Here is a 72,089-nt window from a genome sequence, read left to right as displayed (position 1 = left end):
TATAACATTTCAAAGCAGAACCTTTTCTGATGAGGATTCAAAGGAACATTTGTCAGACCCAGATTTTAATTGGGCCAAGGATTTTATTTCCTTTTCAGCCTGACCCAATAGACTGTCTGTAATGTGCAATAAGCAGTGTAGACCATGTGCATTCACACAGCTATGATTTTATTCTTTTTTCTGCCTTATTTGAAATGTTTTAAACTTTGACTGTGTAATTTGTCATGCTAACACAATTAACCACTGTGATTAAAAAACAATTTCATAAAATTACGGTACTACAAAAAATATATATTTTTGTTTATATATTGGTATATGTGTGGATGGATATGTGTGTGTGTGCGAGTGTATACCCGTCCTTTTTCCCCCCTAAGGTAAGTCTTTCCGCTCCCGGGATTGGAATGACTCCTTACCCTCTCCCTTAAAACCCACATCCTTTCGTCTTTCCCTCTCCTTCCCTCTTTCCTGATGAGGCAACAGTTTGTTGCGAAAGCTTGAATTCTGTGTGTATGTTTGTGTTTGTTTGTGTGTCTGTCGACCTGCCAGCACTTTCATTTGGTAAGTCACATCATCTTTGTTTATATTGTTGTGTTGTACTGTTGAGTGAATTTCAGTTTTTGTAAATTATTTTCAATTTAATGTTCTATGTTTCAATCTTAGGATGAATATATCTTGACTGATGTACTTTGGAATGATGTTAACTGGGTGCAATCGGCTTGCATGTGTATGTGGCAGGAAGGAAGGAAGGACAAATGTAAAGTTTTCTGGAGTTGCATACAAGTGGACTGTATTTCACTGAGTGAATATTGTAAATTTATAGCAGCAAGGAATCTAGGACTATTAAATATGAAAATTACATATGAATCAGTTCTGTTGTCTACATTATTCTACAAATACATCAACTTATAGGGCTCCCAGAGCTACAAGAGAACCTGGCTTTCAGACAGAAGAAGTTCAAGCAACAGATTTAAGGAGATCCTCAAGAAACAATACGAGTATTTTTTTCCTTAAAACTACCACCAGCCAACAATATTTAATTACTCCATGAACAATTATTACAATTAACAGTCATCCAATGTGTGTAACAAGGAGGTCATTAAAGTGGTGCCATTGAGACCAGGATACTTCTATGTACAAGGGGTGTGTTTCTGTTGTTACCCCCGGATGATAATTACACGAAATATCTGTCAGGATTTGTAAGCGCAAAGGCTGATTATAAAACATGCATGCTACATGCACCCATCATCACTGTGTCTGACATCCTAATTATGGTCGTATTGAAAGGCTCCATGGTGAGCTAAGAAAAGAGACATTCATGCCCGAGGCCATGCTAGTATACGGTGTGCTGCGGATGGCGGCCAGTCGCTTACGCCCTGCGTCGCACAGCAGCCGGATGAACGTGTACTGACCAAGCAAATTGTCAGCATTCCAGACAGGTCGGCTGGCAAGTGCATACGTACCGTACGGATACGTGCAGCCCATAGACCCTTACATCACTCTCCCCAGAGAAAAAGAGCAACCATAGGTGGCTCAAAACGACATCCTGAGTGTTATGAATCAATTTTGCCATTTGTGGCATCAGAAGGCGTTGCAACATGTATTTCATTTGCAGACACAGTAACGTTCGGTACAGAGAGGCGTTCCTTCAGGATGGCAATTTCATACATGACAAATGCTGTTGACAAAAGACAAATTAATAAAAGCAATAAGAATTCAATAATGACAATCCAGTATGCACTAACATTACTGGATGAAGCTGTTTGCTGCTTCAATGAATTTTAACTCATTATTGGAAGAAAACAAATTTTTATGGATATCCTTAATTAAATTATTGTCTTCAGAAAAACTTGATAAGGAATGCTTTCCATATGTTAAGATGTATGAATCATTGTAATAAACAGATAACATTCCCATTAATGGCAACTGTCCAGTTGCATGAAATGTAGTTGGCAATACACTAGGCATATCAAATAGTTCACATGATAAATCAGAATGTGTGGCATTCAAGATTAATCCACTATATTCAATTTCAGTGTAAAGGGTAGATGTATCACAATTTTTACATGTAAATATGACATCAAGGGTAGAGTTAAGTGAGAAAATTATACCACCAGAACATCGTTTAAGAAATGAATGATGAAGATGTGTTCAAATTCTAGGGCAATCATCTCTTGGGGGATGATTCATAAACAATTCTTTCTCACAGCTGTACACTCTACTGTCTAAGAATACTGTCGATTCAGGGCAAATTAACTTATGACTATGTTTACACCTAATAACAGTTGTATGTGGCAAAAGCTTTAAAAAACAGTAAATCTCTTGTTCATAATTAGCAAATATAGAATCTACCTGCATTTTGGCTGTGATCCAGTTATTATGCCAAGATGTACCCATTTCCAAAATTGTACCATTACCCTTAAAAGAACGAATTAGATCAATTTGCTTTTTTACAGAATTGAACTGTTGCTGGATTTTACTCAGATTGTACTTGAGTACAAGTTTTGCATTACTTGTTGAAACTACCATGTCTGATCGTGGTTCAAACAAAACACCTGTACTCTGTGGTGCTATTACTACAGCATTAGTAGAATACGCTATCATAGCAAACATTAGAATAAAAATAAACATGGCTAATTAGTTCTAAATACTAGAGTTAATAATGAAAATAAAATAAATAAGTTTCTTGTGGTAACCTGTGGAATAAAAGGTTTAGTGTCACTTGTGCAATAGCTTCAATACTAAATTTTCACAACACATTCACATAAACACACGGCTGAAATAAACACACGCATTGCACTCTCACACACTACACACGTTTACAAAGACTGCAGAGGTGTCTGGAACAGGATCACTCTGAACGTGGCGATGCCTCGGCCTCGAAGTCTGGACTGTGACCTCGTGTTTCCCGCTTCCTGGGTTTGAGAACAGCAGGTCTGCCTCTTGGTTGGTCCTTGTTGTCTTGCGATACTACAGGAAATCTACCCAGAAATGGCTATACGCGATTGACATGAACGACAATCGAACAAAAGGGCAGTTGGAGCTGAAGAGTGACTGGTGACAACATCTCCAAGATTGAATATGGTCCTATCCAAACTTCTTAAACATTTTGTCTTGACTTCTTTAACACCACATTGCTCAGATACACAATACCTCTAACTCGATACTGTGGCACTGCTGCTTGGTGGTTGTGTTGTCTTGCTTGCTGCAGAAAGGATTGATGATTTCCCTGTTTCACTCCCCTCCATGCTTCCTTTAGCTTGCATGCCAGATCCCTTACGTGTTCATTGTTGATTCCGGCAGTCGATTGAGCAAAGTCCAAGGGTGATTCTTCTTCTGTAGATGATCTCATATGAACTTAGGTCAGTTGAGCTGTGCACTTTGGCATTGTATCAAATTACCAAGTACAGTAAACAGACATCCCTTGTCGTGTTTGCTGCTCACATAATGGCTAACCATTTTAATAATTGTTCTGTGGGCTCGCTCGACTCTTCCATTTCATTCAGGGTGTGCTGGTGTAGTCCTTAACTGAGTTATTTGCATGAGCTTACAAGTCTGTTTAAGTAATTCACTCATAAAATTCATTCCTTGATCACTAATTATACTCAATGGTGATCCAAACTTAAGAATCCATTCTTTTACAAAAACTTTAGCTATAGTCTCAGCGCTGTGATCAGGTATTGGTATCATGAAAAGGTATCTACAGAAATGATCTAACATTGTCAATATGTATTTGTTTCCATCTCTAGCCTCAGGCAACGCTCCTATGACATCTAGTCCTACTCGTTCAAATGGTTCAATTGTCTCTGGCAGTTCTTGTAATGGTGCTCTACTTTTTCCTACATTATTCCATCTGTTACAGGAATCACACTGTGAAACAAACTCGAAAATGTCAGCTTTGCAGCTCAGCCAGCAAAACATTTCAGCTATTTTAATGTTTGTTGCTTTTTTACCACAATGTCCTGATAATAAAGAATCATGTTGTTCTCTCTTGATTTGCTCTTTCATGCTTTCTGGAATGACTAGGTGGTTTCCTTTACTAGTGATTTTGTAGAATAATACATCTATTTTGACAAAACGTTGATCATTTTTCCATAATTTGCATTGTGGATCTTCTTCTTGAGCTGCCTTTAACTCTTCTTCTCAACTTATTGTAACACAAACATTGACTTTTCGACTCATTGCGTCAGTATTCACATGTTGTTTACCGGGTCGGTGAATAACCTTAAATTGGTACTCATTCAGTCTTAATGCCCATCTTGTTAATCTGGAACTTGGATCCTTTAATCTCAATAACCATTTAAGTATGGCATGATCTGTAATAACTGTAAATTCTCTTCCTGTTAAGAAACATCTGTTATGTGTCATACCAAAGACCAAAGCACAAAGCTCCTTCTCAGTAGTAGTTGAATTACATTCTGCTTTGTTTAATTGTCTGGAAGCAAATGAGACTGGATGTCCATGACCATAAACTTCTTGAGACAAGATTGCACTAATGGCAAAATTTGATGCATCTGTTGAAAGAATAAAAGGTTTACTGAAATCTGGATAGGCTAACACTGGGGTTGTGGTCAGAGCAGCTTTAAGTTCTTCCATTGCCTTTTTGCACTCTGTTGACCAATTAAATGTGGCTCCTTTCTTCTGTAGCTGTGTCATTGGACATGCTATATTCACATAACCAACTATAAATCGTTTGTAGAAATTTGACAATCCCAAGAATGATTGTAGTTCTTTCAAATTCTGTGGTTCAGTAAAATTCTTTACATCTTCAATTAATTTTGGATCAGGTCGAACACCTTCACTGGTTATAACATGATGAAGATAGTTAAATTAACTTTCTGCAAAATGACATTTATCTATTGATAAAGACAGGTTTGCAATTCTTATACGCTCAAAAACAGCTTGTAGTCTCTCAGTATGCTTTCACCAAACACTATTACATCATCAAGGTAAACAAGTGCTTGTGTTGGGGTGAGCTTTTGTAAAACTGAATCCATCAGGTGTTGAAATGTAATTGGAGCATTACGAAGTCCAAACGGTATACGAAAATACTTGTATACTCCTGTTGCTGTTACAAATGAAGTTTTTGCTTGATCATCTGGATGCACTATTAACTGGTGATAACTTGTTAAATCACATACTGAAAAAATTTGACATCTGCCCAAGTGATCCAAGGTTTCCACTACATTTGGTAAGGGGTAAATGTCAGGTGTGGTCACAGCATTCAAAGATCGGTAATCAACACAAAAACGGAAGTGTGGTTCTCCAGAAATTGATTTCTTCTTTACAATTACAACAGCGAACACCACGGTGGGTCTGAAGGATCTCTTGGTTTTATAATTCCGGCTTCTAATTGTTCTTTAACCATGTCTTCTACCAGCTCTCTTGGACTGAATGGTATTCGGTAAGGTTTCTGTGTGATAGGGGCTGCATTCCCCATATGAATATGATGCTGAACTAAATGAGTGACAGATAAATTTGCACATCCTGGGAATAAATCTGCATTCTCCAACAAAACAGGCACTAAAATCTTATGTTCATCAGCTGTCCTTCCCCCTACGAACCATGGACCTTGCCGCTGGTGGGGAGGCTTGTGTGCCTCAGCGATACAGATAGCTGTACCGTAGGTGCAACCACAACGGAGGGGTATCTGTTAAGAGGCCAGACAAATGTGTGGTTCCTGAAGAGGGGCAGCAGCCTTTTCAGTAGTTGCAGGGGCAACAGCCTGGATGATTGACTGATCTGCCCTGACTCAATCAGGCAGGTAGGTTAGAAAATTTAAAAAGGGAAATGGATAGGTTAAAGTTAGATATAGTGGGAATTAGTGAAGTTCGTGGCAGGAGGAACAAGACTTCTGGTCAGGTGAATACAGGGTTATAAATACAAAATAAAATAGGGGTAACGCAGGAGTAGGTTTAATAATGAATAGTCTAGTACCTCCCGCCGCGGAAGTTGAACACGCGCCAGAACAAATGGACATGGTCAGCCCATAGAGGGCTCCGCGTCCGCGGCGGCTATTCCGCGCAGCGGCTTTCGCGCAGTGAGGGCGCCACCGCTACGCCACGTGCAGATAGCGGCCAATAGCCGCTCCCTCCGGTTTCGTATATAGGGACCCGCTCTGCCCTAGTCCAGTCAGTCTGGTACTCTCTCTGGATTGCGTTTCTATCTCGGCGGTACTGCGTTCCGGTCGTTGCTCGTTGTTGACATTTGCCTGGTTCTGAGTGGATTTACTGTTGGTGTTTGGTGTTGTGGTTTCTACAAGCCTCCATTGTTTATCTCTTCCTTGTTGTGTCGGTCATAGTCGGTCGTGGTCGGTTGTCGTTGGTCTGTCGTCCAACTCGTCCTTGTGTTTACCCGGTGGTGCGTGCTCCACTGCCGGTGGCTTCCCCGCTTGGCGGCTCTGATCCTCAGCCCAAGGCATTCCCGCAGTTGGTTTTGGTTACTACAAATAGGAAAATAGGAATGCGGGTAAGCTACTACAAACAGCATAGTGAACACATTATTGTGGCCAAGATAGATACGAAGCCCACACCTACCACAGTAGTACAAGTTTATAAGCCAACTAGCTCCGCAGATGACGAAAAGATTGATGAAATGTATGACGAGATAAAAGAAATTATTCAGATAGTGAAGGGAGACGAAAATTTAATAGTCATGCGTGATTGGAATTCGATAGTAAGAAAAGGAAGAGAAGGAAACATAGTAAGTGAATATGGATTGGGGGGAAGCAATGAAAGAGGAAGCCGCCTGGTAGAATTTTTCACAGAGTGTAACTTAATCATAGCTAACACTTGGTTCAAGAATCATAAAAGAAGGTTGTATACATGGAAGAAGCCTGGAGATACTGACAGGTTTCAGGTAGATTATATAATGGTAAGACAGAGATCCAGGAACCAGGTTTTAAATTGTAAGACTTTTCCAGGGGCAGATGTGGACTCTGACCACAATCTATTGGTTATGAACTGTAGATTAAAATTGAAGAAACTGCAAAAAGATGGGAATTTGAGGAGATGGGACCTGGATAAACTGAAAGAACCAGAGCTTGTAGAGAGCTTCAGGTAGAGCATTAGGGAATGACTGACAAGAATGGGGGAAAGAAATACAGTAGAAGAAGAAAGGGTAGCTTTGAGAGATGAAATAGTGAATGTAGCAGAGGATCAAGTAGGTAAAAAGACGAGGGCTAATAGAAATCCTTGGGTAACAGAAGAGATATTAATTTAATTGAAAGTAAAGAATATAAAAATGCAGTAAATGAATCAGGCAAAAAGGAATACAAACGTCTCAAAAATGGGATTGACAGGAAGTGCAAAATGGCTAAGCAGGGATGGCTTGAGGACAAATGTAAGGATGTAGAGGCTTATCTCACTAGGGGTAAGATAGATACTGCCTACAGGAAAATTAAAAAGGCCTTTGGAGAAAAGAGAAAAACTTGCATGAATATCAAGAGCTCAGATGGAAACCCAGTTCTAAGCAAAGAAGGGAAAGCAGAAAGGTGGAAGGAGTATATAGAGGGTCTATACAATGGCGATGTTCTTAAGGACAATATTATAGAAATGGAAGAGAATGTAGATGAAGATGAAATGGGAGATATGATACCGCGTGAAGAGTTTGACAGAGCACTGAAAGACCTAAGTCAAAACAAGGCCCCAGGAGTAGACAACATTCCATTAGAGCTACCGACAACCTTGGGAGAGCCAGTCCTGACAAAACTCTACCATCTGGTGAGCAAGATGTATGAGACAGGCGAAATACCCTCAGACTTCAAGAAGAATATAATCATTCCAATCCCAAAGAAAGCAGGTGTTGACAGATGTGAAAATTACTGAACTATCAGTTTAATAAGCCACTACTGCAAAATACTAACATGAATTCTTTACAGACGAATGGAAAAACTGGTAGAAGCTGACCTCAGGGAAGATCAGTTTGGATTCTGTAGAAATGTTGGAACACGTGAGGCAATACTGACCTTACAACTTATCTTACAAGAAAGATTAAGGAAAGGCAAACCTATGTTTCTAGCATTTGTAGACTTAGAGAAAGCTTTTAGCAATGTTGACTGGAATACTCTCTTTCAAATTCTGAAGGAGGCAGGGGTAAAATACACGGAGCGAAAGGCTATTTACAATTTGTACAGAAACCAGATGGGAGTTATAAGAGTCGAGGGGCGTGAAAGGGAAGCAGTGGCTGAGAAGGGAGTGAGACAGGGTTGTAGCCTCTCCCCGATGTTATTCAATCTGTATATTGAGCAAGCAGTAAAGGAAACAAAAGAAAAATTTGGAGTAGGTATTAAAATCCATCGAGAAGAAATAAAAACTTTGAGGTTTGCCGATGACATTGTAATTCTGTCAGAGACAGCAAAGGACCTGGAAGAGCAGCTGAATGGAATGGACAGTGTCTTGAAAGAAGGATTTAAGATGAACATCAACAAAAGCAAAATGAGGATAATGGAATGTAGTCGAATTAAATCGAGTGATGCTGCGGGAATTAGATTAGGAAATGAAGACACTTAAAGCAGTAAATGAGTATTGCTATTTGGGGAGCAAAATAACTGATGATGGTTGAAGTAGAGAGGATATAAAATGTTGACTGGCAATGGCAAGGAAAGCATTTCTTAAGAAGAGAAATTTGTTAACATCGAGAATAGATTTGAGTGTCAAGAAGTCGTTTCTGAAAGTATTTGTATGGAGTGGAGCCATGTATGGAAGGGAAACATGGACGATAAATAGTTTAGAGAAGAAGAGAATAGAAGCTTTCGAAATGTGGTGCTACACAAGAATGCTGAAGATTAGATGGGTAGATCACATTACTAATGATGAGGTATTGAATAGAATTGGAGAGAAGAGAAATTTGTGGCACAACTTGAGTAGAAGAAGGGATCGATTGGTAGGGCATATTCTGAGGCATCAAGGAATCACCAATTTAGTATTGGAGGGCAACGTGGAGGGTAAAAATCACAGAGGGAGACCAAGAGATGAATACACTAAACAGATTCAGAAGGATGTAGGTTGCAGTAGGTACTGGGAAATGAAGAACCTTGCACAGGATAGAGTAGCATGGAGAGCTGCATCAAACCAGTCTCTGGACTGAAGACCACAACAACAACAACATCACTGGATGTCAAATGTTCTATCTTCTTCCAAATCTTGCGCTTTAGTTCATTATTAACTTTGTCTCCTCATTGTAATTTTGCGGTACTGTTACAAAAATACGTGTGTATAACTGCAGCATTTGTGACCACATCTGCAATCTGTATTACGTCACTTTTATTTACACTTGTCACTTCAGCAACTTTCATTCCTCGTGGAAAAACAGCATCCTCATTGGTCATATTTGTTATTGTAACTGAGACTTTTGCGACATTCTGTCTCACCATTGTAGCGACACCTACACTTCTAGCAACATAACGATGCATCCGTTTCTCGGATCGCTCAGTTAATAACAAAGTTCGTTCCTTGCATTGGGGTAACTTAACTTCAATGTAGATTGTCTTTCCTGCTCCCTTGGGAATTTGCTGAGGCTGATCAGTTTGAACATCAACTCGGACAGTTTGAACAGTCCATTCCCACGACGTCAGTATTGCTGCTCCTTTGAGTACGATCTGAAGAACGATTTCCTAGGTTGTAGTTGCTACGGCCTAGTCTGTGACAAATATCTCTGCCTCATTAGTGGACAAGAAATCAAATCCAAGTACACCGTCGTAATGCGTTTCGTTATTTGAAACTACTTGCACCCTTGCATTGTATTTATCTTTATGTTTATTTTACCTTCATCTTGGCCTTGGCCAAGAATTAATTCTACATCAACTTCTCCATAGTTATGTAGCTTTCCTCCATTTAACCCTCGCACTTTTAATAGCGGCGGTTTCAGTTTATCCCCTCTATCTTTGCCACACCACATTAATGAGGTCTGTGCTCCGGTGTCAATAAGTTGTTTGATGTTCTTCCCACGATATATAGCACCTATCACAAAGTCATTTTCAGTCTGATTTTCACTGGAACTAACAGGAATCACTGTCTCTGGCAAGGGGCAGACAGAATGGTGGCCCGTATGTCCCCGTACTCGTTTAAAGATCTGGCAGATTGTCTGTTGTTTGCTTTACCTTCCTTTTTGTTATGACAATCTCTCAAAACATGACCCTGCACCCCGCAATGATAGCAGATTCGATTCTCTTTACAATCCTTATGCTTTTGACCTTATGCTTATTGCATTTGTAGCATTGTACTGTTGTGTTGAAAACTCTGTGTTCTTGTTTCTGCATCTCATTCGGTCATCTTAGAGCTTCAATGAAACCAACAGCTGATTCTACTGATTCCTGAAATGTTTTACATCGTGCCAATAAAACAGCTTTGCTTACTTCCTCTTCATGCAACCTATGAATGATTGTGTCCAAGGCTCTCTGGTCGGCTTCGAACAACTGAATGCGATTCTTAATGTGACAACCACTAGCTTATTGGAATGTGTCCAGGATCCTAACAGGACAGCACATTCAAGTTTACGAAAAAACACTTTCACATCATTTTCGGGTTTCCCACTGAACACTGGTACTGATGGCAATAATGAAAAATTCTTTATTGTAGTTGTACCTGTACTGCATGAACTATCATTTGACAAGTCTTTCGGAATGTTACGCTCACTTCTTTCTGCTTTTAACTGCTGAATCTCTTCTTGCAATTCATTAAGAACAGTTTGTAGGTCGACAACGTTACTCTGACTGGATTGCGGCATTTTGTCTAATTTAATGCCAATGAATCACTCAAATGTAAAATAAAAATCCATCACTGCCTTTCGTATTCTAGCCAAACAGGAATAGACCAAACTGAACTGCAGCATTGGATGTCCCAGTGTAGTCGGAAGATGTTCATGCTGCTACAAATTGCAACTTACAAGACATGTTTACAGCATTAATGTCATCAATGGAAAAAAATAGTGGAAACCTTGAAAAAAAACTGTCATCAATGGAAAAAACAATGTAATCTCATTAGAGCAGAGCTTAATGCGCACATATCAAATGTTAAAAAAGACTATGAAAGCTATAGATGACCTTGTGAAAAAAGTAGAGGGGAAGGTGCTTCAGAATCTAAAGTACAATAATTAGAAACAAAAATAAGGCAAGTAGCCAAGGATCTCAGATTTGAGATATGTGGTGTTGAAGTCAGATGTAAAGATGCTGTTGGAGACACTAGTAAACAAGCTGTAACCTTTAAAAATATGTTAAATGAAAAAATAGATAGTGTTGCCTTAGATGTAGATGAAAAAGCTAGAAGATAGCTGAGATAACAGACTCAAATGTATCAGACTTACATAGTGATGTCACTATTATCAAAAAACCAGTACAACAGTTATAAGATTGGGTTTATCTAAAAACATTCTGTGAGCTATCTTACTATGCCACTAAAGTGTTTCCCTGGTGACAAGCATTTTCATCCAGTTGATTTTATACAACATTGCCATGATAGTTTTCTCCCTGGTATGAGTGGTGAATTAAAAATTAAGTTTATTAAAAGATCATTAGAAGGGGAAGCCTTGTCATGGGCCAACCAACTTGACTGTAGTAATTTACCCATAGATGAATTTAAAAAGGGTTTCTTGAAAAAGTTTTGGTCTGACACTAACAGGGAAGTATAAAGAGTGAGTTTTTAAATGGTCTGATGTACAGGGAGCAGAGATGGGGTATGAAAGAGTTTCACAAAGACCGGATCATGAAACTTGCACACTTACACCAAACTTTTGATGAATTAACTCAAATAGATGCACTTAAGAGAAGGCTAGCAGAAAGAATTCAAATGGGGTTAGTTTACGGGCCAGATGATTCCATAGACCGGTTCCTGGAGAAAAAAGAAGAAGAAGAAACCACCCTAGTTTTCAAAATTTGCAGAAGACAAGGTGGGGGTCCCAAGATCTGTCTGGAACACTTCAGTGGCAATGTCACTTATTCTTCTTCCTATCCTGTCATTAGTTTGTAAAAAGTTAGGTAGTATCTTCAGCTGTCTTAGATTTCAGGTAGTGTATGGTTAACATTTAGAGAATGATACATATATTCTGAGCAGAAACATTGTTGAACAGTCATTTTTGACAGTAAACAGAAACATAAAACCTATACGACACTGATTATGTAAAATTCACAGAGAGTTAACATCTGATTATTTTCTGAGTACAAAGGAAATGGAATTTTACAGAATGTACAAGTATATAAAATTATGTTGAACACCCTGAGTAACCAGTAAACGTGAAAGTGTAAAAAGGTTGTATAATTGCAGGAGTAATGAAATTAGTACTCAGTGTATACACAGTTTTTGGTAAATTTTGTGGAAGTATATGGTATATATAGCTATTAGTAGAAGAGTACACCTGAGATGTTTAGTATCATGCATTAGTTTTCAAAGTGTTTGTATAAAGTAACAAGGGAAAGTACAGTTGCCTAGTGCAGCATATTTGAAAGTAAGTGATTGTAGGGAGCATTACCTTTCTGTCCCTTAAGTTGAAGTAATATGATTGTATACAGTAATGGGTTGTGCAAGCAATGCAGTGATTATATACAGTAAAGTAATAAAACATGTAAATAGTGTAATGTCTGTTTCTATTGTTAGAGGAAAAGCTATACCAGTTGTGAGGTCTGCTGCTACGTGATGTTATTTTGTGAGGTCGCTCTATAGTGTTAGATGAAGCAGATGATTTTTCTTAGGTGATTATTATTGTGGAGTATTCAGTGGAGTACTGAGGTGATATTATGAGGATATGAGGTGAAGTTATTATGTCAATGCACTCAGGAGATGTTTGATGCATTTAATGAAGTATTGATGTATTACTGATATAATGAGGAGAATGATGTTAGCTAAGGACTGGTTGGGGAACCTACTGTTTCCTACTGTGAACAAAGTTTGTGAAAGATACACAGAGTCAGCAAGGTTTGTAATGCAAGGTGTCTTTGATCTGAAGTAACAGATGCAAGTAAATACTCAGTTATACTTATGCAGAAAGGTTGATTCTATATGAAGTGTGACAACTTTTGTAATATAGGCAACATGTTAGTAATCTGTACACTGAAAAGTGATTAAGAATCTTGTTGGTAATTAATATGAAGAACATGACACTTGAAAAGAGGAAGTAAACCGGAGAATGTTTTTAGTGAATTAACAACTATACCTATACTCCACTACATACTTGTACACTGCTGAAATGTAATGAGAAGTGAAAACTGTTTATTCCTGAACTTATGAATTTTTTTTATCCTTACATTGTACCATATAAGGTAAGTCAGGGTGACACATCTGAAAACTTGATGGTTGATGTATTCAGTATTCAGAAGGCTATATGAATTAAACAATTTATTGTATCAGACTATACACTTGACATATAACTGTTTTGTTACTGTTTCTGAAAATCTAGTGAGAGGTGAGAGTTATTTTGTTACTTTTCTGAAAAGATGATGAGGTATATACTAAGTTTTTGAAACATTTTACCCCAGATGGGAGACTTAATACTGAATTTATTTTGTGCTTGATGTGCACCTAGTGCTACAACATGTTATTGAAACATGTAATGATCAACATTTATCTGTAGAGAAATTCTAGTTTTTAAGTGTTTCAGCACAACCATATCCCACACAATAACTAGTAAATACCTTAGTGCTGTTGCATTTTTTCTTTGATGTTTTTGTTATTTACGTAACGTACGTAGGGGGATGATTCATGAATGAAACTAGCAGGTACAATACTACTTTGCCATTGATTACTATACCCATACACCATAAAATACTGCATAATATTTTCTCATTTTTGTAAATACCTTGAAGATACTGTCTGATAACTAGTAATATATGTATACTATTCTTTGTCTTTGAACTACTTGTAAACAGTGCAGAATGCACCATGCAATTATACGTAGAGGTCTATGACACAGAACTCTGAAACAAACAAGTCTTATCTTCACCGAAGTGTGTAAAAAAATATAAGGAGACTTGTTGAAATCTGTGGGCACTTGTTTCCCAAAATTTGATTCATAATATCATCTGTGTACAGTATATAATTTAGCGTATTACCTAAGCAGACATTTTTCAGTTCTATCTAGCTTTAAGTGAATCTTCAACCAGAATTCATATGTTAATTTCAGACGACCCCATGATCCGGAAAGGACATTTTCACTTTTGTGCTTTAAGTGTTAGTTACATGACATGTTTTTATGGACGCTCACCATAGTGCTCAAAAATATGTTTTGATGTTGGACCAAACTGATAGTGAAATTGGCTGTGTGTTTGTTTAAACACACTACATGGTATCTCCAATTGAAGTTGTACCACGTTAGCACACCAGACTTATATTTGAAACTACTATACACATAATCTAGTATCTTGGAACTAAGTAGTGCATATGTAGCACATAAAACTTTATAAAAAGCTTTGATGTTTTAGTAGTGTCTATGCTGCACACAGTACTTCATGAACTATTGACAATGTAAAATAGTATTGTAAGCCATGATAGTGCCACAAAGACACAGAGGACTTACTTCTGAGATATAGTATAGAATTTTTCGGTAGTGAAATTGGTATTGTATTTTACAGTTATGGTGAAAGTAATAGAAAAGACTTGTTTTCAAAATAGTATTAACTTTTCAAAAAATTGAGTAACTTTAGGTAGTCAAGTGTATAAGAGAACAAATCATTTATCTTATATTTTCTGCATCTAAGTTAAAATTTACTGATTGTTGAGTGTTGGTTTTAGTCTTGTTACCCCTAATACATTAATATTTGCTTTACAATTTTGTCTTAGTATAAGTATTGTTTTGTAATATTGCTAATTAGTATTTGTACAAAATTCAACAGCGCAATTACATCTGCCAAAATCTATTTTTTTTTTTTTTTTTCAAGATGAGTTAGTATTTGCTTTTGCCTAAGAGTTGGCCAAGTATTCTTTTCACTTAACTTCAAATCAGTTAAGAAGTCATTTTGAGATTTTCTGAGAGCCCTGTTTATTTTGCAATTTGCTCATGAAATATTTCATGTATGTGATTAGGGAACTTTGGATTTGAAGCTGATAGATGCAAAATAATGTTTGAAATACCCTGGGACCTGTGCCACTCCTAAAAAATCATAAAGACCATCAGCAGTATGAAGAACCATCAGACACCACCCTCCAATTTAGTGCACACCAGATGCCTCTTTTTACCAGCCTTCAACTATTCAGAACACAGAAATCTATGATAATATTTCTTCAAAAACACCCGTTTAACTGCATGTTCTGCTTTTCAAATTTGTAAACATTGTGCACACCTGTAAGACTTTCCCTCGCAATGGAATGGGAGTGAAACTCTCGGGGATGGGGGGACAACGCACAATAAGCATGTATATTCATAAATTTACAATTTTATTCTTTTCTCGATCCTATTTGAAATGTTTTAAACTCCAACTGTATAATATGTCATGCTAACACAATTAATCCCTGTGATTTAAAAAAAAAGTTTCATAAAATTACTGTACTGCAGAAAGATATATATTTTGGTTTATGTGACATATATCATCATAATTGTTGTATTGTATTGTATTGTTGAGTGAATTTCATTTTTTGTAAATTATTTTCAATTTAATGTTCTATGTTTCAATCTTAGTATGAATATATCTTTACTGATGTACTTTGGAATGATATTAACTGGCTGTGATTGGTTTGCATGTGTGTGTGTGGCAGGAAGGAAGGAGAAACGTAAAGTTTTCTGGAGTTGCATACAAATGAAATGTATTTCAGTGAGTGAACATTGTAAATTTATGGCAGCAAGGAATGTAGAACTATCAAATATGAAAACAACATACAAAGAAGTTTTGTCATCTACATTATTCTACAAACACATCAACCTATAGGGCTTCCAGACCTACAAGAGAACCTGGCTTCAGGACAGTAGTAGTTCAAGCAACAGATTTAAGGAGATCCTCAAGAAACAACATGAATATTTTTTCTTTAAACTACCACTAGACCCGGTCAACAATATTTAATTATTCCATAAACAATTATTACAATTTATGGTCCTCCAATGTGCTTAACAAGGAGGTCGCTAAAAGTCCCTTCATCGGGAGATTATCTTGGATGCTAACAATGTGTCTCGTAGTGTTTCTGTGAGACTTATTGCCTTGTGGTTTGGATTTGTATGCAAGCATACAGCTGATTTGTTGATATTTCTTCCCTCATGTAAAGTGTGTTCTTGGGGAGATACACAATACTTGCTGAATGTTGCGATTGGAGCCCAGGAGCCTCATTTCGGGGCTGGACATAAATAAATGAAAAATACTTTTATGAAAAGTTGTGCACGAGGCAACACTTTTCAAGAAATGCCACTAGTAGCAGAAGGCGGTGGCTAAAGAGATTAATTACTTTTGAGTCAAAGGCTAACTATTCTGCTCCTCAGGCTTTATTAGCTGAAAGGGTTCACAATGTTTAAACACTCTTGAGTGTTACTAAGTAACTTGTAAAATTTGGGATTGGGTCTGCATTCCCCCTGGAGCAGGGGTGCTGTTTCAATATTGTCCCTTATTTCTCATATCAGAAGTTAGTAATATCACACAATGGAAAATCCAGGATGGAATGTAACAATATTATGAACCTTTTCATGGTACTCACCATATAGCGTACATGCTGAGTCACAGGCAGGCACAACAAGAGTCGGTCAACTGGAAAGTAGCAACTGTCCTTTTCATAATAAGGAAGTTAGTAATAATATTTCTTCCAGTATGGAAAAGTTACAAGAATTTGTAAGTGCTTGGGCATGGAGTTCCGAGCAGTTTTTCTGGTTATTATAAGAATTTTTGCATTTTAGCAAGTGCACAGCTCGTAGGAGGAGGCTATAGTAGATTGTGGAGACAATATCTAGCTGGAGGTGGTGTTTTTTGGAAGACAGACAGACTTGTTGATGATTAGTTAAAGCTAATTAATTGAAACCAGTTCCATGGATGCTTAAAATATTTGATGTAGGTGCAACTTGACCTACACATACTTTAGTCATTATTTTGTTTCATGTTTGCAATGATTGTCTGTCAAAGGTGCAAGGAAGCACTACGTGGCATTGTATTGATGGTTAGGGGTTTGCACTTTCCAGACCAGTGGTTAAACATTTGAGTCTTTCTGAACACAGACTCATACAGGTTAGTATTGAATTGGTGACTATTTTGACCTTGCACCTTAATTCATGTTGAAGTCAGAGATCCTTGTTACGGCTATTTCAAAAATGTAAGTGCCAAAAAGTGACACAGGTCCATCTATAAACATTTTCTCACAAATCTGTAGTGCAATATGTCTCAGGAGACACATATGCCTATGAGAGTGTAAATTCTGGTTGCAGCTGTGAATAAGATATCACACAATGCCCTAGTATCATGGAGGGCAAGTCAGGGAACTTTTCACTTTGGCAACCTGGTAAGGCTTGGAACCACAGCACAGAACTTCATCTCCATCATCCGGAAGTATCAACTGTAAACTTCACAGGAAAGGAAACCTTGCAAGATAAATTTGACAGTCTACAGTGATGCAGTTTTTGTGTACACAGTCATGTTTGGGCATGTGCTTAGGCTTCTTTCCTTAGGTTTTGGGTTGCTGGAATGTGTGTCAAGATTCTACTGTCCACAGGAGAAAAGTTTCAGTAGGTAGCTGGGAGATATTTGTATGTTTTGATTTTAGTAGCTTTTGGGGAGTGTGAGACAAGCAAAATTGCAGAAAGCCATTTAAGTATCCAGTATATGATCCAAATTATGCAAATGTTGTTGGAAAATATGAAGAGAAGTACAGGAAGGGATACAGGAGGAATGGAAAGTGAAGAAGAGGGTAAAGAGCTAAGAGAACTAGAAGAAAAGGAGAAGAGCAAGGAGAAAAAGTGTCCTGTTGACAATATGGTCATTAGAGGCAGAGCACAAACCAGGATGGGAAAGATATATGCCATGCCCAATTTAAAGGAACCATCCTGGCATTTGCCGTAGTGATTTAGGGATATCACAGACAACCTTAATCTGGAAAACCAAATAAGGATTTGATCCACCATTCTACAAAATGTGGGTCTAGTGGCTTATCAATGTGCAACCTCATTCAGTCTGGAACACTTGTTGTTAGAAATAAAACCAAATATTAAGAAAATAAGCCAATTTCTTGTCAGTATACTGAATGCAAGAATAGGGAGTACAGAAGAACCTAGACAAAATTCTGTACGGGAAAACATAGATGACATGACTTGAGGTTATCAGGTGGCAGAAATAGATGGAACTATCACAGAAGCAGTGTGTGCTTCTGGAACCTTTGAGGAAAGTGAGATGAATTGGAAGCTAGCAGTAGAGTTTTTGTAAATTTTTATTATTATAAGATGTGTAACTGCACATAAAATAACAACAAAATTTGTTCTCTAGAGTGGAATTCAGCAGGGGAAAAATTGGTAAGAAAAAAGAAAAACAGTGTTTTGAGGACTTCCATATATTTAAAAGTAACAACATTACAATATACTGAAATATATATATGCCACATATGCAGAAAAATCTTAAAAAAATAATAGCCACAAATCTCACTAATTTTTATTTACAAAATGATCTTCTTTGATGAGAATACCATTTTAGTCACAGCCTTATAATATCAGATACATTACTGCTTCTCCAATGTAAGTTTATGTTAAATGTATTCTATATTCATTTATGTCACCCCCCCCCCCCCCCCTCCTTTCATATGTGATTCAGATTATGGACAAAAAGTTAAAATAAACTGACTTTTATGGTTATATTTTTAACATTTCTACTTTTTTCCATCTGTCAAATAGAAAATCCTTCTAAAACTTAAGACATACACATTGTGATTTCATTTAACTAGAGACATCTGAAAGAACTTTCAAAATAATTTTGTAGAACTTCACTTTTATTCATTCTTTTAACCTTTCTCATGATTCAGTTTACATCTTCAGTTGTTCTAATAATTCAGCAGTCACTGTATTTCTGTTAACTTGAATAAGGAGACTGGACACATACATAATTTCTAAATGCAACTGGACTTTCTCTGCAAATCAGACAAAGTGTGTTATTTACCAAAGTAACATAGATTTAAATCTTAATGAGTCAAAACCACAGTTGTTCCACATATACCTCACACAAAGAATTTATCTGATTTGCGGCAGCCGTAAACATAGCAGGACTTGAATCACAAAGCTAAAATATTCCCTGATTAGCACTTTCTTGTTTGACCACCAGCCTCATTGTGGTTGTATAATAATTCTTTTAAGATAACACATTCGAAAAGTGTAACAAATTTTTTACTAAATGAAACAAAGTTTCTTTTGTGGAAATCACAAAGAAATATTCAACAATCTTACTTTGGCAATTATATCTAGAAATTTCTCTACTTATCTCAAACGACTTCAGAGCCTATTGAAAAAGTAAAAATTATTAACTATATATGGAACTGAAATCATGTAAATGAATGTGAAAAAGGCAGTACATTATTTTGGAATACTGAACAGATTAAAATTAAAATTGGTTTGTTGAATATGTGAGAAACCGTTACCTACAGTTTGACAAAATTAATGTAATTTTTGTACACAGCAGCAACTCAAAACACATTTTAAATTAAAAAAAAGAGCAATAAAAACACTGGCATACTGGAAAAAATATATTATTTGAATCAATGCCAGTATATGAAGATCAATAGGTTTTTATTCACTGTACCATATCTGCTGAGAAATGTACATAGATTCTAGACTGAAGGACAACAGTTCCTGTCAGCAAGAACAAAGAAATGCATAGATTTATTAACAATATTATGATACGCTATTTTTCATATTCAAGAAATGAGAGTTTCCATATCCTGCCACATAATATCATAATTGATTACAATTGTTCCCAGCACCATAGAAAAAAAAGTTATGACCCATTTTATAACTTTACATGCTGATATACAATATTCCCATTTTTTAAATTTTCCATAAAACTGAACCTTAGACTAAAATCTGACATACAAGACAATTTATGAACTACCAAGTCCTCTTTGTCTTGCATCAAACCCATCTTCTAATTGTTTAAGATACTGCTTTCGACAATCCATCTCATCAGCTGGCCTGTTGTGTGGTGTCCACACTGGTACTCCAATAAAGAACCTTTTAGCACGAATAAAATTCTGTAACAAAAGTGGAAACAAATTAATAGTAACCAAATCAACATTTATTAAACTAAAATTTATATAGAAGGAACATGATTATTAAGTATTTTGGGGCAAATGGAAGATGATGGCTAAATAAGAGTAAAGTGACAGAAAGGATAAATTAAAATTGAACATCAGTAAACTCATAACAGTGCCCCAAAATGAAAATTTTTTGAAGCCACAAAACATCTATGACAATTAAACAAAAGGTCTTAATACAGTTTTTTCTGGTTCATTCCACATTATTTTAGTCTTCACTTTAGCGCTGAAGGGCATTGCTGGGTCAGCTGCCATATGCTAGTCCCTCTAAACCATGATGCAGAAGGGAAGCAATATATTGCAGAAAACTGTCTTGTTTAAAATAGTGTGACAGAAGAGTTCCACAGGAGAAGTACAAAATTTCTAAATTCTCCTGCTGTAACAAGAAGCCAAGTGTTTTCGTCACCTATATTCATTCTTTCTTAAAGCTGTGATTCCAATGCAATGTCTAGGATGACCACAGCTGCACGATTTGAGATACACATTTAGGGATGGGTGTTCAACTTTGAATGACACAATTTTCAGTCACTCCATGAGAATCATGGTGGCACTGCCTTAAAATCAACAACATACATGCCATGGGGTGGCAGCCTTTGTAAGACATGTATGGAAGTAATGGTTCCGAATCTATGTGAAAACTCTTAAAAGCTATTTAAATAACACAAACATTAACATTAAAATCTTTTTTCTTCATATCTACATATATGCTGCCCTCTGCCACTGCAGAATTCCAGACTCTAGTGTGTAACATGGTTGCACGTATCTAAAGTATGTTGGTGCTTGAGAAACAGCACGCTGTAATCGAGTTTCAAATTAAAAGAGTTTGTCCACAGATGGAGCACATTCTCCTTCAGCATGGCAATGCCATACCACACACAAGCGACATCTACAACAATCCAACGCCTTGGGTTCACTATCATTGATCATCTGTCACACAGTACCAACTTGGGTCCTCTGATTTTCACCTGTTTCCAATACTTAAAGAACACCTTTGATGACTTCACTTCGTTAGTGATGAAGCAGTGCAAGCAGAGCTGAGGTGGTGCTTCTACCAACAAAGTCAGCTGAGGTGGTGCTTCTACCAACAAAGTCAAATATTCACCAGTGATAGTATCAACAAACTGGTCTCTTGCTGGGAGAAATATGTTTATTGCTAGGATGACTACGTTGAGAAATAAATCTGTAGACATGAAGAATAAAGATGCAGAATTCAATAACATCTGCTTTACCTACAAAACTATAACAGTTTTTACATTAAAAATTTGGAGGCATTACTTTCACCAAGCCATCATACTGACTACTTACTGAAATGACAGTGCAATATGGTCACAGACACTGAGTGTGGCTTCTTGTTGACATGTTCCAAGACTACATGGCCACAGCTGCAATCATCAGTTTTATAAAGAAACTGAAGTACTGATACTGCTTCAGCTACAAAACCACAAGACAATCAAATAAGATGAACTACAGTGACAACTCCATCTCATGTTGGCCTCTGTAACTTGACTCAATTGCTGAGTTCTTGATGCCTCCAGCTCCTGCAGTCAGTTACATCAAAGCAGTCCCATTTGACAGTCACAAGGACAGAATTGTCTTAGTTGCCTTAATGGAATCACATCTTTACAGTGATATATTATCTAACTGAACAATGAATGACAGCATGCAGAAAGCTGGCATATGCTAACACAGTGAACACCCCCTGCAAGTTTCAATTGTAACTATGTCAGCTTACTAGTTAGTGTGCTTTTTTGGATAGGGAAAGCTTTATAATATTTATACAAACCTTTGTATCAAGTGTGAATCGATGGTATATTCCACTAGGAATTATGATCATATCACCAGGTAAAACTTCAATACGAATCCACTCATCATTTCCATTTCGTACATCAAAGTATCCTGAACCTTCGAGCACGAATCTTATTTCTTCTTCTGTATGCAGGTGTTCAGTGAAAAAGCTCTTCAGCTGGAACAAAATATATAAGCTTAACAGAGTACTTTCCCTACTCAAATAAGGAATTAACATCCAGGACAAGGCATCCTGGAGGAAACAATTAAAAAGGGCTACAGTAATGCAGTGTGTACAAGTAACAAGCCAAAATTTAAAATTGTGTTTCATATTACACTTACCACAACCAATCCTAAGCAAAAAGCACTTATCATTTCTTTTCACATATTTTCTTACATTTTCCTTCTGCTGAAAACTACAGTGTAAATAACTTCTAACAATTTAATAGAAAAATAGAATGAATCTGTTTCATTTCCACATTTTAATAAATGCAACATAGAAAACAATTTTTAAAAAATTAGTTAATATAAACAACTGATAGTGTCTAGTGAAGTCTGTGAAAACAAAAGATTATCATATCATCACATGGTCTCCAGGAATCAATAACAGCTGAATGTATAAAAGACTAGCTTTTACTAGAAATCAAGATGAAATAGGATTTGCATTACCTGTCAGACATTTCATTTCTGCTGTTAGACTATAAGAAGATTTTTACACTTGCATTTTTCAATCCACTGTACCTCAAAACTAGATTCAGTAAAGGACACCCTAGATCGCTGTTCCCTCTGATACCACATTTGTAAGTATAAACTGAGTAAGACATTTGCAAACATGGCAAAATCCTTTTTGCAGGGTTTTTTTAAATCAATACTGTCATTTTCCATGGCTACTTTCACTCTGTCTTAACAACATTCACTATTAATTTGATTTTACTGTATGGGCTGACAATTTCAGATATGATATGCCTACTACTGGGCATATTTTTACTTGCAATGTGTTACAACAAAACTAAATATAACACATCTCTACTTCCCAAACCACCTTACAGTGTGTGGTATGTATCACTGTCATTTCCCCCTTTTCCTGTTTCAGTCATGAATAGTTAATAATAATAGAGATTTCTGGTAGTCTCCATGTGGATTATAATCTCTCTAATTTTACCTACATGATCTTTTTGGAAGATATACATAGGATGCAACACCATGTTGCTTGATTCTTCTAGGAACATATGCTCTTTGAACTTTTAATAGTAAACCACACCACACCATGATGCAGAACACCTCCCTGCAAAGAAACACACTGCTCTTCTTTGAATCTTCTCTTTTTCCTCTATCAATTGAATCGGTCAGAGCTGAAAGGCATTAAATCCATTTTTGCAACTTAACAGGAGAAGGAAAAAACTGTGTAGATGTAACTAAACAAAATAAATATTGATTATAACCCCTATTACACTAGTCAACAGCCATTTTGCATCTGGGATGTGATACATCAACTAATACACTAATACGTATTTTGGTGTGTAGAATCCGAATATACCTTTCAAAATGGTCTAGCAAGCACCATTTTTGAGTTCTTAAAGGTTTTCTATTTTTCGTATTCAGTATTTTGCTTTTTGCTGTTCTTTTGTTTTGATGTTTAATTGCTTATTTTTGATTTGCAGAGGAGAGCTAGAAGATCTACAAATCGTCTGTAAAAGGTTGGTGTGGTAATCTAGTGGTGAGAGAGAGATCCTCAGTGAGTATTTCCTGTGAAAGACAGTGCAAACTTTTAGTGTTTAAAACTTACACTAAGAAAAATGGCAACTAGTAAAGCTTGTTGCTGCCTAAACCACCCCAACAACTTTTGTTATGTGTGTCGGAAATTCACTCCAAAAGCTCAAAGAAAACCAATCACTGATTTGTTTAAGAAGGCATATAAATTGTAATTTGATTGTCCTGTTGGTGATCAAGATAAAAATTTTGCACCTCATATTCCCTGCATAACCTGTACTACAACCTTAACCGAGTGGCTGAAAGGAAAACACTGAGCCATTCCCTCCGATGAGTGGCTGAAAGGAAAACACTGAGCCATGCCATCTGATGGTGTGGTGTGAGCCTAAAGACCATTATTCAGACTGTTATTTCTGTCTTACAAATATTTTGGGACATTCAAGCACAACTAGACATAAAATAAAGTATGCAAATGTATCTTCAGTGCATTTGCCTGTGTCCCATGCTCCTGTCTGTAACTTGAAACCCACGGAACCAGACACCATGTCAAGTGAATCAGAAATCATTGAGCATATAGAAGAGTACTGCCCTCACTCAATATCATGACACTTTGCCTCAGCTCTTAAATCAAAAGGAATTGAACAATTTGGTTCACAATCTACAACTTTCGAAACAGCTAGCTTAACTCTTGGGGTCGAGACTGCAACAATGGAACCTTCTAGCTCCAGGGACAAAAATTTCCTGTTTCAGATCAGGAGGTGCTTCTTTCACTCAGTATTTCGAAATGCAGAATTCAGTGTGTGTTTGTAGAGATTTCAATGGTCTAACGATGTGGCTAGGTGTATAACGTAATCCACAGGAGTGGCGTCTATTTATTGACTCCAATAACATCAGCTTGAAAGCAGTACTACTGCATAATGGCAATCCATTTCCATTGGTACCTTTGGCTTGCTTAGGCAGTAGACGTGAAAGAAACTTATGAAACCATGGCTTTGCTGCTAGAGGCAATTAAATATAAGGATCACGAATGGCGCCTTTGCTGTGATTTAAAAGTTGTTGTACTCCTTACAGGTTTACAGGCTGCATCCACGAAACACTGCTGCTTTTTGTGCCTTTGGAACAGCCATTACACCAAGAACCACTATACAGTCAAGGAATGGCCTGTAAAGAAGTCATGTGTTCCTGGAAATGTAAATGTGAACAATTTGTTGAACAATTGGTGAACAATTGGTTGAGCCTGATAAAATCATTTTGCCTCCCCTTCATATCAAGTTGGGCTTTATCAAGAACTTTGTAAAAGCTCTGGATAAAGAAGGTGAGGCCTTCAATCACTTAAAAGAAAAGTTTACCAAATTAAGCAAGGCAATGCTAAAAGAGGATATATTTGTTGGACCAGAAATAAGAAAATTGCTGAAAGATCCAACCTTCGATATCAAACTCACAGATATCCAATTAGCTGCTTGGTCTTCATTTAAAGCAATTGTGAAGGGCTTTTTGGGTAACAGAAAAGACAAAAACTATGTTACCATTGTGAATGATCTGTTGGACAACTATAAGAACATGGGGTGTAGAATGTCACTTAAAATTCACTTTTTACATTTTCACCTTGATTTCTTCCCGGAAAATTTGGGAGCTGTAAGCGATTAGCATGGTGAACGCTTTCACCAAGACATTCTTACCACGGAACACCGTTACCAAGGCTATTGGAACCCTTTGAAGATGGATGACTACTGCTGGGGTTTTGTTAGGGAGAGTGGTGAAACAGCAAACAAAAGAAGAGCTCCATCATTGCATTTTTCAAAAACCAAAGACGATTAAAGGGGGAAATATATTCTGAACTAATTTGGACCTTTTATTGGCATCATGCCCATATAAAGGGTGTCCCATTTATCTTGAGTACTCTAAATAACTGTTTGTCCAGAAGCAAATTACAAAATGTTTCAAGCAAATGTTCTTCAGCCATCAGGGGGACATCAATCAGCATGATTGCCTTTATTGTAGCTTTGTTTTTTACAAAGATATGAACAGCAGTATGACTTTTTTAAATGGCACCCTGCATTTTTTATTCAGTAATTCATTTCTTCTCCTAAAGACCTATTCAAATATGCATCACAGTGTACCATTAACTGAAACACAATGTCATTAATTACATAGCTCAACACTGACATTACATGCAAAACAGTATTGATTTCAAACATTCTGAACGTGTATTTTTGTTTGACTTAATTGTGTCAATTTTTGCTGTTACCATTTTTTATTCTGCTTTGTATCTAGGAAATGTGATGTCATAGAGAAAAACTGATTTTACCAGTGTATTCAGCACTTCAAAATGAGGTAAATCTACCCATTTACAAACCAAATGCAGAAAAAAGTTTAAATTTGTTAACTAGTGTTATCTATTAAATAATTTCTTAGAATCTAATTTTTGTTAATGAAAATACAATTTGAACGTTTAACCGCATTTATTTCTGTTTTTCAAAAATGGACTTAATGCTTTTCAGCCCTGTGGTTACTAGTAAATTCATGACCTGTATTGATTAATAAATTTAATATGGAATATTAATCACATACGTTTATTGAATACATATTAATGGACAACAGTAATGTTAGTTACATACTACATTATTACTATGACTGAATATAATTTAAATTCATGAACAAACAAACAAACACACAGGACTTATTAGGGATGAAAAGATTCACTCAGAGTACTCATTAATGGCCATTTTAGAATGTTCTCGTAAGATTCCATCGCGTCTTGAAGAACATATTTCACTGACTTTCAAATGTCCTGTATCTTTTTGAAGTTTATGGGAACTTTGTCCTTGTATACCTTGTCACATGGTATGGTAAGATAAGGCAGTGACCTTGACTTTCCCAGAAATAATATGTGTAACAGGAGAGTTGATGTAAACAGATGCTTCAACCTCTCCAATTGTTGCAGTACTTGAATTTTAAGGGAGAATGCCTGCTTTTATCTCTTGGGAACCCTTCAGTTTCCCTCGACACAACATGTATCAAAATCAATTATTTCATTATACTCTGCAACATGTACTTCCACATTTTTTCTACTGTTTGCTTTTAGGGTATAAACTCTATCACAATTTTTTCTTTTCTTTTTGAATACTCCAAAATTTCTATCGTGTGGCAATGGGAGAAAACAGTTCAACACCGTACGGGGGACATCATTTGGTTCACCGATGGGTCAAAAACAGATCAGGGCATTGGGGCACGGTTGTACGGGGTTCAGCCAAGACTGGAGAGCAGCATCTCTCTAGGGAAACTGGCCTCTGTATTCCAAGCCGAAATAACTGCAATCAGGGCATGTGTGGAGGAGAATATGAGTAGGTGCTACAATGACCGTAACATCTACATCTATTCAGACAGTGCATAGAGTTTTCTTGTTTGAGAAAGGAAACAGAAGTGTCATTAATGAATATCTTCATCGTCAGCTCCAAGCATTCACTGCAGGACACAAAGATATTGAGCATCTTTGGTCGGAATTTAAAGGCATTGTCCACCACATGAGAGAAATATGTGCCTAGCAAAAGTATAGAGGAGGGAAAGGATCCACCTTGCTTCAACAAACATATTAGGAAGTTGCTGAGAAAGCAGATAATTTTAAACGCAGTCACTGCCCCACTGACAAACAGAAATGATGTGAAATGAAAGCAGCTGTCAATGAATTTGAAAACAATATTTCATCTGGAGATTCTAAAAATAATCCCAAAAAATTTTGGCCGTACGTAAAATCTATGAACGCTACAAATAATTCATTACCTTCTCTTGCTGTCAGTACAGGTAATATAACGGATGATGATAAACAGAAGGCTGAAATTCTAAACCTAGATATCAAAAACTCATTTACGGTAGACGACTGCAGCACCATTCTCTTTTCCAATTATCAAACAATTGCAAGGAAGGCTGACATAATGTTTAGTGTATCTGGGATTTTAAAACAGTTAAGACACTTAAGACGCCAGGAAGGCATCTGGCTCAGATCGTATCCCCGTAAGATTTTATGTTGACTATGCTACAAATACAGCATCATTCTTATCCATCATCTATCAGAGATCATTAGAACAGCGGAAAGTTCCACGTATCAGGAAGAAGGCCCAGGTCATAGCAATCTATAAAAAGGGTAGAAAATTGGATGCACATAATTACCGGACAATTTCGCTGACATTGATTTGTTGTAGAATCATGGAACATATTTTGTGTTCAGACATAATGAACTTTCTATACTCTGAGAAGCTCACCTGCAGAAACCAGGAAACAGCGGTCACGCAAGACATAGCTGGCACTCTTTGTGCGTGATATACAACAGGCTCTAGATACCGGCTCCCAGGTTGATGCCATATTCCTCAACTTTTGAAATGCATTCGACTCAGTTCCGCACTGCCGCTTCTTCCAAAAAGTGCATGCTTACCATCTATCCGATGACATATGCGGTTGGATAGAAAGTTTTCTAATAGACAGAGAGCAATATGTAATCCTGAATTGGGAGACTTCAGCAGAAACAAGCATAACATCAGGCGTGTCCCAGGGCAGTCAACAAGACTTGGAGTTTTGTTCATCTGTATGGGACCCTTACCAGTTGGGTCTGATTCAAGAGATTAAGAAGATCCAAAGAAGAGCAGCAAGATTCGTGACTGGTACATTTAGCCATCGTGAGAGCATTACAAATCTCATAGACAGTTTGAAGTGGGACACACTTGCAGATAGACGATGTGCTAAACAGAAAGGACTGCTCACTAAATTCCAAAATCTGATCTTCGCTGAGGATGTAGAGCATATATTATTACCATCAACTTTCATAACGTGCAATGATCACCATTCAAAGATAAGGTAAATTAGAGATTGTACTGAGGCGTTCAGGCAGTTGTTTTTCCCTCGTGCGATCCGTGAGTGGAACATTCTGCCACACACCGCTTGGTGGCTAGCAGAGTATATATGTAGATACATAGATGTAGCTTTGCAGTCAGTGAGTATTCCTCCAGCTTTTTATTCTTTCCTGTCTCTCATACTTGTCTCTCTTTATAGTAGTGTATCAGAATTGTAAAAAAGTGTTGTATATATCCAACTTCAATTAAGTTCTTAACTTTTAAGATAAATACATTAATTAACAATTATTTCAGTAGAATTGAAAACTATCTTACTACCTTTTCTTCATAGTTTGGTAAACAGTTCTTTGAACAAGTGATTTCATCTTCATATGTGTATCCACGCTCTTTCTTGATTTTTTCAAGTTCTCCATCTTCTATAAATGTTTTTGGATTCAACTGAAATAATGATAAAGCTAATATTAATTTTGTTTATGCACATTACATTATAACAATCGTAATAAAACACGTAACACACTGACTGCAAATTATATGTGAGTTAAAGAAATGAAAATGTGTGACAATAAAATAGCAAAAAATGCAGTATGGGGCACAGAAGAAACAAGTTAACAAATCAGATTTCTCCAGACTATTGTCTCATTCTGTTTCTTGCATTATGAACCAAATTAGCTGCCACAGAAACATGTGAAATATAGCACTAAAGAACAAGCAAAGATATTGTTGATGAGAAGACAGCATAAAATCCCACACAGTGCTGATTAAGCACACAGACAGTCTTCTAGAAAGCAGAAGGTGAAAGTGATTAATTTCCTCTCGTTGATTAACACTGTGGCATGGGGGAAGAAAAAAAAAAAAAAAAAAAAAAAAAAAAAAAGGAGTCAAAGATACTCAATGCGGGAGGAATGGCATAAAGATAAAATATTATATATGGATAAAAAAAGGAAGAGAAACTCTGTTATCAAAAAGGATCTGACAGAGTGCCGACATGAAGACTGAAATGTTTGTTCAAAGCGGACCCATACAAACGCTACAAACTTTGTGTTTAAATTCTCTGGGACATTAAATCACTATTACATTTATTTGTTGTAGATCACTTTATGAAGGTCATTCTAAAAGTAAAGAATGTTTGTTTCTACAGATATTTTAATTCAATAAAATAAAAAAATAACTGATGTTGACTGCACAGCAGCAAGGAGAGCTCCACCTACCAACCCAAAGGAGCCAATGGGTCTGATGATGGTTTTATAGAAAAAACCGAAACCGGTTACTCATTAAAACAGACATAACGTGATCAAGACTGAACTTTAATCTAAATATAAATTTATACATTTGTTGTAGCTCTCTCCATGAGCTTTCCTATGCCTTCTACATACTCAGTTACTGCAAAGTTACTGAACCAGTCACTAACATCCTTTTTCAGTTCGTTGTCATTCCCAGTGTGCTTTCCACCCAAAAAGTACTTCAATTTTGGAAGAAAGATGCTAATCACTTGGTGACAATTAGGTCCAAAAATATTCCCCTTTAACTGCCAAAGCAAATTTTCCTTCAATGTAGCAGAATTTGGATGAGCATATTGTAAAGATGGGCAATGCCCGTGGATGACAATTGACATCACTCATTTTCAATGGCATGGAATAGTCGCTGAAGGATCTGACAATCAAATTTCCATAAACATAAATTTCGATAGGGTGGACTTCTTTACATTCACAAACTATGTTACACTACGAAGCTTCCACTTTGTGGGATCATTAACTTTGACACAAATTTTAAAATTGCACAAATCAACAGTAAACTCCTGCTCACTGTAAACACCATACAGGTATCAATGGTTGGAAGGTCTGTGGCACAGCAGGAATTCTGACACTCACCAAAATGACCCTATTACATGAAACCTCATATCCCATCCACCTAAACTGCAATCATACAAAAACAAAAAATGAAATGCATTTGTAGTTATTATTGGAAAAAATTAATTTCCATGTATTTGTGAAAATGCCTTTAAAATTATGATACAGCTGTACAGAGAAATATACATAATGTACAATGTATAAGTGCAGTATCTCAGACAGTTACTGTATATTGGGTGCAGCTGCTTCACCTGTCTACAACACGATTCTGTAAACGCCTATGGCAACACCTCATCATAGCTCTATAGATGACTATTGTTTTCACCTACAGTGGTTTGCACTGAGCAATTGAAAGCTGCCAAAAGTTCTGCCCAGTGTTCAGAATTTCGTTAAGTTGACTAGACTGTAGGAGTGTTTTAGTAGCAAATAACAGATGTAATAAAACTCATGCATGGTGTGGCATTTTTTCATGCATCTCAGAGTTTACGATGTCATGTCTCCTGATCTATGATAGGTAAATGCCCATGGTGACTGTTTCTTGACAGTAACAGACAGGTGTAACAAGTTTGGCTGAAATTGGTCCAGTGGTTTAGAAGGATGCTGCTGAAAAACATGCAGTGCTGCCTGAGTATGTATTTATTCCAATCTTCTACTCATCCATCTCCTACCTCCCCACTGCTCTGTCTACCTCCTCCTTCACCCCCTCTCTGCCATGTCCTCCACCACCACACTATATCTCCACCTGCCCCTTCCACTGTCCATCTCCTCCCCCCCCCCCCCCACCTGCCCATGTGTTCCTCGCCTCTCTGTTCATGTCCACGTCCATGTCCTCCTCCTCCTCCTCCTCCCTCTGTCCATCTCCTCTACCCTCCTCTTACTGTTCAACCTCCACTGCCCTCCTTTCTGTCCGTTCCTCCGGCCCCTCTCCTAGAACGGAAAGGGAAGACACATCCATATGCCTTGGTACAGGGTTCATAGATACAGCAACGGCGGAACTGAAATGTAGTGTAGAATAGAGAGAATATCAATGCTGACAATATGAACAGGGAACATATGTATAGAATAGTAAATGAAAATGTACCTACTAATGACAAGAACAGCAAAGAAAAGAGAGTAATAGGAGGAGCTAGATGATGCACTGAAAAGCATACCACATAGACAAGTCAAGATATTTGTAAGTGATTATTATATACAGACTGGAAGGGAGAATCAATATACGGAAATAGTACATGAACACTCAGTACATAACAGGACAAACAAATATGAAGAAAGGTTAACTGAACTGTGTCGAGAACACAAAATAAGATGATGACAATACACTTCAGGGCCAAACTGGGTAAGAAAGATATGAGCAATCCATGCACCCGTCTTCCAGACAGACCATATAGCATTCAGTCTGATCATAGAGATCAGGAAGAATACAAGATTAGAATCACATCACTATCTTAGAGAAGTCAAGTGCCATCAGATTCCAAACAGGCCACAGATGAATATAGCAACTGGAAACATGAAAACAAACACAGACAAATTAAAATGCAATCAAGCCGCATACGAGAAAGGAGTTGAAACATACAGTGAATGGGTCGACATGAAGCTGAACATTGGAAAGTAGGCAGAACTATAGGGAAAGGAAAAAAAGAAAAACGAGTACTGGCAGTGAGATAAGAATTGTCAGGAAGTGGCAGAGAACAGCATGAAAGCCTCCTGGATTGACAGGAGTAATGAGAAGGACCATGAACAATTGGAGGTATTCCTCAGAACAATAAAGAAAGTGGCCAGAACAATAAGATGAACCAGAAGACAAAGGATGAAGCAGGAACTGGATGAGACTGAGAACAACTTTAGGAAAACCAACAGTATACCCGTTTTTGGGAAAGGCAAAATGAGTCCGACTGGCTACAGGGGCAAAGAACTGTTTATTAGAGAGAAGGAAAAGAAACTGACTGTTAAGAGTGAAGGTAAGTGTAGAATACTTGCAGAGTACTTTCATGAACTGCTGAATTGTGAACCACCTGAAGCCAAATAGGAACAGAGGATGGGCACAGAAGAGAGCCACGCCTTCCAACCAGGAATGATGTCAAAAAGGCCAAAACTGATCTAAAGAATAAAAATGCAACTGGAGAAGACAGGATATCAGCCAAGGTGGTAAAGTGGGGAGGCGACAAAGTGATAGACAACATGACCAAGGTTACCTGCCAAATTTGCAGACAAATGTTACCAGAAGGAGGGAAGAATGTGATCATAGTGCCAGTAGGTAAGAAGGGTGCAAGAGGGATGCAAACAACTACGGAGGAATATCACTGTCACAATTCTTCTTGAAAAGATCAGAAAAACAGATGGAAACTGCAGCTGGAAACTATCAAGTGGGATTTAGAAAAGGAGGAGGATGCACAGAGCATATTTATACTGAAACGACTGGTGGAACATATGACTTTAAAGAACAAAAAGATGGTAGTAACCTTCATGGACTTCATGAAGGCATAGGATTCCACTGACAGATGGACTCTTGGAAGGATATTGGAGAACAGAGGACAAGATGGCACTACACGAGAACTAACAATGGAAATTCTGACAGTCACGAAGGCAAGGGTGAGATTCAGAAGGGTACTATCAGAAAAAGTTTGAGATCAAGACCTGTGTCAACAGGTAGAGGGATGAAACTTCCTGGCAGATTAAAACTATGTGCAGGACTAAGACTCGAAGTTGGGGCCCTTGCCTTTCGCAGCCAGGTGCACTATGGACTGAGCTACCCAAGCCCGATTCATGACCCATCCTCACAGCTTTACTTCTGCCACTACCTCATCTCCTATCATCCAGATTTCACAGTGCGGTGATATGAAACTTCCTGGTAGATTAAAATTGTGTGCAGGACTGAAATGTGAACGTGAGACTGTGCCTTTTGTGGGCAAATGCTCAATGGACTAAGCTACCCAAGCACAACTCACAACCTATCCTCCAGCAAAGGAGAACTTCTGTGAAGTTTGGAAGGTAGGAGATGAGGTATTGCTGGAAGTAAAGCTGTATGGACAGGCCATGAGTCATGCTTGGATAGATCAGTCGGTAGAGCACTTGCCCATGAAAGGCAAAGGCCCTGAGTTCAAGTCTTGCTACTGCACACAGTTTTAATCTGCCACGAAGTTTCATATCAGTGCACATTCACTACAGATCGAAAATGTCATGGGTTATTACCAATTTTGTTCAACATAACACTGCACAAGGACATAACTCGGTAACCTACGCAAATTAGCCAGAAGGGTGGGAGTGAGGATCACATATAAGATGACAAGTATTTAATAGCAATGAGGATTGGAGAATCCTCAAAAACAATGGGCAAAAGGTGAAGAAACAAGAGTATTGAGGCTGAACTAGAGAGGATGGAAAAGGTAAGGCCAGCTTTCTGTATGAGCAGATGTGTATGCAATATAAGGAATGTACCTACAAGGCAGTGGTGAGTAATGCACTACTGTAAGTGGCCAAGTCAAAACATTAGGTTGGTTTCATGATTAAAAGGACCAAAATAATAACAGGCCATCAGTCTCTGCTACCTGGAACAGGTCTAGTGCATGAAACTCAAAGAAAGAAGACCCCAAGATCTACCAAAAGTCAACAAAGCCAAGAGAAAGGAACAAGGAAGAAGAAAAGGGGGGAAAGGAACAATTGGTGAGGTGCACCATCCAGGGAACAGCCAGAGGCCCTCTAAGGCAGAAAGGACCATGGGGGTTGTACCCTTGCAACTTATCAGAAGCACTCCATCCAACAATACCTAGAAAGGGCTAGCAACACGGACAGGATGACAAAAGCACAGGAAAACAGAGGAAGAGCACCAAGTCAAACAGAATGCACAAGAAAGGGGGAGAAGAGCAAAAGAGCAGGAAAGGTGAGGGTTGGGGCACACTACCAAGCCCAGACAGCCCCTGCCCATTTGGGGCTGAGGAGACAACAGGGTATCCTGCCAATTCTCCAATGGGCTGACAAGACTGAGGTGCCCTCCTTAGAGAGAGTGGCAGAAGTATCTTCATGAATAAAATACAAAACTAGGTCAGCTGCTGAGGCATCATCCACTAACACCAGTGTCAGCAACATTAAGAGCCCGCTGCTGGGTGGCTGAGTTACGACAGTCCAGCAAAATATAGACCTCTGTTAAACGAGCACCACAATGACAATGGGGCAGATCCTTGTGACTGAGGAGATGACCATGAGTCAGCCAAGTAAGCCAAGTATGGCCAATGATGAGCTGGTAAAAGACAATGGAATCATTGCGAGAGGCCCACATGGAGAACCTCCACAGATTTGTAGTCTCCTTTATCTGCCATAGTTTGTTCATCAAAGTCAGGGTGTGCCATTCCAAGTCGTTAGAACTTGACAGTGTAATACCAATTGAAGGTCTGATTCTGGAATACCAATCTTAAGAGGCAGCTTGCCGGTAGCCAGTATGGCCACATGTCAGCGAGACTCTAGGATCCCAACATGATCAGTGTTCCAGACAAAAACCATTTAGTGTCTACATTTTTCAAGGGCAAAATGGACTCCTGGATAATTAAGAGCAAGAGGTGGCGAGGACAACAATGGTCAAGAGCTAGTAAACTACTCAAAGAGTCAATACAGATGAGGAAAGCTTCACTAGTACAGAATGGATATGCTCAAGAGCACAGAAGATAGCTATCAACTTCACAGTGAAAACACAGTAGCCATCCAGCAAGGAGCAGAGGTCTTTACATCCCATGTGAATGTAAGCAAAGCCAACATCACCAGCAACCATCAAGCCACCAGTATAGACTACTTCTGAACCCTGAAACGTCCTGAGAATGGAGAAGAATGAGTGAAGGAGGGCCTCAGGATGAGAGGATGAGCCAAGTACAACAGACCTTGTGATAGGTCAGGACAGAGCTGTGGAGGGGGGGGATGCACCACAAACATGTATGTGAGTGGGCCCCGAGAAGGGCTGGAAGGTGGGAAAGCTGGTGTTCAGAAAAAAGGGACCGTATGCAGATGGTGATCATAACCCTACACCTGACCCATCATTGCATGAGATGATCTTCATATTTGTAAAGAGGAGGCAGTAGTTTGGGTGCTCCGGAGAGCAGAGGATGTGTAAGACATACTCGATCAATTGTTGTTAGCACAGAATCTGCAAAGGTGGAACCCCTGCCTCTGCTAGGAGGCTAGTCCAAAAGTCAGCAGCTGACAGCTGTACCCCAAAATGACGTATCGGGTCCAGCATCTATAATGTTGAAAGTGATGCCAAGCCATATGTGAGACCCTTGTCATCTAGACAGGACTGGACCAATGCTGTGTAGAGCCTTATCAGAGTAGAGTCATCTGCCCCCAAGTTGGTGTCACTGAGGCTTCAAAGAACATTGAGGTTTCACCATCTCCACTTTAGTTGACGAAGATGAGGAAGCCATGTCAAGCAGGCATCAAAGACCTGTCCCAAAACAAAACAATGAGAGACCACCACAATGAGGTATTGGCCATCTAGGTACAGATCCAGATGGGAAGGGACCATATGGTGACAACAAAAATGCATAACACAGCTCTTGGCAGCCGAAAAATGGAAGCTATGAGTGACAGATCGAGATTATGCTAAGTGTATTTCTCCCTACAGTCTGTGTTCAGCAATGCCCATCACAGATCAACAAAAATAAAAGCAGAAATCATCTGCTTGCAAAGAGGGGGCCACCACAGGCCCCACAGCCATGACCAGACCACTGATAGGCACTAAAAAGAGAGGGACACTTGAAACAGAACCCTGTGCAATCCCTTTCTTCAGTGATGAGAGGTGCTACAAGGGGCTCAGCCTATACCTCAAAAGTGCAACATGTTACAAAGTTCTGGATAAAAAGCAGGAGTGGGCCATGGAGGATCCACTCATGCAAGATGGTAAGAATATGGTAGTATTGCATGGTATCATAAGCTTTATGCAGATCAAAGAAGACTGCAGCAAGGTTTTGACATCAGGCAAAAGCCATTCGGAGAGCAGACTCCAGGTAGACCAAATTATCTGCAGTAGAGCAGCCTTGGCAAGAACCCCCTGTGTTAAAGCCAAAAGATCCTGGGATTCAAGGATCCAGTACAGCCTTTGACTCACCATACAGTTAAGTACCTTGCAGAGGACACTGTTGTCAGTCTGAAGAGGCGGTTTACCTGATTTCAAAACTGGAATAACAACACTTTCTTGCAAATGGGAAGGGAATTCCCCCTCTCTCCAGAGACAGTTAAAAAGGGATAGTATATGACACTGGCCAGCCACTGATATGTGTTGAAGCATTTGGTTGTGCACCTGGTCCATTATATTGAGGCATTATAAGGCTACAGGTGGCAGGGAACACAAGATAAAGGGAGTTGTTCCAGACAGTGTAGGCAGACAGTGAACTGACACTTAGGCCTGAGCAAAATGCTCAGTGATAAGAGTCTAGGCTGTTGAGGATAACTCCATGCAGGGAAATTCCCAGGACACCTGTAGGATGACAGCGGCCAAAATTGTGCCTACAGAGAGTATGCAGTCTTATGGGAGGGACATATCATTCTCAACAAATCTGTTTCTGGCATTCCAGAAGATAACGGGCCCATGCAGGAAGCCATTTAAAGGCCAGGAGATGGTCAAGAGATGGATGCTCTTTGTAGCATTCGAATGCACGACAGTGGTCTTTAATAGCTGCAACAATTTCAGTGGTCTGTCAAGCGACAGTCTTCCATCGGGGAGAACTTAAGGTAGAAGAAAATGCTCAAGCAGCTGCTGAAAGGATGGTGTTGGTAAACTCTGTACAGAATCATCAATAAAACTGTGTGGTGGAGTGGTCGGGATAGCAGCTTAGGAAAAGGCATCCCAACCTGCATTAGTGAACGCCCAACTGGGATAGCATTCAGGTGAGTTATGCTGGAGAAAAGAGAAGATGGAAAGATCGCAACCAAGAAAGTGCCATGTGCCACACTAAAGCGTGTGGGGTGTCACCAGTTCTGAGGAGATCTTCAAAAATCCTACCCTGGTCAGTGGTTGCAGTACCACGCCAAATAAGGTTATGGGCATTAAAATCCCCTGGGAGAAGGAAGGGGGAAGGGAGCTGTTGAAGAAGGGAAAGAAGAGCAGGAGGCTGGTTGTGGGGAGATATGGATTGCATATCATTACTGCAGAGTCTAAATGGATCGTAACAACAACCGCTTCCAGTACAGAATGAAGAGGACCCAGCAACTAACAATGTCCATGTGCACCAATGTACAGACACCACACAAAGGACCAACGTACCAAGCAAAGGGCTGACCCCATTCTGACAGAAGCCTTGGAAACCATGAAGTGTTAGTGAATGAGTATCCACAAAAAGGGATTCCTGCAATACAACACAAACTACAGAGTAGAGCTAAAGGAAAGACTGCAATTCCAGAAGGTGACAATAGTAACCATTACAGTTCCATTGGAGGAGTGTAGTACAAGAGGCTGGATGGACGTCGAGCGGTCCAGAATCGGTCATCGTGCCAAGTTAGTGACCATCACCAGTAAGGACAGAGTGTCATCCATAATTATTAAATCAGACCATGATTGAGAGGGATGGTGGAGACATCTCCTGGGATGTTAGGGGTTGGGAGGTAGGCCTCATCTCATGACTTATGCATCTTCTTCTTCCACTTCGGAAGGTGAGAGGAAGTGTGATCAGGAAGAGAGGAAGTCTCAGCAATATCAGGATCTGAAAGAGAACAAGCAGCTTCAGGACCACAAAGCATGGGTCTTGCATGTGGCTAAGTTACAGGCTTTTTGTCCGGAAGATATTGGGGACAGCGATTCCTAGAGGGAACCCCATCTCTTAACAGGTGCCAGAGAAGAGGGTTCTTATCCAGCCAAGCAGGAGCGGTTCTGCGAGGGGAGGTAGTGGGAATCGCCAGGGAGGAGGAAAGGTAAGGGGAATAGGACAGAGGTAAGGAGAAAGGAGGAGGAAAGGATGCAACAGACACAAAGAAACCGGGTGGAGATGGTCAAATTTCTGTTGGGCCTCAGAGTATAATAGACATTCAAGAGTTTTGAACTCCTGAATCTTTCTTTTGGTTTTCTAGATTGGGCAATTTAGCGAACCCATGCCCGAGACGTCAGGGAGGGTGTTCTTCCTCAAATGGCTCACACTATGAAAACAATTAAGAAAGGGAGGTCAAAATACAAGGGAGACCAGGGGAAAAAGAGGGGAGGGGAGGGGAGGGGAGGGGAGAGGGCAGGAGAGGGAAGAGACAGGATGGGAAAGAGTAGATATGGGGAAGGAAAAACAGTCCAGGACAGAGGAAAGGGTACAATAGCTCAGGTCCTTGTGCTCGTCACACACATACCCACAAAATAGCTGTTGCCTCCCTCCCCACAACTACAGCAGCTTGTAAGATGGTTATATGGATGATAATGTGTTTGTTGCTAATAGTCACTTGGCCGGCAACATTTTCAACCTGGATGTTTTCTTGCTGTTTGGGTTTTCTGTCATGGATGAAGTTCAGGTCTTCTTGGACATCATTTCCTTCCAGGAACTCAATGACATTCATGCCTCTTTCATGCATCTATTCGAGCGTGGCTTGGGATGTGCTGGAGCACCGTAACAATGATGGACTGAGCAACCGATGACCAATGCGTAGAAGACACTGATGCCTGCTCAAAGAAACTACTCACTGATTGAGAAAGAGGCTTTATTGATCATGCCTGTCATTAAGAAATTTCATGTATACCTCTTTGGGAATAAGTTGAGTCTCATTACTGACCAAAAACCGTTGGTGGCAATCTTGGGTCTTACTCTCGGCATCCAGAGTGGAGAGCTATAGAGAGAGGACCCTCCTCTAGCATTACTTTTCCTCAACAGAAGTAGCTGATACCAGAAATTTTCAAATTTTGAACAGGTCAATATTATCTCAGCTGTTTTTCTAAAAAAATCATATGATTTTGTACACTATGTGTTATACTTCAACCTAAAATCTATATAAAGAAATCCCTTTTTCTTCACTGTTACAATCAATATGTACTAGCTCTGTATGTACAGCTAAAATTATTTTTTTAGGAACATTTGAAATTACGAAATATTTGGCACACTTAAAATTTGTTATTAATTATGCAATTTGATACTGTTTATTATGTTTATTTTTGGATTCATTTATAAATTAATAGAAATTCATTTGTCAAGAAAGACTGAAAACCCTTTGGAATATTTTTATTAATGCAGAGGCTGTAGTAATGGGCATGCCTCTGGTGCGATCAGATGTGTTTTTGTATTTTGAAAGAACAGTGTAATTTGGGCTTTGTTACTGTGAAAATTCAAAAGACAGTGTGATACAGTAAAATGAGAAAATAAATTACTGCAAAACCAAAAAAATTGCACAGACATTCTTCAAAGTTAATTATGTCAATTGGAACCACAAGAACCTAAAATATGAAAATTTCAGCTTCAAGAACCAGACCCCTTGAAATTAAGAACTGGGGCCAACTACAAGAAAAGAAGATAAGTTTATTGCAAACCTTACTCCTCTCATATTTTATAAAAAAGAGACTTTACCATTGGCAATAGTAGTGACATCAACAAATAGTGAGAGGCGCAGATTACACAGCATTGGACTCTTTTCGTTAATTCTTAAAATTACACTATTAAGTACAACCTTACCATGCAACACTCAAACACAGATGTGCTCTCTCTACCCTCAGGACCGATCCAGCATTTGACCAACAGGAGCTCTGTTTCCACACTGATGTAGAATGTCAATACATCTTGGTTAGGTTTCCCATTACTGCTACTCACATTGTCATGACCCTATCTTACAGCATGTCATACACTATGGAAATTTGTGGTAAAGTCTTATGGGACCAAACTGCTGAGGTCAACGGTCCCTAAGCTTACACTTTAATTAAAATAACTTAAGCTAAGGACAACACACACACCCATGCCCAAGAGAGGACTCAAACCTCCGACAGGGGGAGCCGTACGAACCGTGACAAGGTGCCTCAGAGCACTCGGCTACTCCACGCGGCCTCATGCACTATGTGCTAATGGGTGGCCTACTTATTTTTCTAAATCGGCTGATGCAGAATTCTGGGCGTGGGATCACCTTTCTCATTGTTTATCTGTTGTCTCTGATGTTCTCCTCCTGAAATTGGAGGTGGATACCCACCGTGTTGTCATCCTGATTACCTTTATGCCCTCATATCTTGAAACTCCTCCACTGTGGCCATTGGGTTATGTTGCGGATAAAAGCAGGTGACATGTCTACTCGCCAGACCTGAACAAAGACTTGGTGGCCACGGTGTGCAGCTGTTCGGCATGTGCCCAACATCAGCCTGCTGCTCCTCAGTCTTTTGCCCTCAGGCCCACTCCCTGTCACCCATGGGACATATTCATCTGGCCTCTGCTGGTGCCTTTTTGGACTATGTGGCTCATTGCTGTGGATGCTTATTCCAACTACCTCTGTGTGGTTAGCATGGCGTCCACCAGTATGGCTGCCACACTCAATGCACTAACCCAAATTCTAGCCATCAAAATGCTTCCCCGCACCCTCATGTCCGAAAATGGGCCCTAATTCATGGCTAGGCCACCGAACACTTGTACAACACCAATGGCATTAAACACCTGTTTAGCCAGCCTTACCACCCTTCCTCCAATGGTGAAGTGAAGCAGATGGTGTGTATGATTAAACAACGAATGTTGAAAGCAGTGCACACATCCACCATGGCAGCAGGACTCACAATGTTCCTGAGCACATACAGGTCCACCCCCATCCTTGACTGCAGCCTGGCAGAGCTCCTCTAAGGTGAAAGCCATGTACTCTCCTTCACCTTCTGGCACCACAGCCCTCAGAACACCGGACCTGACACAAGATGATACCCCCAAGGTTCAGCAGCCTGGGTGCATTCCTAGGGAGCAAAATCTTCTTGGATGCTGATAATGGTGGCGACCATGCACGGATGGCACCTTACGACAGTTGATACTCTGGGAGGTTTGGAGCATCGGCACAACAACCAATTCTGTCCCCGCTGCCCCCTCACTGTGTCACTATCAATGGGTTACTCAGAGTTGGAGTGCCTGCCCTTGCAAACCCCTCGCCCATATGACTATAATTAGGGCTCTATGGTACCCTAGCGGTTCCTGTGGATGTGGAAGTTGAGATCTCACCACACCATTCCCTTAACACACCAGCATTCTCCAGTGCACTGCCCAACATCTCACGTTTCTTCTCCTAGCTGCTGGGCTCTCCTGCCAGTACAACGAACTGTGCCATCAGTTTACCTTCTGAAACATTGTCCAGGGTGTTCCAGGCCCTATGCAGCCATTCTGGGAAGGAGGGAGGGGGGGGGGGGTAATTGGTATTCTGGCCCAATCAGTTCGAAAGTACACCAGAATACTAGGACCTACACGACATCCAAAAGGTACCGCTCCTAATATTTGCACCTGCTAGGTGCAGGCCACACCCGACGGTCCAGCCTTTTAGCACCCATGGCCACGATATTTTTCACAGTACAGGAGTTTGCACCTCAGTCATGTCCCACCTGTGCTCTCATTTTTTCATTACACACAGCATTGTTTGGATCTTGATATTGCTACATCTAAGGCTCCCAATTTGGTTTCCACTCTGGACTTTTTGTTCTGACACACTGTCTTGTTCTCCACCACTGTTCTTTTTGTTCATGGCTTTCCGCAACTCACAACCAAAGCTCTTGGCCAGTTGGCCAGCATCTCCTGACTGTGCCACAATTCCAGTTACTACACCAAGTATCACCAAAACTGAGGGCAATATCAAACTACAGGTAAGCAGATCTTCACAACTTGCACAACACTGCAGTAATCTCCAAAAATCTTTATGAAAATAATCAGTGCAACTAACAGTTTCATATAAAAGTGCAAAGCAAGATATGAAGTTCCTCTATCCCATATCATATTTGCAGTACACAGGATCAGAAGGAATTGGATAAACAGAAATATTTAGTATACAGATAGTGGTAACACTGTAAAAGTTGATACAGTTTTCATGACTGATGAAGCACAGTTCCACCTTAGAAACAGATAAAGCAATAAATCTGGGCACCAAAAATACAAGTATTACATGACCAAGCCTTGCACTATGCCCTACTTTATTTTATCTTGAGGTGAATGGCACAGTATATCCAGACATCATACTCTTCACAATGCTTCTTGATATGCAATAACATTAGTGTTTGTTGCAGTAAAACAATATTACTGTACTTGCCACACATCAAGCGAAGCTTGCAATGCTTGCAATAGACAGCAATTCTGCACTCACCTTAAAATATTCAACACCAGTAGTCTTGTACAACTCATCAAGGTCTATGAACTGAGGAGGATCTCTATGATGCTCCAGCCGTTGGTCCGCATCAGAAGTGTCCATGAACCAAGCTCGAACCATCCTACAACACGAGTTACTGAACAATAAAAATATAAAAAAAATGTTGTTAATTCATACTCAAATGCAGGTTTGGTAGAGTGAAAGGTGGAATAAATGTTATGAGGATGAGTCCATCAATTTGATGCACCTTGCAGTTCAGCTTATTAATGAGACAAATGTCTCCATTGTGTATGAAAATTAGTCTCATCAAGTTGGCAATATATTTCAAAAATTGACATCTGCGAGAAAGCATCTATAGTAGAGAAACTCTTATATCTCACACACAAGAAATGTCTCCAACATGGATGACATTCTACATCTACATCTATGGGGTTACTCTGCAATTCACATTTAAGTGCTTGGCAGAGGGTTCATCGAACCACAATCATACTATCTCTCTACCATTTCACTCCCAAACAGCGCGCGGGAAAAACGAACACCTAAACCTTTCTGTTCAAGCTCTGATTTCTCTTATTTTATTTTGATGATCATTCCTACCTATGTATGTACAAAATATTTTCGCATTCGGAAGAGAAAGTTGGTGACTGAAATTTCGTAAATAGATCTTGCCGCAACGAAAAACGTCTTTGCTTTAATGACTTCCATCCCAACTCGCATATCATATCTGCCACTCTCTCTCCCCTATTACGTGATAATACAAAACGAGCTGCCCTTTTCTGCACCCTTTTGATGTCCTCCGTCAATCCCACCTGGTAAGGATCCCACACCGCGCAGCAATATTCTAACAGAGGACGAACGAGTGTAGTGTAAGCTGTCTCTTTAGTGGACTTGTTGCATCTTCTAAGTGTCCTGCCAATGAAACGCAACCTTTGGCTCACCTTCCCCACAATATTATCTATGTGGTCCCATGGAAAATATAGGTTTAATGAACACGTAACAAAGTCAGCGGCCACCACTGAAAGGTGAATTCAGGCATGTGTTTATGACACCACTAGACTGTTGGGAGTTCTGTGCTTTGCTATCTCTATGCAGTTTCTTATTAAATTTATATTGACTCAGACATTTGAGTCCAACTGACACAGTCATACAATATGCCATGCCATACACCATCAGTTTTCTGGCTGGTTTGATGAGGCCTGCCATGAATTCCTCTCTTGAGGTAACCTCTTCATCTCAGAATAGTACAAGCAACTTAGGTCCTCTTTATTTGTTGGGTGTCTTAACAGATGTCCTATCATCCTGTCATTTCTTTTTGTCAGAAAATTACATCATTATATAGAAACTAACATATCTGTCAACAGACATCTGAATATTGGTTGCACCTAATGGAACAGATATTCATTTTTCTTCATTCTACTATTTTCAGTCAAGATTCTTTTTATTATGATGTTCAGATTTTGTGCTGCATTTTATTGTACAGAAAAATATTTAAAAATTAGTAGCATTTTGTTTGTTTCATAACTAAAGGAACTTAAAAAAATACCAACATTTTGTAACATACTTTCCGACATCAGGTTTTGGAATTGCAAGTTATATTGTTGCCTGCAGATGCAAATAGACTTTAATAGTATTTATTTACGTGTAAATGTTATGAATATATGCATCAGTGCCATTATGTACACTGTGATCAAAAGTATCTGGACACCATCAAAAACATAAGTTTTTCATATTAGATGCATTGTTCTGCCACCTACTGCCAGATACTCCATATCACCGACCTCAGTAGTCATTAGACATCGTGAGAGAGCAGAATGGGGCACTCCACGGAACACGTGGACTTCAGATGTGGTCAGGTGACTGGGTATCACTTTGTCATAGGTCTGTGCGCAAGATTTCCACACTCCTTAACATCCCTAGGTCCACTGTTTCCAATATGATAGTGAAGTGGAAATGTGAAGGGACACATATAACACAAAAGCGTACAGGCCGACCTCATCTGTTGACTGACAGAGACCACCGACAGTTGAAGAGGGTCGTAATGTGTAATAGGCAGACATCTATCCAGACCATCACACAGGAGTTCCAAACTGCATCAGGATCCACTGCAAGTACTGTGACAGTTAGGTGGGAGGTGAGAAAACTCAGATTTCATGGTCGAGCAGCTGCTCATAAGCCACACATCATGCCGGTAAATGCCAAATGATGCCTCACTTAGTGTAAGGAGCACAAACACTGGACACTTGAACAGTGGAAAAACGTTGTGTGGAGTGATGAATCATGGTACACAATGTGGTGATCTGATGGCAGGGTGTGGGTATGGCGAATGCCCGGTGAACCTCATCAGCACCCCTTGTTGGTTTGCATAGCACTATCACAACACAGGCCTACAATGATATTTTAAGCACCTTCTTGCTTCCCACTGTTGAAGAGCAATTCGGGGATGGCGATTGCATCTTTCAACATGATCGAGCACCTGTTCATAATGCATGGCCTGTGGAGGGACTGGTTACATGACAACATCCCTCTAACGGACTGGCCTGCACAGAGTCCTGGCCTGAATCCTACAGAACACCTTTGGGATGTTTTGGAAGACTGACTTTGTGGCCGGCCTCACTGACTGACATCAATAACTCTTCTCAGTGTGGCACTTCGTGAAGAATGGGCTGTCATTCCCTAAGAAACCTTCCAACACCTGATTGAATGCAAGCCTGCGAGAGTGGAAGCTGTCATCAAGGCTAAGGGTGGGCCAACACCATATCGAATTCCAGCATTACCATTGGAGGGTGCAACGAACTTGTAAGTCATTTTCAGCCAGGCGTCCAGATACTTTTTATCATATAACATATGTGTCTCATAAAAGTACATTCAGAAATGTATGAAATATGATTTTTCTTCTTTTTTCCCATACTTATTATATGAACTTCATAACATCTTTTGACTTAATCATCAGTGCTTATAAGATTCTCCAATTATGCAGTATAAAGTAATGTTTGGCCCTTGCTTTGAAAGAGAGATATTTTAAGGAAAGTGAGCACATCAATCTATGTAGTAAACGTTTTATGGCTGACTATTTTCACACCGAAGTTTTTGAGTCAGTTGCTGCACCTTCACGTTTCAATTTTTCTTTGCATTGAACACATACAGAGAAAAAGAAAACAGCCATTTACAGAAATATGCAATTTACATTTGTGAGGTAATGGGCGAGTTGTGGCACCCTGGGAATATTATATGTTCAGAGTTGGGGCAGCCCCACAGGACACTTGTCAAAGCCGCGGCCCGGCAGCAACCACGTGGTGCCGAACATTAGCTGAGTATGAGGGGAGCCCCAGCGTGTAGTCCATCGAGCACATGGCTGGGAATTCTTTGGTGACGCTGTGCGCTGGGAGGGCTAAAGATGGTGGTCTTTGTGAAACCTTCATGGCAGACACTTCACAGTTCATATAGAAATTAATAGTAGCCAAATGAATCATGATACCTCAAAAAGAAACATGTACATTATTATTATTATTTGCACGATGATTCTGATGGTGTAATCAGATTTTCAATATCTTTATTAGTTTAAAGTTTAGTATCTGACAGTAAATTATACAAGTAACACCCAGCAACGAATTTCCAAAATATAAATGCTTCAACCGATTTTGTCAATCGCTGTGTCTTTAGAAAGCTATTAGTGTAAACCTAAATTGATATGAATTACTGGCATGTAACCTGAGTAGTACAAGAGTTATTGGAGGTCAAAGTGGCCCATTACTGTCGATCGTGTCAGGCCATAAGTACTCCACAGTTACACGAAAAAACGGTATCAGGATTCTTATAAATATATTTATTCATTTATGTATTTGTTTATATCCTATATATACTATTCATGAAGAAATTGGTTAAATATTTACTGTGTTTTAGAAAGCATGGAGACATCAGGCTACTGGCCTACCTTTTGTTGCTATTCCTTTGATATATGTTGATTTAATTTGTTTACATATTTAATAATGTGGGTTAGAGCGTGTTTATGGTCCAGCCGTAGGAATATTTATTTAATTTCAAGTTATTTAAATGTAAATCCAGTATTTCGAATGTGTTTCATTATGTTTGTGTGGATACATTGGCTTGGAGACATGGAGGGAGCGCTCTAACCAATCACAGCGCTTGTTACTAACAGAGACGTATGGATGTTGGGGAGGAGCATCATTTCCGGAGAGGACATGAGGTAGTTCTGTAGAGTACAGCACAGGGCAGAGGAGGTGCTGGACACGACAGTGGTGGGAAAGACTTGGAGTGGAGCAGTTTGCGCGTGGTCGCGGCACATAGAAATACTTTGGAGTGCCGACTTGTGCACTTGTGAGATTTCTGTAGCTTCTACAGTGAAGATGTAGTGCGCGTCTAGAAGTGAAATATTGCGAGCTATGTTGTTTTTCATAGCTAATTACGTGCAGTAGGAATCGCCTGTTTCCCAGTTATTCAACTTTTATTTTATTTAATTGCTGGAACATCGACACCAATAAGTGTTTTGCAGAAATATACTGCATTCTCAAAAGTACTTCTACTATTGTACTCATCATTTAAAGTCATTAAGATAGTACCTGCAGATTTTATTTAATTACAATCTTTCATTTATAAATTTACATGTTACATTCATAATTCGCAATTGCCGAGTGATAGAAACCTTCGACCATTCGATTCATGTGTGGATTCTTATCGTATACTGTAGACTCAGGAGTATTTGGTCTGTAATGCGGCAACTACGTATCACAGCCCCTAGACAATGAAACCAGCCAAAACTTTTAATATTTCAACGTTGAGTCGGAGGGTATGTAGTTGAGGACCACTCCATCACTACATTTCACATTTGTTTGAAGGCCCGCACACTGAACACACTGACATTTTATCTGTAGCTTGATCAGTATGACTACAAGCTGATGAATGTTTTGAAGCAGCAATGCAATTTTCACTTGCTTAGATTTTTTAACCTTTTACACGTATTTTTAAGGAATGTCTGAAAACAACATACTAACTACCAAACTGATATTTTGTCATCCAGTCTCGTGTGAACAGTAAAGTAGATGATGCGCAGTGTAGCAAAAAAGGGGAATTTACTCGTGAAGAGGTAATTTTAGCACTTGTAAATAGTATATACAAGATGAATAGTAAACACACAATATTTGAAACATTGTTTATTGCACTTTCCACATGATCAAACATTAAAAGGATGAACACTGCGTTAATACTTAGAATTCTGGAGATTTTACATTGATTGCAATGCTACATACATAACTCTAGTACAGTAGCTCACTCAACTGCTAAAATCACTACCTTATTCTTGCCATGACTGAGAGAGAAAAGATAACTGTCTATCCCATTTTGCATAATGTGTAATGAGAGGAACTTGGTCTTATTACACCTGTCATGTGACTGATGGTTTCAAAGCTTGGAGCAGCAGAGATAGGGGTTGCAAATTCTACATGTAAGGTCTTAGGAACTATATGAAATTCCTGAACACAACTAACAATTAAAATGACAGCAGCAACACTAACATGGCAACAAAAACAAATCTGATAATGTAACTTATGTGGTTTTGTTGTAGTCTGCAGTCCAGAGGCTAGTTTGATGCAGTTCTCCAGATTAGTCAATATTGTACAAGCCTCTTCATCTCTGCATTACTACTGAACCTGCTTACTGTAGTCAACCATTGATCTACCACTACTCACTCGTCTTCTCCAATATCTGTGCCTGCCCCCCCCCCCCCCCCCCCCCAACACACACACACACACACACACACACACACTACTCTCCATTACAGTATATAATGCACCACAATTTTTTCTCAGAATATATTTATCCTTAGGAGTTATAATTTGGTGGCAATGTCAATCAACATTTTTTCTGCATGTGTTATTTTTCTACATAATCTCCGTCTTGTTCTATGGCCTTATGCCAGTTTTGTGTAAACGCCTGTCCTGTGCTCATAGCCAACTTTTCACTGCATGCATTACTCTATCATCATCTTCAAAGTGTGTCCCACATAAAGGATATGCAGGTGACCACATTAACCTATGTAGTAAATAAACATATAATTCCTGACATTTCTATAAATTCTCTTAGTATTTTACAGTCTTTACAAATTTCATTCTAAGATAACTGCTCCTTAATGTGGAGCTCTTTGGATACTGTGGGTAGCGTACTGAAGTATCTTTGAGAAAGCTTATGGTAGTGTCTGAATAAGATGGCTTTTCAAAGGCTATATCACAGACCATGATTTTCAGCCAAGTGATTTGCGTTAAGGTTTCACAACATTCTGCTGTACCTTGGGCAGAAATACAAACCATATTTTACAGACTATGGACTGTAAGACAAACCTTAATTTTTAAGCAACTTTTTAAATGCTTAGTTTATAAAACTGAACTGACCTTTAAAATCCCTGAAAATCATTATCTGGACTTTCTTCTTCTTCTTCTTCTTCTTCGTCCTCCTCTTCCTCATCATCATTGTCCTCTTCATACACAAGATGGTCTTCATTGCCACTGAGAGCATTACATATGAGGCAATTCTTGAAAGATTTAAAAATACTGTCTTCTCTCACTCTAGACCATGACTGCTTTATCCACTGACTACTTGTCTGATCGTAGGTCATTTTAAAACTTGATTTGGAGCAAATTCATGCTGGGTTTCATCCAACACCCAATTGTTCCATTCCCCTCTCATACATACTTTAACAATGCAGGAAAAGACAGATTGCTACTTACCACAAAGAAGGCATGTCAAGCTGCAGACAGGCACAATTAAAAGACACTTACTTAAAGCTTATGACCACAGCCTTCGCCAGTAAATGAGACACACTCACCATTCATACACACAAGCATGCACACCTCATGCACACATGACCACTGACTATAGCATCTCGGGCCGGATCTGGCAGCTGGTGCTGGCAGTCATGTGTGTGAGGTTTGCTTGCTTGTATGTGCAAATGATGTGTATCTCTCATTTACTGACAAAGGCTGTAACCGAAAGATTTATGTAAGTGTCTTATAATAGTGCCTGTCTACAACTTGACGTGTCTTCTTTACGGTAAGTGGCAATGTCTTTTCTTACATTGCTGATCCTGGAGTTTCCACTGTTTCACATAGACTTTAATTATTTATTGAGACATCAAGAGGCCTCAATTGTGAAGTAAGTCCTTCCAGAATAACAGCAAGCTCTGTATTTCTCTGTCTCAGTTCTTCTTTCACATAATGTTTCAAAAGACTACTAAACTGATGTAGCATAAGAAGAGAACTCTTCTTCAATAATGCACCTTTCCTTCTCTCCTACACACTATTAATCCATAATTTCATACCAGCCTCGTGCATCCAACCCTTGTCATGTAGTCGGCCGGGGTGGCCAAGCAGTTAAAGGCGCTACAGTCTGGAACCGCGCGACCGCTGCGGTCGCAGGCTCGAATCCTGCCTCGGGCATGGATGTGTGTAATGTCCTTAGGTTAGTTAGGTTTAAGTAGTTCTAAGTTCTAGGGGACTGATGACCTTAGACGTTAAGTCCCATAGTGCTCAGAGCTATTTGAACCTTGTCATGTACGTGAACAACAGTACCTGGGACAACAGTGTAATGCATTTTTTCATGTTCAATTGCTTTTATAGTTACAGTTTAAGCACCTTCTAAGGCAACAGTTCTAGTACTTGACACATTAAATGTTAAGGGAGTTTCAACCATATTTGCTATTATAGTTGTTGTTGTTGTGGTCTTCAGTCCTGAGACTGGTTTGATGCAGCACTCCATGCTACTCTATCCTGTGCAAGCTTCTTCATCTCCCAGTACCTAATGCAACCTACATCCTTCTGAATCTGCTTAGTGTATTCATCTCTTGGTCTCCCTCTACGATTTTTACCCTCCACGCTGCCCTCCAATACTAAATTGGTGATCCCTTGATGCCTCAGAACATGTCCTACCAACCGATCCCTTCTTCTGGTCAAGTTGTGCCACAAACTTCTCTTCTCCCCAACCCTATTCAATACTTCCTCATTAGTTATGTGATCTACCCATCTAATCTTCAGCATTCTTCTGTAGCACCACATTTCGAAAGCTTCTATTCTCTTCTTGTCCAAACTATTTATCGTCCATGTTTCACTTCCATACATGGCTACACTCCATACAAATACTTCCAGAAACGACTTCATGACACTTAAATCTATACTCGATGTTAACAAATTTCTCTTCTTCAGAAACACTTTCCTTGCCATTGCCAGCCCACATTTTATATCCTCTCTACTTAGACCATCATCAGTTATTTTGCTCCCCAAATAGCAAAAATCCTTTACTACTTTAAGTGTCTCATTTCCTAATCTAATTCCCTCAGCATCACCCGACTTAATTCGACTACATTCCATTATCCTCGTTTTGCTTTTGTTGATGTTCATCTTATATCCTCCTTTCAAGACACTGTCCAATCCGTTCAACTGCTCTTCCAAGTCCTTTGCTGTCCCTGACAGAATTACAATGTCATCGGCGAACCTCAAAGTTTTTATTTCTTCTCCATGGATTTTAATACCTACTCCAAATTTTTCTTTTGTTTCCGTTACTGCTTGCTCAATATACAGATTGAATAACATCGGGGAGAGGCTACAACCCTGTCTTACTCCCTTCCCAACAACTGCTTCCCTTTCGTGTCCCTCGACTCTTATAACTGCCATCTGGTTTCTGTACAAATTGTAAATAGCCTTTTGCTCCCTGTATTTTACCCCTGCCACCTTTAGAATTTGAGAGTGTTCCAGTCAACATTGTCAAAAGCTTTCTCTAAGTCTACAAATGCTAGAAATGTAGGTTTGCCTTTCCTTAATCTTTCTTCTAAGATAAGTCGTAAGGTCAGTATTGCCTCACGTGTTCCAGTATTTCCACGGAATCCAAACTGATCTTCCCCGAGGTCGGCTTCTCCCAGTTTTTCCATTCATCTGTAAAGAATTCGTGTTAGTATTTTGCAGCTGTGACTTATTAAACTGATTGTTCGGTAATTTTCACATCTGTCAATACCTGCTTTCTTTGGGATTGGAATTATTATATTCTTCTTGAAGTCTGAGGGTATTTCGCCTGTCTCATACATCTTGCTCACCAGATGGTAGAGTTTTGTCAGGACTGGCTCTCCCAAGGCTGTCAGTAGTTCTAATGGAATGTTGTCTACTCTGGGGGCCTTGTTTCGACTCAGGTCTTTCAGTTCTCTGTCAAACTCTTCACTCATCTTCATCTACATCCTCTTCCATTTCCATAATATTGCCCTCAAGTACCTCGCCCTTGTATAGACCCTCTATATACTCCCTCCACCTTTCTGCTTTCCCTTCTTTGCTTAGAACTGGGTTTCCATCTGAGCTCTTGATGTTCATACAAGTGGTTCTCTTATCTCAAAAGGTCTCTTTAATTTTCCTGTAGGCAGTATCTATCTTACCCCTAGTGAGATAAGCCTCTACATCCTTACATTTGTGCTCTAGCCATCCCTGCTTAGCCATTTTGCACTTCCTGTCAATCTCATTTTTGAGACGTTTGTATTCCTTTTTGCCTGCTTCATTTACTGCATTTTTATATTTTCTCCTTTCATCAATTAAATTCAATATTTCTTCTGTTACCCACGGATTTCTACTAGCCCTCGACTTTTTACCTACTTGATCCTCTGCTGCCTTCACTACTTCATCCCTCAAAGCTACCCATTCTTCTTCTACTGTATTTCTTTCCCCCATTCCTGTCAATTGTTCCCTTATGCTCTCCCTGAAACTCTGTACAACCTCTGGTTCTTTCAGTTTATCCAGGTCCCATCTCTTTAAATTCCCACCTTTTTGCAGTTTCTTCAGTTTTAATCTACAGGTCATAACCAATAGATTGTAGTCAGAGTCCACATCTGCCCCTGGAAATGTCTTACAATTTAAAACCTGGTTCCTAAATCTCTGTCTTACCATTATATAATCTATCTGATACGTTTTAGTATCTCCAGGGTTCTTCCATGTATACAACTTTCTTTCATGATTCTTAAACCAAGTGTTAGCTATGATTAAGTTGTGCTCTGTGCAAAATTCTACCAGGCGGCTTCCTCTTTCATTTCTTAGCCCCAATCCATATTCACCTACTACGTTTCCTTCTCTCCCTTTTCCTACTACCGAATTCCAGTCACCCATGACTATTAAATTTTCGTCACCCTTCACTATCTGAATAATTTCTTTTATTTCATCATACATTTCTTCAATTGCTTCTTCATCTGCAGAGCTAGTTGGCATATAAACTTGTACTACTGTAATAGGTGTGGGCTTCGTATCTATCTTGGCCACAATAATGCGTTCACTATGCTGTTTGTAGTAGCTTACCCGCATTCCTATTTCCCTATTCATTATTAAACCTACTCCTGCATTACCCCTAATTGATTTTGTGTTTATAACCCTGTAGTCACCTGACCAGAAGTCTTGTTCCTCCTGCCACCGAACTTCACTAATTCCCACTATATCTAACTTTAACTTATCCATTTCCCTTTTTAAATTTTCTAACCTACCTGCCTGATTAAGTGATCTGACATTCCATGCTCCGATCCGCAGAACGCCAGTTTTCTTTCTCCCGATAACGACGTCCTCTTGAGTAATCCCCGCCCGTAGATCCGAATGGGGGACTATTTTACCTCCAGAATATTTTACCCAAGAGGATGCCATCATCATTTAATCATACAGTAAAGCTGCATGCCCTCGGGAAAAATTACGGCCGTAGTTTCCCCTTGCTTTCAGCCGTTCGCAGTACCAGCACAGCAAGACCGTTTTGGTTATTGTTACAAGGCCAGATCAGTCAATCATCCAGACTGTTGCCCTTGCAACTACTGAAAAGGCTGCTGCCCCTCCTCAGGAGCCACATGTTTGTCTGGCCTCTCAACAGATACCCCTCCGTTGTGGTTGCACCTACGGTACGGCTATCTGTATCGCTGAGGCACGCAAGCCTCCCCACCAACGGCAAGGTCCATGGTTCATGGGGGGGGGGGGGGGGGGGGGGGTTAAATGTCAAGGGAGTTTCATCCATATTTGCTATTTGGCTTAGTTCCACAATGGTATTCTTTTGATGTTGAATAATAAAGTGATGGAAAGATATTTTCTCTTCACACTCTTGTGGTATTTTCTGAAATATTTTGGTTTTGGTTCACTTGCTAAGTCAACTACATCTCAAAAACCTGTACCACCAACCAATTCCAAGTCTAGTAGCACTAGCTTACAAATGTGTATTGGAATCGTTTTTGTATTATTTCCAATGCCATTTTGATGGTGTCCTTGGTGAAGTGCCAAAATGCCGCTCAGTTGCTCTGTTTCCATATTCTCCTGCATATGGTATTAGTTTCAATTTATAGTCCATATCATATGAATACCTTTCTTTTTTTTTCATTACAAAACTAGCTACTAAAAAAAATATTGTATGTCACTGTTAACACAAATCACTTTCGATTCAATTTCACTGGCACCGTAGCCTGCCATGACACATTATAGGCCAGACAATGTTCTGGGTTGGTAATTGCAGGGCTGGAAGGAGACAGATTTAGCAAACTTGTGAATCCCCACAACTCATGTTTGTCGCATCAGTACATTGCTGCTGCCAAGTGAATCCGATGTTGCCAGACAGAGATAAGTTTACTGCGGCATTGAATATATGGCCATTTTTAGGACTGATGGAAATTTTAAATCAAATGCTGGACATTTTTGTATTACTTTCAAGTATAAGATGCACCTGAATTTTTGAGGCAAATTTTTGAAGAAAAAAGTTTGTCTTATAGTCTGTAAGATATGGTAATGTTTATTCTTGTAAGTGTGAGTCCAGTAATAAATAAAAGAGGAAAATACCATCTTAGAGTACTTGGGGACGATATGGTTGCCTGCATCTAACCCAAGACACAGATTCTATACAATTATGATAGTGAATTGTAACACTTACCTTTATCTGGCAAAATTCTTATTCTGCCCTCATCCACACAACAGATGTATTCCTCTCACCCTTGATCTGGCTGACCTGTCCTTACTTTTTTACCTTCTCCAATTTATACCTTTTTCCTTTCCAAGGAAGGAACTAATAGTTACAAAAACTAGGACAGTTTCTTGCACTTTTATATTTGCCTTTCAGCAGAACTAAGAATTTACCTCCAGAAGGTTAGCAGTTGGCAGCAATTCTATCTCATACTTTTATAGTTTTCTCTAAGGAATTTTCCTTTTAGGTAGTAAGTTACTTGCATGTTCCATAGATCATAATTGTGACCTCTCACTATGAAGTGGAATGAGTCAGTTTTCTAATTATAGCACATTTTATCAAAAAAGATATTTTTTAATTATTATTTTTATTTTACATATGACTTAACTAGGTTTACTCTCTCTTCCTCTTATACATAGTGCATGTGTGCGCCCACCTGCATGCACCAACCCACACGCACGCATGCAAGCGCAAGCGCGCACGCGGTCGCAACCCCCCCCCCCCCATTCCCCCTCCCACACCCACCCAGAGAGAGAGAGAGAGAGAGAGAGAGAGAGAGAAATTTCTCCTTTAGTATTATATTTGTGTGTGTCACTGATGTCTTCAAACTGTAGTTGTTGACCACAAACTTCACAAGAGAGAAAATGTACACTGGGACTGGTGTCAATAAACCAAACTGTTCAACAGGCTCTAAAGAGAAAACCATATATTACTGGTACTACAAATACTTTTCTCTTAAGTGACAAATTATCCAGTAACTGATGTCACAAGACATTGATTAATGAATGAAAGTACAAAAAGCCAGTCAAGTTTTTGATGCTTTCATCTTCAAAATCTGATATTACCTACACAAAAATGAGAAACAATGAACCTGCAAGGTTACACATGTTTTATAGCTGGTGTTGATTGCAAGAATCCTTATTTGGTGTGGATCTCTGCAATCACAGTCTGGACTGGTCAGCTTGTTCCACTTGTAAAGTGCATCTTTGCACCTGCAATGGCCCATTCAGATTTGATTCAGGTCATTCCAAGTCTTGTGTGATAGCTGCAATCTCCTACGGAGCTTAGCTCCTGAAAAATTGTTATGCAGATGTACAACGGTTGCTGCTTCCTACTGACATTTCCATTCTTCAAGAGGTTTAAAACATTTGGCCATCATGTCAGAAGCATTACACAGAGTAGGATGTTATGAATGTAGCATATTTTTTGAGGACAGTGTAGCTAGGGTTTAGTTCAAATGGCTAGCACTGTGCTTTTTTATAGTTATTCTGAATGTAGTGTAGCAGGTTCTACTGCACAGTTTATTGCATTTGACAGAGGGTTCCTTTTTCTATGAAATACTACAGAGAAACATGGCACTAAAAATAAAATTGCTTGAGAATGTAGTTTTTTTTTTATTGAAAATTACTTAGTTACTTTTGCCTTAGTATGAAAAATTTTTAAGCCTTTTGGAAAATTAAGTTCTACATTATATTCTTTACAATGTACCTGGTATGTTTTCTTGCCACTTTCCCAGATCTTGTTCTGATTTGTTGTGCACAAACCTTTCGGCTCCTCTGAGGTCATCTTGACATTTCAGTAGTTGGAATCAAATGTCTTCCATTGAGTCTGTTTACAGGTTAATTATTTTGAATGGACGTTTATTAAACCTAGCCTCCTTTGTTCATCAAAGCCAAGCAAATTCAACAAGATAAATGCTAATATGCCTCAACTGTTTATATAAAATCATCATGATGAAAACATGAATAAAAGCTTTCTTTTACCACCTCACTTGCTTCCTGTCAAAAGGCAAGTACCCCAGTAGCTGGTAGCTAGTCGCTGAGGTCCATATCAAACCTGAGTTTATTATTATCCAAGACAGGCAGGTTTCACCTGCTTTATCATTCCTAATTTTGTTCTGACGTTGACATTGGAAGCAATCATTTTGCATTTTGACATCAAAAGAAATACATACCTACTGTCTTTCCATTTTATAAACATTAAATCACCACATCTGCGAAATGAAAGTTCATTCCTCCCCCCTCCTTCTAGGTAATTAGATCCTTAGCTAGCAGTTTACTATTTTTCAGTACTGCACAGTGTGGTAATCTTGAAGATAAATACAAAGCTTGTGCAGACAATAACCTATGCCCTTTGCACCTCAAGTGACCTTGTGAGGCACAGCTTATGGCAACAGAGGGAATGGAAAGGCCCAAAGGAAGTAACATACACTGTTGTCTGTATTCCTTTCCCAGCCAGAACATGTGACAAGTCTGTCATCTGTGTGTTTTTTTTTTATTGTACAAGCATCGTACAGTATCTTCAGTAGGTACTACATCATTAGTCTTTTTGGAATACAATCCATGCAACATAGCAGCTACATCGTACATCTCCAATGTGTTAAAGAGGCAGATTAGGATTGCTGGAGATCTTGTTGAATTCCCTCATAAAAGCAGTAGATCTGTACAGATCAGATGATATAACAACAATTTACAACAGGAGTCAATGAACTGGGGTAGATATGATAGAGTCAGATGTCCACGATGGTATTCAGTTGAATGTTAACAAGCTTTGTACAATGGCTATCCATCCAAACAGGTGCATAATATTCAGCACCTGAGTACCTCAAAGACAAAACTGAAGAATACAGAGTGGTTGTTGTGTATTCTGTAGTTCCACGTAGTTTATGGGGGATGTTGTAATTAGTTTTCAGTTTCTGAGTTAGGTTCAGAGGGTGCTGCTTGAAGTACCGTGTTCAGTCCAAGATGACAACTACATATTATAGGTTTCAACTATGATGAGGAACCATGCCACTGAAACTTACTCCAGTTTCACATACACAATATGATTATTCAAATGGAAGCATGGGTCCTCTGTTTTGTTGACACTGGTTTCAAGTCTCCAGATTTTGAAATTCATCTCCAGCATAGACAAGTCTTTGGTCGCATCTTTTCTGCCTGCTGCAGTTCCTTGTGTTGTACATCAAGAGCCAGGTAGTGGGCATAGCAGAATTTTATGGATGAAGTGGCAGATAGGTACAACTTGAACAGTAATAACAAGAGAACTGATCCTTGGGGCAATCCATTGTTGAGTTGCCTCCTCCTTGCTTATCTTGCTTCCAACTGTTACGTGGAACTGCTTATCATCTAGCGTGTTGTTAACAAGTTGTGCCATTGTTCTGCAGGAAACAATTTGAAGAAATTTATAAATTAAAACTCCCCCCCCCCCCCCCCACACACACACACACACACAAAGTGTGAAAGGCAGTGGTGAAATCAACAAACAGCATGGAGGGTTTTATAGCTTCATCTGAATTCTGCCTCTACGAAGGATGTAAGACACAATGCTTGATCACAACAATTTGCCCTGGTCTGAAGTCGGCGTGATCAACTGGAACATTCTATAGGATATTATTATTTATTCTGTTATAGACCAGCCTTTCAAAGCGCTTGTAGCAGCAACTAAGAATAGCTATGGAGTGAGAGCTTTCTACTTTGTTAATTGGGTTTACCTGGTTTCAAGGATTATCTTCAACCAAATGTAGATTGGACAGACAGTTAGATGGTGCACCAATAGTAATTATTCCCAATTCTGAACACACTGTTTCATTGTAAACTCTTCCCTGTGTTGCTTAATGCAACATTCAGCATCCTTTTATTTAGACAGGATCAAATCCAGTTAACAGCAAGATTTCTCATTGCACAACATTTGGGCTTCTCTTTGAGAAAACTGAATTGCACAATAAAATGCCTCTGACAAGCCACAGGAAATAGAAGTAGGCAATATTTTATCATTTAAATTCTGCATAATCTGACTCATGACTTGAAAAAGTAGGTCTTTTCAAACACAAACCGAGGCTAAGTATCTTACTTTGAGAGAGGTGCGTTACGGTTGTTGGGCACACAATCTTTTCCAGTGTCTCTGAGGAAGGTGGAAGCAATGGGGCCAGTCAGTAATTATTAATATCTGTCTTACTACCTTTCTTACAAAGTGGTCTGACCTGTTTTTCCATACTTATTCTTTACGCTTTGGTGTTTTGCATACGTTGAATACATTGCATATTTGTGAAGAGAAGGATTTTAGAGTGTGTCTTTGGTTTTGAAGGAGTTTATTACACTCTTTATTTCTTTTGCAGAGCATGCGATAACTGTAATTTGCTGTATGTGTGCAGCATTGCTTATTGCATGTAATCTATTGCTATGTCCCTTGAATTATCCACGGCTATCTTAAAAGCTACTGAGGGAAGTGATTATTAAACACATTGGCCACCACACTATGTTCATTTATTACTTTGCTGTTTTTTTTCAATAATATAAATCCTCAGACAAACACAAAATCAAATAGGGGCAATGCAGGAGTAGGTTTAATAATGAATAAAAAAAAATAGGAGCTACTACAAACAGCTTAGTGAACGCATTATTGTAGCCAAGATAGACACGAAGCCCACGCCTACCACAGTAGTACAAGTTTATATGCCAACTAGCTCCACAGATGATGAGATTGAAGAAATGTATGATGCAAAAAAAAAAAAAAAAAAAAAATTAAGATAGTGAAGGGAGACAAAAATTTAATAGTCATGGGGGACTGGAATTCGACAGTAGGAACAGACAGAGAAGGAAAAATAATGGGTGTATATAGAATGGGGGTAAGGAATTAAAGAGGAAGCTGCCTGGTGGCATTTTGCAAAGAGCACAACTTAATCATAGCTAACACTTGATTTCACAATCGTTAAAGAAGATTGTATATGTGGAAAAGGACTGGAGATGCTGGAAGGTTTCAGATATGTTATATAATGGCAAGACAGATTTAGGAACCATATTTTAAATTGTAAGACATTTCCAGGAGCAGATGTGGACTCTGACCACAATTTATTGGTTAAGAACTGGAGATTAAAACTGAAGAAACTGCAAAAAGGTGGTATTTTAAGGAGATGGGACCTAGATAAACTGGAAGACCTAGAGGTTGTAGAGAGATTTAGAGAGAGCATTAGGGAAAGACTGACAAGAACAAGGGAAAGAAATACAGTAGAAGAAGAATGTGTAGCTTTGAGAGGTGAAATAGTGATGCAGCACAGAATCAAGTAGGCAAAAAGAGGAGGCTAGTAGAAATCCTTGTGTAACCAAGGAGATATTAAATTTAATTGATGAGAGGAGAAAATGTAAAAATACAGTAAATAAGGTAGGCGAAAAGGAATACAAACGTCTCAAAAATGAGTTCGACAGGAAGTGCAAAATCACTAAGCAGGGATGGCTAGAGGACAAATGAAAAGATGTAGAGGCATATATCACTAGGGGTACGATAGATACTGCCTACATGAAAATTAAAGAGACCTTTGGAGAAAAGAGAACCACCTATATGAATATGAAGAACTCAGATGGAAAACCAATTCTAAGCAAAGAAGGGAAAACAGAAAGGTGGAAGAAGTGTATAGAGGGTCTACACAAGGGCAATGTACTTGAGGGCAATATTACAAAAATGGAAGAGGATGTAGATGAGGATGAAATAGGAGATATGATACTGGGTGAAGAATTTGACAGAGCACTGAAAGACATACATCAAAACCAGGCCTCGGGAGTAGATAAAATTCCATTAGAACTACTGATAGCCTTGTGAAAGCCAGCCATGACAAAACTCTTCTATCTGCTGAGCAAGATGTATGAGACAGGTGAAACAACCTCAGACTTCAAGAAGAATATAACAACTCCAATCCCAAAGAAAGCAGGTGTTGACAGGTGTGAAAATTACTGAACATCAGTTTCATTAAGTCATGACTGTAAAATACTAATTCCAATGCATTACAGATGAATGGAAAAACTGATAGAAGCTGACTTCGGGGAAGATCTGTTTGGATTCTGTAGAAATGTTGGAACATGCGAGGCAATACTGACCCTACAACTTATCTTGCAAGATAGATTAAGGAAAGACAAACCTAGATTTCTAGCATTTGTAGACCTAGAGAAAGCATTTGACAATGTTGACTGGAATACTTTCTTTCAAATTCCGATGGTTGCAGGAGTCAAATACAGGGCATGAAGGGCTATTTACAATTTCTACAGAAACCAGATGGCAGTTATAAAGAATCAAGGGGCATGAAAGGGAAGCAGTGGTTAGGAATGGAGCGAGACAGTGTTGGAACCTATCCCCGATGTTATTCAATCTGTATATCGAGCAAGCAGTAAAGGAAACAAGAGAAAAATTTGGAGTGGGAATTGAAATCCGTGGTGAAGAAATAAAAACGTTCAGGTTTGCCGATGACATTGTAATTCTGTCAGACACAGCAAATGACCTGGAAGAGCAGTTGAATTGAATGGACAGCATCTTGAAATGAGGAGTTACAATGAACATCAACAAAAGTGAAACTAGGATAACAGAATGTAGTTGAATTAAATCACATGATGCTGAGGGAATTAGATTAGGAAATGAGACACTTAAAAGTAGTAGATGAGTTTTGCTATTTGGGAAGCAAAGTAACTGATGATTGTTGAAGTAGAGAGGATATAAATTGTAGACTGGCAATGGCAAGGAAAGTGTTTCTGAAGAAGAGAAAGTTCTTAACATCGAGTATAGATTTAAGTGTCAGAAATTCTTTTCAGAAAGTATTTGTATGGAGTGTAGTGTAGGTACTCAATAGAAGTGACGAGAAGAGGAATTTGTGGCACAACTTGACTAGAAGAAGGGATAGGTTGGTAGGACATGTTCTGCGGCATCAAGGGATCATCAATTTAGTATTGGAAGGAAGCATGGAGGATAAAAATCATAGAGGGAGACCAAGTGATGAATACACTAAGCAGATTCAGAAGGATGTAGGTTGCAGTAGTTACTCGGAAATGAAGAAGTTTGCACAGGATAGAGTAGCATGGAGAGCTGCATCAAACCAGTCTCTGGACCGAAGACCACAACAACAACAACAACAATCAGAGACACTGTCGTATTTCTTGTAATATGTAATCACTCCCATTTCAAACAACTGCCTTTTCCTCGCATGGGATATTTTGATTTCTTTGGTCATCCAGGAGCTTTTGAATGTTTTATTAGTGGAATACTTGATTGTTTCTTGGGAAAGCAGGTGTCAGAGATTGATAAAAAATCATATGTACATTAACTAAGGAACTGACATGCCACATCACACTCCTCCCTCCAGGTTCCTGTAAGTTTGCCTAGACACCCTGTTGTCTGTTTTCCGTAATACCACTTCACTGTAATCATATAAATTTGACAAAACATATATATTCCTTTAACATATGCAAATATGTTGGCTGGGAAATCAGCAACACATAAATAACATTTTCAACAATATAAGCTTTTTGTGGCGTCCTGAAGGATCGACTGCACACTGACCAATGCCGTGCCGCAAAATGGCATCAAGAAGGTGCCAACCCACACCACAATGGAAAAGTGGGCAGTGCCACACCTCCAGGAGGACTGAGTTCAGTGCCCCCTGTCAATGCTGATTTAACCAGCCGCCCATTGCTGGTCGGGCGCAGTTTGGTTGCAGACTTCAAGACTATCTGTACTGAGTAATGGGAAGACAATACATAGCCTGCGTTCTGCAAGTAGTAATAATGGCTAAAGTACTTGCAAGTAGGAGGCATAGGAGGCCACATCATACAAAGAAGTTCTGTGATTAATTAATCTTGAAGTTTAATGTACACATCATTTTGGATTTCTGCCACTGGCCATTGCCACTTCTCTCTCCTTCCTTGTTTGTGTTGGTGCTGACTTCTACAATAGCCGACACAACAGTTTTAAGCGGAAGCAGTCACTGTTGGCTGCTTTGTGTGTGTGTGTGTGTGTGTGTGTGTGTGTGTGTGTGTGTGGTGTGTGTGTGTGTGTGTGTGTGTGTGTGTGTGTGTGTGTGAAGAAAATGAATGAATTCTGAGGCCAGTGAGGAGAGCAGAGGCAGCAAACTCCGCCCACGGACTCCCAAACATTAGCCTCTAATGAGTGAGGGGCAGTATGGAGAGAGCAAGCCGCACCGATGTAACGCAATGTTGGCATTACACTTGCACTCACACACCAATTAATGCCCTAAGGGCCCGGATACAAGCTCTTCATTTTTTTCTCTCCTTACCCTAGCCCTTTTCCAAAGAGTGGAAATAGTATTTGGCGGTGCCTGTGATGGGCTAGGAACCGCTTCATCAATCATCAAGAGATGTATCAATTTGTAACACAACAATCACTTCGCACGGTTCTGTATTAGATCACTGAGGCCTGCAGTGGGCGGACACAAAACCTGACCAGCTGAAGTTGGCCGAATTCTGTATCCAGAACTAGGGAGCCCCCAGTCACCTCTTTGTGAACACAGAACAGACTAGCCTTTTCCCTCCTAATATACACATGTGGTGACATCAATTCCTGTGCAAGTAGGTGACACAAGCGAGAGAAGATGAATCACTGGTTTGGCAGAGTGTCTTTATTATCCATAGAGTGTTTTGTTTGATATTCTTTATATTTACTTGTTACGAGTTGGTGTGTGCAACAAGAAGAATATATTAATTAATCACTCTGGCTGCAGTTTTTAGATGGGACTTACTTCTTTTCAACAAAAGTGCCCATAGTGGTGAGCCTCATGTGATTCCTTGAAGAGGATATTCAGAACTGAATATTGCAATCACCAGAGAATAAATTAAAATAGAAAAATTCATGTCTCCAGCTATGCCACATCGTGCAGTCACTAACATAAATTGGCAAGATGTGTATTCTACGACCCGTTTTGGCCATGTCAAATGTCCGCCATTCTGGTCTCATCGTGCATTATGTGATTAATGCATGTAGTGTGCACCTTCCAACAATATGCGGTGAGCTCCAACAAGGACAAGTACAGAAGCATCTTTGCACATTTGAAAGGAGCAGTGATGGAAGAATTCATAGAAGACGTTATACTACACCACTGTTACAAATCACTACAGGAGGCGCTCACACAACGCTACACATCACCAGAGCTTGGCTGCAGAAAGGTTATAATGGCGAGCAGTTAGGCAATAGATCCCCATCTCAAATGTTGCAAGCTTTATGTGCTGATCTGCTGTCTTTAAAGTCATGATGGCTTCAAATGGCTTTGTAAGTTACCAGTTAGTATCTGCACAGTCATGGCAACCATGTCATTGCAGGTGTTAGCAGAGAAGGCTGATGCAGCAGTGAACATCTTGCCTCAAGTTAAGGTAAGTGCCGAAATTGAGAGTACGACAGACAATGGACAAGGAATGCATGCTGAAGCAGCAAGTGCCACCACTAGCATCGCAACACATATGATATGTGCAGATGCACCAACGCAAGAGCAGAGGTTGGAACAGTTAGAAGATCAAATTGCGCACCTGAACTTGCAAGCTATTGTCACAGCAGTGCATTTCCAACCCCACTATGAGCACACTCCTGGCATCATATGACAAAGCAAGCTGGGATAATTTTAATTCCCCTCTTGTTTTGACATCTGCCTCTTTAAATTTGTTTTTTCAATTTTAACTAATTACCATTGACATACATGAATATAATCTGCATTTTCATAATAGAGAAAGGTTGACCCTCAGTTTTAAAGATTACAACAACAGATCTAATTTTGTGTTTAGTTTTATGTATGTATTTGATTTTCTAATTTATTTTGGTTATTTTTAGTTAGTATCCTTTATTATAGGGTGAAATCAGTAATTGTTTCGTAACTTAAATTCTACTGTTGACATATAAACAAGTATAAATTCTGTAATAATTGTAAACATTTGGAAGATGAAGTACTAGTAATCTTAAAGTATCTATTTAGCTCTATTAAAAACATGATAGCAAAACCTGCCCTTCATTAATTCCAAAGTAATTAACAGCTTTGTCAAAAGTATTGTTTACGTAACTATATTTGTTAATTTCATGATTTAAACAAATAATTCAGCCTAAACCTCGTAGTAGAAGAAACTGTTAAAAAGACGCAAATTTTTTATGTATTCATTTGAGTGAGTTAAGTTTTAATTGTAATTTCTGTAAATTTAAATTTAAACAATGTGTAGTTTCAGCACCTATTATTGTGATGATATATAACGGTCCGATTTTCGGTCACAAGACAGTCGGCCCACAGCCGAGTAACCTGTGCTGGTTAGAACAACAACAATGCTTCAAATTAACTGTGGAATAAGTGTTAAACAACTAGGCCATGTGTAAAAACAGTGACAGTGTCTGCTCCATATGTACCTAATTATTCTTCAAGAACAGTGAACTTTGTGGTTAGGTTTTATTACTCGTAGATGTTCAACAAGAAACTATTGTAGCAGTATGTGGAGTTTCGCCTGTAAACTATTAAAACTATTAATGAGGCTTATTGAAAGTTAAACAATAGTGCACTGGCCATATAACTGTATTATTGGGGGGGGGGGGGGGGGGGAGGTTGTGAACAGTGACGTTGATGTACTGTAAAATGTAGCTGTGCATCTGTTGGCTACATCATTTAAAGTAGTCAGTGTCGGAATCCACAAACCCAATTTTTCAGCCAGTGTAGCAACGTAGTATGTCAACATCAAGGAAACAAACGAAGAGAGAATTAAAAGCAGGTGGAATCGCCACAAGCAGACAGGATGCCAGGAAGATTATCTGCATATATTTGAGAAGACTACTCGCCAATGGTGCTGCTATCACAGGCATTTAGGAAATACAGTTTGCCAGTGCACCAGCCCCTTCTGTTACCTACATGCCAAAAGTCACCAGTGTTCATGAACCTATCATTGGTGGGGATGTTTGGTCTCAGTTTCATTTGCCACCATCTTTTGAGAACCACTATTTGATTACAGTGAACTGTAGTGCCAATCTGTCAACTGTGTTATCTGTGCTGGTAAATGAGGAGATAAATGATCCCATATAACTATGTGGAAATCACCTGGGTGTGTCACAAATGATGCTGTCGACAGATATTAGTGTTTTTTGGCTGACGGAAACCATTACTATAGTATATGATCGCATTCTTTTTGGTCACATACTACAAGAATTTCCAGTGCGCTCACCTCTGATGGGAAGTATGATCACTCAGCAATACAACATATCTGCAGATTACCTGGCCAACATTGCAGCTCAGCCGAAGGGACTTCCACAAGACAAGCTGCTGGTGGTACAAGTAGTGTTTGAGGGGGTGTTCAAAGCAGGTGGTGTAACTAGATCAGATAATTCTTGGGCATTCCCACTGCACACGGTGTGCAAGAAAGATGGTTCCTGGGAATTTTGTAGGACTACAGGGCATAGAATGCCCACACGATTCCTGATTGTTACCCTGTGCATCACGAGACTGACTTTAATAGTGTCGGTGTTTAGTGTGGTCTATTGTGCAAAAGCATATTTGGAAATTCCGATAGTGCTGGAAGGTGTACAATGCCTCTTAGGCTTTTCCAGTAGAGATCCATGCCTTTTGGATTGAAAAATGCTGCACAGACATGGAAGTATTTTATGCATTAAGTGCTATCGGGTTGCCACGGGGTTCTGTTACATGTATAACATCCTCATATTTTCACCTACATTTGATGAGCATGTGATCCACTTGTAGCAGCTTTTCCAGTGCCTACAGAAATATGGAACAGTCGTTAATACTGCAAAGAGTGTTTACGGCAAATTAGAGGTGCAATTTTCAGGTTAGGTAGTCTCATCAGCTGACTGTCACTGCTTTCTGGATATGTGGCAGCAGTGCAACATATGGTTTTGCTGACAGACTACAGACTATTGTGCAGGTTTTTGGGAGTGCTAAATTGCTACTGGCAACACCTTCGACAGCTGGTAAGTCAGCTCCCCCAATCACCACGAGGACTTACCATCGGGTTAAGCACCAGTACCCCAATATTACTGGAGCAATTGGCTTAAAAAAAAAAAAAAAAAAGAGTAGGGGGGGGGGGGGGGACTGATTTGGCAAAATCCGTTCCTGTACAAGCAGCTGGGGCAAGAAACAGAACTTTTTCATGGTAAGTAGTCATTTTTTGGGTCTATTGTTCGTGTGTTATGGTGTTTTTGGGTCGGTGTTATTTACTGCATGTGTTGGTGGTTGTTTTGGTATTGGCACTTGTGGTTGATTACTGTATCTCAGGGAAAGTACTTGATTTCAATTTTTTTGGTATCGTCATTTGTGTTTGAGCTGTATAGGTCAATGGAAGTGACCGATTTCAATGTGTTATCGTAGCTAAGTGTGTTTTGGTATCATGAGCTGCTGTAGACCTTTGTAGGTCAAGGGAAGTGTCCATTTCCAATTTTTGTTGTTTTAAGTGTTGGTTTTGTGGTATCGATAGTTGTGGTATGATTATAATTTTTGGAGTAGTTAGTTTTTATTTTGTGGTATGGACAATTGCGGTTGAGCTATCCTATGGGGTATCTACCAAATTTTGCGACTGGATTGAGGATTTTTTGTGTGGATGACACAGCATGTTATCTTGTATGGAGTCGTCTGATATAGAAGTAACTTCAGGTGCGACCCAGAGAATTGTGTTGGTCCCTTTGTGTTCCTGCTGCATATTAATCATCTTGCAGACAATATTAATAGTAACCTCAGACTTTTTGCAGATGATGCAGTCATTTATAATGAGGTACTATTTGTGAAAAGCTGCATAAATATCAGTCAGCTCTTGATAAGACGTAAAAGTGGTGCAAAGATTGGCAACTTACTTTAAATGTTCAGAAATGTAAAATTGTACATTTTACAAACCGAAAAAACGTAGTATCCTACAGTATAAAAGAGTCTGAAACTGCCAGTTAGTACATATACCTGGGTGTAACATTTTGCTGGGATATGAGATGGAATGATCTCATAGACTCAGCACAGCAGGTGGTAGATTTCGGATTATTGGCAGAATACTGGGTAAATGCAATCAATCTACAAAGGTGATTGCTTACAAAGTACTCATGTGACCCATTCTGGAATAGACTACTACACAAGTGTGTGAGATCCGCAACAAATAGCGCTAACAACGGATATTGAACGTATACAGAGAAAAGTAGCATGAATGATCAAGGGTTTCTTTGAGTCGTGGGAGAATGTCACAGAGATGCTGAAGAAACTGAACCGCAAGCCTCTTGAAGACAGCCGTAAACCATCTCGGGCAAGCCTACTAACCTAGTTTCAAGAACCGGCTTTAAATGATGATTCTAGGACTATAACACAACCTCCGACTTACCGCTCATGTAGGGATCGTGAGGACAATATTAAATTAGTTACAGACCACACCTAGGGATTTAAACAATCATTCTTCCAGCGCTCAGTAAATGAATGGAACGGGAAGAAACCCGAATAATTGGTACAGTGGGAAGTACCCTCTATCAAGCACTTCACAATGATTTCAGTTCGTATATGTAGATGTTTGTATTCACAGGGTCGTAATATAACGGATACAGTTCATAAATAATGACTGGAAACGGTTATCTTCCGTAGTACTTCTTGACTCACCTTCAAACGATTTCCTTCGAGAACTCGCTGTTCAACTGCGTGTCTTGTGCAAATTTGAAGGTCGCGTGACTGCTGATTCCGCGAAGGATACGTCTTCCTCAAAGTCTTAATACTCCGAACGTTTTTGTTTTTGTTTTGCTATTGGTGTAGAAATAATCAGTAGTCAGCAACTCTCGACTCCTCGATATTATGGTCGATACTTTCATTTTCAGTGTGTATCGATACGGGAATGTACCGGTATTACCTTCGACCATAGATACTAGTAGACTGGCCATGCTGTGCAGAAGCTATAGAGCTGGTGTGGCTCCAACATAAACCACGTGACTGTTGGCAAAACGTGGCGGGATTTCAGATCAACGGGCTGCCATCCTATGTTTGTATCGTATTTTCCCCACATTTCTCAACTGGCTGCCAAACGCTTCCAACAAAAATTACTTTTTTATTTGTGATAAATTATGCCAGAACTACAATTGACCTGGATTTGTTCACAGTACCATTTGTAAAATCTGCCAAATACATCGAACGCCACTCTGGTGGGCAGCGGGACGAAATTACTATAAACTATCAATTAAAGTAAAATGTCGTTAAAATTCTTTTAAACAGTAAGAGTGGGCTCGTGTCAAAACTTTAATCATTGGATTCGCCGCGTTTTGAGCTCGAGTCACTAATAAAAGAAAATGGGATATGGGAATTATGTCAACTATAGGTGCCGAAATTGTTGACTTTAGGACCACGTCCATTTTAGAATATCAATTTTAGGTGGACTTCAAAGGTTCAGTTCCCACTATTTTTACAATAGTTCAAACTATCAGGTATGAAAAAATGATATTTTAGATGAAAGGTGAGACTCTGAAGTTTCAGAAAATAATTTTGGAGCCTAGGTTTAAAAATGACAGACACTGTAAATATAAATTATAAATATACATTGTAAATAATAACTAACCTATCAAAACACTTCTCCGCAAAGTGCTTCGAGCAAAGGCGCGTATGTGCAGATGGTTTAAAGTTTTCCGTTTCTGGGGCTGTATCCAAAGCTGCCTTCGGTTTTCATCCTTAGGGAAGCTATGGGTAGGAACGAGAAACAATTATAAATACTTCTGTAACCGAATTATCACAGATACTTTCCAAAATGTAATATGAGTCTGACTCTACAGGCTTCACTTTCAACACTTTAATTTACGTGATACTCTATTTCAAGTGTAAAAAACGTATAAAAGTCACTTCAGCAGTTTCAATAAATGCATCTGCACTATCATAGAAACACTTACACGTGAAATGTAATGCCATTTCCCCCGACAAAACGCTGAGTACAGCCATAAGCGCAACATGAAACAACCATGTTTTGCCAACATTCACGTGACTTTAGCCCGGGGATGTTGGAGCCACGAAAATGACGTCAGGGCCAGTCTATTACATTTATGGTCGAAGGGTATTACACTATCAAATTTCTTTGTCAAAGATTTGATCAAATATTCCGTCAAATATATTTGACGAAGATCTTTGACGTAGCGCTAGAAGGGGTATTACGGTGGTATAACACTGTCATCTTATTTTTCGTCAAAGTTCAAGATGGCTGACAAGTGACAACAATAATTTGTTATTAACCGCAGCAGTTGCATGTACCACAATTGCACATGCGGTAGAGAAGCGGGGGAAAAAAAAGGAAACATACCTGAGTGAAGCCGTGGGTTTTATGACGACACGATAAAAGCATTCAACAAAAGTTGTTACACGAGCTTATAGTGGAGGACGTCAAGTCGTACATCAATTACTTAAGAATGGATGAGCATACACTTATGTATGTGCTCAATGAAGTGTATCCTCATATCACAAAGCACAATATTCACTTAAGAACTGCTACATCTGCAGAAGACAGGCTCGCTGTAACACTCCGATTCCTTGCTACAGGAGAGGGTGGGGTTAGGTCAGGTCAGGTCAGGTCTCGTCTCCAATCTTCTTACTCTATTTTTGTATTCAAGCTGCCTCACGTTGTAAAGCGCCTCATTAGCTTCATACATTTCTATTAATTTTGTAGTTGTCGGCACACACCAATTGTATTTACCGGCAATGTTTATAAAAACACTACAGACGACAGAACGCTGCAACTATGCTAGCGCTCTATGTGGTAACATCTCACATTGCAATGAACAGAAGATTTGATTTATTTCGTTTTCCATAGGTCCAACTGTGTTGGATACACAAGGACGTGGAACGAGTCAGTTTTTTACAAATACAATCTGGTAATCTTATAGCATATACAGAAATTTGAGTACATAATTATATAAAAATTTATTCAGTAAATTCTTTGGGCAGCAATACAGAAAAAGAAAATACATATTCTCTTAGAATCATTAAAACACTACAGAACACAGATACGGAGCACACACAGATACAGAGCTCAGGTTAAACAAAATTCATAGTGGCATTATGTCAACTTGTATTATATAATATTAAAATATTACAATTTATTTAGTTAAAAATTCATCTAGACTGTAAAAAGCTTTTTCTAGCAGAAATATTTTTAGAGCTTTCTTAAACTCGCTATTGTTATGAATCTTTGTCTTTATTCGGGAGGAAGAGCATTGAAGAGTTTTGCTCCAGTGTAGTGGACACCGTTTTGTGCCAAGCTCAAATTTCTGAGTTCACTGTGTATGACATTCTTCCTCCGTGTGTTATGCTCATGATAGTTACTGTTTGGTTGAAATATATCTATATTTTTGCAAACAAAACACATGAGAGAAAAAATATATTGCCATGTAGTTGTGTATATTTTAAGATTACGAAAACTATTTCTACAAGAGTCTCTTGGGCGCAATCCACATATAATTCTTAAAGCTCGCTTCTGTGCAATGAACACTTTCCTTGCTAATGGCTGGTTGCCCCAAAAAATAATTCCGTACTCAATGAGACAATGAAAGTAGCCATAATATGCCACTTTTGCAGTGTTAGGTTCAACACATGTAGTGACAAACCGTAAAGCATAGGTAGCAGAGCTAAGCCTCTTACAGAGATCAATAATATGTGAAGACCAGTTCATTTTCTTGTCAATGCGCACTCCAAGAAATTTTGTTGTTTCCATTCTAACTATTAGTTGATTACCACATGCTCTGCTTATCTCTCTTTCTTTTTCTGTTTTTGTACAGAATTGAATAAAGCTGGTCTTACTGGAATTTAATGAGAGACCATTCACCTTGAACCAATTAACCATATCTGAGAGTATGTGATTAATGAGTTCCTCAAGATTGTTGTCTGTTCTACTGCTCATAAAAATTGTGGTATCATCAGCAAATAATGTAAATTTACACGGCAGGCTTGTACATGATGGTAGATCATTTACAAAAATCAGGAATAATAGTGGCCCAAGAATTGAGCCCTGGGGCACTCCACATGTAATGGAACTCCATTCAGAATCTGAGGAAGTGTCACATACTCCACCCGAGCTATTCAACACAACTTTTTGTTTTCTGTCTTGGAGGTATGACTGTAGCCAATTGCCTGCAACACCACTTATTCCTACTAATTTTGCTTTTTGCAAGAGAATCTGGTGATCAACACAGTCAAACGCTTTGGATAAATCACAGAAGACACCAAGTGCTAGCATTTTTTCAGTAAGAGTTTCTAGGACTTCATTTGCAAGTGCGTAGACTGCATCTTCGGTTGAACGGCCCTTTTGAAAGCCAAACTGGCTCTTGCTGAGAACTCCGTTCTTCATGAGATGATCAGTAATTCTTACATGTATTAGCTTTTCTAGAATTTTGGAGAAAACTGTCAGCAAAGAGATAGGTCGATAGTTAGTTAGTTCAGCTTTATCACCCTTTTGGTACAGGGGCTTCACAATGGCATACTTAAGCCTACTGGGAACAACACCTTTCTGAAGGGAAGCATTGAAAATATGGCAGAGAATGTCCCTTATCCACACACAGGAATATTTCAATAAATTACTAGATATATTATCAACCCCTGCAGAATTCGTACTTTTTAGAGACTTGATGATTTTTTGAATTTCTTCTACAGTAACAGGATTAAGGTGCATTTCTGAAATTGTGTTTGAATATACGGCTTGACAAAGAGTTACAGCTTCATCAACATCGGGCTTGCAACCAATCTGTTGAGTTACTGATAGGAAGTGTTTATTAAAAATCTCAGCCACCGTTTTGGG

The 72,089-nt window shown here is 39.1% G+C and overlaps 1 protein-coding gene across 1 annotated transcript; it reads right to left on the bottom strand.

The window, feature by feature from the left end:
* Positions 1–18,412: 18,412 nt before the first annotated feature.
* LOC126246832 (acireductone dioxygenase) lies at positions 18,413–68,095 on the bottom strand. Its single transcript, XM_049948425.1, has 5 exons — positions 67,931–68,095; positions 42,607–42,730; positions 28,835–28,954; positions 21,961–22,140; positions 18,413–20,114 (listed from the first exon to the last, which is right to left on the bottom strand). Exons 2-5 carry the CDS (start codon positions 42,727–42,729, stop codon positions 19,965–19,967), a joined length of 573 nt encoding a protein of 190 aa, XP_049804382.1. The 5' UTR covers position 42,730; positions 67,931–68,095; the 3' UTR covers positions 18,413–19,964.
* Positions 68,096–72,089: the final 3,994 nt, after the last annotated feature.

This window comes from Schistocerca nitens, chromosome 1 (genome assembly GCF_023898315.1).
Source record: "Schistocerca nitens isolate TAMUIC-IGC-003100 chromosome 1, iqSchNite1.1, whole genome shotgun sequence".
Classification (NCBI taxonomy): domain Eukaryota; kingdom Metazoa; phylum Arthropoda; class Insecta; order Orthoptera; family Acrididae; genus Schistocerca; species Schistocerca nitens.
This window is presented reverse-complemented; position numbering and strand designations above follow the sequence as displayed.

Coding starts and splice junctions, on each gene's coding strand:
- LOC126246832 (XM_049948425.1), bottom strand. CDS start 42,729: ATGGTTCGAGCTTGGTTCATGGACACTTCTGATGCGGACCAACGGCTG. Junction 28,955..42,606: donor CTGGTGTTGAATATTTTAAG/GTGAGTGCAGAA, acceptor TCATTATTTCAG/TTGAATCCAAAAACATTTAT. Junction 22,141..28,834: donor TACCAAACTATGAAGAAAAG/GTAGTAAGATAG, acceptor ATTTTGTTCCAG/CTGAAGAGCTTTTTCACTGA.